Source organism: Dermacentor silvarum, chromosome 8 (assembly GCF_013339745.2).
Source record: "Dermacentor silvarum isolate Dsil-2018 chromosome 8, BIME_Dsil_1.4, whole genome shotgun sequence".
NCBI lineage: Eukaryota > Metazoa > Arthropoda > Arachnida > Ixodida > Ixodidae > Dermacentor > Dermacentor silvarum.
The window spans coordinates 142,509,601-142,569,367 of record NC_051161.1 but is presented as its reverse complement, the minus strand read 5'-3'; the positions used below and the strand labels follow the sequence as shown (position 1 = coordinate 142,569,367).

The following is a 59,767-nucleotide window of genomic DNA, read 5'->3' as shown; positions in this document are numbered from 1 at the left end:
GGCAAAAGTTTCAGAACGGCCCAGACTGCTGATCTCTCAGTGGCGCCTAGGCACCCATGGGCTTCGCTCGCCCAACATTTTCAAGTTGATGGGCGTCTCTCTCGGCGTGCTTTCTCGTTACGCACGCGATCTTAACTGCCGGGAAAATGCCTACGCGTAGCGTGGCCGTCCGCTGCTCGAGCACGTACTCGAACACGAGCAATAACCGTGCAGTACACAACGCTGAGTAGAGGAACGTCGAAGACATCATTCCTGTCTCAGCTTTCAGAGGGCAAGCGTGCACCGCACTGCAGCATGCAAGTGTGACATGCCAGCCAGCGCGCAAAGCATATAAACTGCACTTGACGAAGCTACACAAGCTGCATTTCACGAGCACAGCCATTTACTCAAGCAAGATCTGCTTGCCAAACGCTGTATCGGGATGGACTATAAATACTATAAGCTGCGATGGCGCACGAAAGGCAAAGTTGTATTCAGGGGCGATATTCTCGAGCGATCATTTCCGGCAGTACACCATCTTCGAGACATATCGCACGTCTGTCCGGACGCGGCAAGCGTTCACGTCTCTACACACGAGCTGGATATGGAAATGGCTGTTTTGAGAGAGAGAGTGTGGTTGTGAAGAGGAAGAGGCGCTATTTTCTGTAGCCTTTTACGGAACACTACTCAGCCCCTTGGGGAAGGAGCGGGGGATGGAAAGAAGAAATAAAAGAGAGAGACTTTTGGCGGCTGAGAGCTCCGTCAAAGTAAAGCCCCTGAAACTTCGTAAAGTAGCGATACTCTCCTCCTCCGCCTTCACTTCTCCTCGTCTCTCTTCTCTTTCGCGCTCCCTCCTCGACCGTGGCGCCGCCTACATCACTTGAGCGTAGTAGCAGACGACCTTTCGCAGAGTGAATGCACGCATAGCAATGCGGTGCGCTTTAAGCGTTCGCGTTCTAGCTCCGAGTAACTTCGTGTATAGTATAGGATTTCTATACGGAGGGTTATGTATGTATATATATATATATATATATATATATATATATATACATCCAGTACCTGTCCCAGTACCTGGTCTACGGAAGGAACCCGGCAACGACGCTTGACGCCATGTTACCGGACGTCACCGACGAAGACAATCGCGACGTTGCCACCTATTTGCAGCGTGCCGAAGAAGGTCGACAGCTCGCCCGCTTGCGCATCAAGAACCAGTAGAGGACCGACAGCCGACACTACAATCTTCGACGACGCTACGTCGAGTACCAGCCCGGCGATCGTGTTTGGGCCTGGACACCGATACGCCGACGAGGAATTAGCGAGAAACTGTTACGTCGCTATTTCGGACCCTATAAGATCATCCGACGTATTGGCGCACGTACTGGGCTGTGAGGTCGTGCCAGACGGCATTTCACAATCACAGCGACGCCGCGCACGACCTGAAGTCATCCACGTGGTGTGTCTTAAGCCTTTTTACGCCCGCTGACGAGCTTAGGTATACATTGTCACTTTGTTATTTTTTTTTCTTTATTGCGCGTCGTTTTGTTTTCGCTTTCGCGTTTGTTTGTAGCATCGGGACGATTCTTTTCAAGGGGAGGGTATTGACACGTATACATGTTTATCTTTCACCGGTGGCCGCTTTCCACCGGCTAACAAATGCTAAACGTTATCGCTCGGCGCAGGTCGCGCCTGCATCGGAAGCTTCTCGAACGTTATCGATGCTTCTATCCATCGTCTGTGGTCACCGACGCTTATGTTATCTGATTGTATGACCGACGCGAATGGTCTAGAACTTTGTGGAAGACACGCCGGCACCATGGAATAGTCTGGAACATTCGATGACTCATGTATAAAAGCGGACGCGTTTCGCCGCTGATGAGATTTCAAAGATCGCCGACTGTGTTCGCCGCTATCGTTGTGCTTCGAGTGTAGCTTGTATTTGTGGGCACAGGTTCGCCCAATAAAGAATCAGTTTCGTCATACACAGTTTTACCACTGTTTTCTTAAACGTCACTACTACGTGACAATATATAGATATTTTTATGTTTTTATAATTATCTTTATAATTATTCAAACGAGTGCTAACGCCGTACCATGACGACTTCGAATGTATCGCGTGCACTACATTTGTCAAGCGCGCGTCGCAAGATTTGTTGCGAATAGTTGAAAATAACACGTTTACGATCTAATGCCAACATCCTGGCCTCCAGCAAACCCTCAGTAACCAAAGTAATCCGCGCCGTCCTTGCCACTTCAATTCGCGGCTCGTATATGACGCTCAAGGGCTGGCAGAGGGCACGGACACACCAGCCTTAGTGTCCTACAGCAAATGCGTCTCAGAGACATATTGGCCGTACGAACTTATAGTCGAACGAACAAGCAAGCGAACGACTAAATGAATGATGAGTAAACCAGCAAGTTAATAAGCGGGCGACCGCACGTTTTCTTTGCGAGTGCTCCACCGCCGCATCGTAACCTTCACACATTTGAAAGCTCAGGCGAATTATATAGCACGTACGTACGTCTCAAAGACCTATGATGCTGTCGTTCGGCGACGAACGCACCCCGTAAATCGGTTTCCGGAGAGCACGCGCGCTTTTCATCGGTGCCGTTGTATCGCAAATCCACCGCGCGGCCCCCAACGACGAACACGAACAAAAGAGGCAAACAAAGCTATGGGGCTCCTGCTTTGCCCAGGGGGCGCTGCGAAAATGTTGCTAAAGAGCGCCCTCTGTCCTGAAATGGGTAGTACCAAGCTAGGTCGTCTGCTTCGGAAAGCACGTTTACAATATGGACCCGCCACTTTCAGTTGTGTTGTACCACGGCCTGCAAAAATATCGGGAGCCGAATATTTTTTCAGGGGTTACACGCTGCGTAGGCAAGAAATTATGCAACACCGAATTCGTGCACGCCGTTCAAGAAATAAGCGGCGAAGTTTTAGCGCGGTTTTAACCGCAAGTGAAGCGAGTTGCGTACGTAGTTGAGCTTCAGGTAAGGTTTGCACGCAGCTATATTCAGGCGCACAAACGCGAGGAAATGCTTGCTATAAATGAATTCACAGCAGCGATAGGCAGACATCATGTTTACGGAATCCGCCTTTTGCATGTCTGTGTGGCGCCCTCACGCGGACACCGCAAGAAACGATAAGTACGGCATCGGGTGGCCGCCGCTGCTACTGGTAGTATGGCGTAGACTGGCAACGACGCGTGTTGCGGCACATATATTTACGTAAGTCTGCGCTCTACAATCGGTAGTTTCTGCGTTCGTTTTCGGGAATGGAACCTGGGAGTACGTACATACCCGGCGGCTTCTTTGCCGTAGCGAACGGGTGGACGAAAAGCCCAAACGGGATCAAGATGCCAAGCGACAATCAGCTGAGTGCTTTCTTGGCGGCATGTGGATCGAGGTTCGCAAGACAAACTGCGAAAGGGAAGAAATTCACCGAAGAGGGTTATGTGCGCAACATCATGTTTAATAACTTGTGTTCCACATCCCCGTATGGACTTCTCCGAAGTATATGCCTACCGTCAATGAAAGGCGGCTACTACATCGTACATGCGGTCATAGAGAAAGGAACGGGCGACATACTGGCAGGCCACTGTCTCTGCCCAGCCGGGTGAGTACACGTTTTGTTTATCATGACATCTCGCATGTGTATACGTACTGGCTCTCTGGTTTTACCGTTTTGTGTCGTCGCCAGGCCAAGCTTTGGAGGTCTACTGTTTTTAGAGCGCGTACGTGGGCTCGCTGAATGGCAGTGCGCAGCGATTAGAACGCGATACTCGGAGCATGTGGCTGCAGGCACTTTTCGCGGCACTGGTGAACGCCAGGTGATCGTTGGGGGGCCAAATGCAGTCACAACGCACGTCAAAGGGTCTTGATTTCATCGTATGCCCTGATGCCTCGGCTATGTGTCCCCAGCGCGCACCGGCAGCGCAAGAAAGCGCCGACAAGCCGTGTTCTCCTATGTCGCGTTTCGAAAAATCGCTGTGCACTTACATACTTCGGGGTGTTCGGCACGCGTATCTCGTGGCTAGAGCCGTGTCAGCTACGTAGTGTTTGCTGGCATGCACGTCGCGTACGATTCATCAACTTTTGGTCAGCCGGCGCCAAGGTAAAGCGGCATGCCGTTCCTGTCAGGATCTCATTTGCGTCGCCAGTGTCACTTGTGCAAAATCGAGTACCCGCGCGGTACACGAGAGATTATAGACGAACTTTTTAAAGCCAGTGTTCAATCACTCTGTTTACTGCAGCATTTTACATAGGACCTGTAGCTTGTTTTCACTGCAGTCAAGTTTGGCAAGGTTTATGCAAGACTATCGAGACCTCATAGTTCTTATGCGCAACGCTATCGTGGCTATACTTGCATGCATGTGTGGTAAGCAAGTACAGTCAATCACAACGGGGGAAAGTTGTGCCCAATAATCATTATTGAAAAGCATGTCTAGGCTGTCTGATGCACGTTGCCCAGCTCTTTCTCTATGTTGAATGCCTTGCAGATCAGCACTAATAATATACACTGTTACCATGATTCCTGCAGCCTCAGTGGAAGCTGCCAGCACGTTGTTGGCCTGCTGCTCACAGCTTGCAACCTGGCACCACAAGGAGAAGACACAACATGTACGGATGTCCCCTGTGCATGGATTGTGCCCCCTCAAGGTAAGAAAAATGCTGTATACTGCTAAGTGACGTCCCTCCTGTCTGTATTCCAAAGTGTGCAACTCTGCCTAAAATAATTTAAATAGGAGTCCTTTTAGTCAGTTATGCTCTCTTCATCTACCCTGTCTGCCGATTTCCCACAGTGAAGTTGCTGCCTATTTTATAGTAGAGATGACGGTATAGCCAATATCTTAGCCGAATATACCTTCAGCAGGGTTATTAACTGCTTACGTCAAACAGTAGTTGGTAATCTAGAGGTTGCTGGGGATAGTTTGAGTGTTTAAGCTGTTTTTGTGCTTGTAATCTGTATTTTCAGCCAAAAGCAAGAACCAAGCTTGCCGCTTTCGGAAATTTTGTTTGAGAGCAGCAGGAACAGGAAGAGAGTTTATGATCCCACACCTGGACTGTTGCCAGCTGACCCTGCCAACTTCATCAGCAACTTGCAAGAAATATCTCCGAGCTGCCTTCTACTCCGCTATGCAAAAAAGCCCAGGGCGGCAGAAGAAGTACGTAATATCTTAAACATCATTCAAAAATGTGACACCGTGTCTTTGGAGGAGAAGCTAAAAAACAGACAACAAACTGATTTTCAACTTAGTCTTTTTATTACAAAACAGAAATGCATACATATTGCACAATGAAAAGCGAGAGCCATGAAATAAGCAAGAACAGCGGCACAGAGCAAATACCAATGATAGCGACCTGCTTTCATCGACATTGTATGTCTGCGCACTCGAAATAGCACTTCTTTCCGCAATAAATTGATATAGGGTTTGCTTAAATGTGATGTGCCTTTCGTACCATCTCGACTGCTTTTATGGTTTCACATGCACGGTGATCATGTTTGTTCAAACGAGGGTGTGCAGCAAACAGAGGTCAAACAAGGGCATGGCTGTGAATGACTTAAAACTTTTTTTAGTATTGCGCTTATTATTTGCCCTTGCGCTGCGGTAATTTGTTATTTGCCCATGTCCCCCCTTTAACACTTTCTCATCTAGCCTCTGTAGCAGCTGACACAGGAAATAAGGATCCTGTATACTACTTGCCTTCGGCATTTCACGTAATGGTTTAAATGCCTGACAATGCATTAGTGTTTGCATTTTATAACAGGACAGATTTACCTATGAAGACAGGACAGTTAGTGTGAAGCAGAAAAACTACTTGTACTCATACATGCTGCCCCATCTTCCTTAATCAGTGCAAAACGTGGTGCATGGAGGGTATTACTGATACCTGGTCATGTATGTGAGCTTCCCTCTCCACCTGATTTCTATTGCCTGCTATAATTTTTGTTCTTTTCCTGTGCATTGCTTTTGCTACAGAAGCAGGTATCCTGCTGCTTTGAGGTGACCAACCAGTGCATTGAAGCTTATCAGCCACAATGTGATTGCGAAATTTCTCCAATGTAATTGTAGAACATGTCTTGACGATGCCTCTTTTTACCAAATTCCTGTGAGATGTTGCGTAAGGCAGCCGTAGTTTCTAGCTCATGCATATAGCATATATGACTGAGTCGTAGCCCTTATCACTGCGTTGTTAACCCACCAGATAATCCACAGTGCAGACACTGGTACCACAGAAACACATGCATACTACCATGTTAGCTCCTTTGCTCTTTCATCAAACATCATGATGGCCACACACGCAGTATGTGCTGTCGTATTGAAAACTACCCATTTTCTCTCTATGGTTCATTTCAGAGCACAACAGAGACCATCGCTGCAAAAGTAATAAATGATGGATGCTGCAACCAGCCATATATAGCCGACAGTGAAGATTTGCTGAGCATGACAAACTCGAGAATTATTCAAGAGAGATTTGATGGTAAGAATGAACACACAGAAATTCATCACCATAATGTTGAATTACACAGGCACATAGTTTTATTGAGCAAGTGTTATTTCATCGGAATACATGGAACTACAATTCTGCGAAGTAAACATGCAGAGGGAGCACGTGCTGAAACTCCAGACCGAGTGAAACCAGCCGTACAGCTCTTGCATAAAAATAAGCCCTTACTGTATTAATGGTAAAGTAAATAGCACAACTGTCAATTTGTAAATATTACACTTGCCTAAGTGATTAGATGCAACTCAATGAGGCTAGAAAGTTACAGAAAATACTGACGAGAGTTTAACTGACAACTGAGCTAGTTGGTAATCATTCATTGCAAGTACATAAGTGGAATAATAGATCAAGACATGAAAAGAAACAAGACATGCACCAATGTTCTGATTAGTCAGTGTGTTTTCTCTTAATGCAGCCTTTTCCATATTTGCATTGACTGAAAGTGTAAACCAAGTAGCATTAGTTGTATTGCTTCCCTGCAGCTAATCACCAATTTGCTCAAGTTAGGTCACACTTTTTTGTCTTATGCTTTTGCAGCAATTCAGCCCCTGAGCCTCGACGACAGGGCAGTCATTTTAGAAAGCACAATGGGCCAGGCAGAGAACAAGAAGTGGCATCAGGAACGTATTGGACGGCTCACGGCATCAGTGTTTAAGAAGTTGCTGCGGTGCAGAAAGCCTGATGGTGCCGTAAGGGACGTAATGTATCCTCGCCAAGTGAGCACCGAAGCCATGCGTTATGGCAGGATTCATGAGGACGATGCCGTTAAAGCATACGAAGAAATAATGGCATGCAGGGACAGATATTTAACTACTGCATATACTGGGTTGCATGTTCATCCCCAGCACCCATTTATTGCTGCCTCCCCCGACAGACTTGTCTTTGAAGGGAGTGACACTGGTCTTTTGGAGGTGAAGTGCCCATTCTCCTTCAAAGGCAAGGGTGTCGTCGAAGCAGCAGCTTCTGCAAAGTGCTGTTTGAAAATATCTGGTGACAATATAGAATTGAAAAAAGATCATGCATATTATTATCAGATACAAGGTATGATGGGTGTCACAGGTTTGAAGTGGTGTGATTTTGTAGTATGGACAAATGCTGGAAGTGTAGCAGCCTCAACACATGTGGAGAGGACTCCCTTTGATGAAGTTCTTTGGTGTACAGAAATTCTGCCTGGGTTGCTGCATTTCTTCAAACATTGCATAGTGCCAGAGCTGCTCACTCGCAGAGTAAGCAGAGGACTCCCTCTTTACAATGAAAAAAAATATATTGGATACAAAAAGAACACTGCATAATGCATCGTTTGACTGCGTTAAGAGGACAAGGTCTTCAATATAAAGTGCAATAAATGCTGGCATTATGTACCGAAAAAGAGTTATGTTTTTCTCTGCTGGAGTATGCGGCTTATAAAAATTATGTTTACAGAAATTTGGTGCCCTGAAATGAGGGCAAGTACGGCATTTTGCAGTTAGTGTACCAGTGTGCATAATAGCGTTTCATCATGCTAAGTTATAATAGATGTCTTAAAAACCAATTTTCTCTTCGGAACTTGCGAAAAGTAGGGGGTAGCACTTTTAGTCCAAGAAATACGGTAGTTGAACAACCTTCTACAGATTACAGCACATGTAAACTGTAGTACTGGACAGTACACGCTACTGCACGAACTATGCAACAATCACATCAGTACTACATTCTCATTCTGCTGAGCAATTACTTGAAAGAGTACTGGTGAGCATGAATGTAAGGAAACTACAGAAAATTTTCATGCCAGTTACCATTCGAGCCTGACTGACTACAAATATGAAACTTGTATGTTCCAGTGCAATTTCTTATGTGTTTCCTTGTCAAATGAAGTGTGTTCTATATTTGATAACTTCATGTACAGTGCTCCTAACTTATTTTTGACGAAGACTGTTTCTTAGGAAATTTCGGTTTCATTATTTGGCTCCAACATGTTTTCTTGTGTTATCTCCTTCATATTTTCTATGTTTTTGTTGCTTCACCTGCTGTATATTGATTACTCTTGTGTGTAATGTATACTGGACATGACACTTGTACTTGTCAATATATTTTTTTAATGTTTTATGCTTCGCCTGCTGTGTCCATAAGAGGGCTGGTCAAGCTTTCCTAGTTTTTACCCTGCTCCTCTGTTGATGATGGGAATGTTGCTCTGTTGTGTTATAAATTGATAGTACAGGAGCCATGAGAAAGCAGGCATTTAATAAAGACAATAAATGAGCTTGGTACCTTTGTGTGGTCGTTTTTTTATTTATTGATGTTATTTCAATGTTTACATGTGGATAATGTGACTTGCTGTATTTGTCACTACAAGTCTCTCTCAGCCGCACCTGTTGACAGAAACAGCATACTATATGCCATGAAGTATAGTATTCAGCATTCAGTTCCGCACTAAGCTGGGGCAAGAAAATGCGTGGGAATTACCGACAGTAAGTCCAGTAAGGCAACACACAAGGCGACCACATTCGGGCCCTGTCTGTTTGTTTATTTATTTCACATATTGCAAGGCGTTCAACTAGAACTCTGCTCATTCACGGCAATAATCGGTGGCTGCAAATTAGACAGTAGGGCACAGGTCCTAAATATCTTGCCGGCGATGTCTAACATGTTGATAGGCACTGGCCTATCTAAAAAATGGAATTCCTTGATGCGCCTTATAACCCTTTCAACATGTATTCTAGCTCCAGCAATCTTTCGAGTAGCAATTACATCACTTGCAGAAAGCTGGTTTCCTTTCTTGAAGGGTGGGATATAGATCTGAATGGTTGGGGGGAAAATGCTGTCCAAGCGAAAGCCTTTGTCTACCATTACACCATCACCCGGTTGCAAGCGTTTTAAGAGGCCACTTCTCTCCACTATTTCGGTGTCACTAACGTGACCGCCCCATATCTCGGGAACAAAGCATACATAACCATCAGGTGTGACACCTACAAGTGCCTTGAAGGTATTAAAATGCTTGTAGGTTGAAAAAGTTTGCCTTTGTGCTTTTAACTTTGAGGACTTCTGAATTCTGACCTCAGTGCAGTCCAGAACCACTCTCGTGTTAGGAAAATCTGAAAATGCCTCTGGCATGTGTCGTTGTACTTCAGCTAAAGATGGCATCCGTGTTAAGGCATACAGCTCCTTATCTAAAATGTTAATCCAGCTACAGAAAATGCGGCTCAGGCTAGATTGTGATATGCCAAACAACCTGGCTACTTCCCTTGCACAAACTCCCGTTCGTAGCCTGTACAAAACCATGAACAGTTCTTCTCGCTTTGAAAGCTGCCTGTCTTTTTCAATTTGCTGTTGCTGCTCATTCTGTTGGGGAACCCAGTACGCCATTCTCTGGGCATTCGCTTCGAGGTGTCCATACAAAGCATCAAACTGCGCTTTGCTCGTAAGTCCAGTGTAAAATTTAAATGCGGTACTATGAATTGTGTCCACAGAAAAGCTTTGCGATTGCAGCCTTTTACATCTGACTTCGAGCTCTTGAATTCTCTTCTTCATTGCAGTATGTTCTGCTAGCAGGCCGTTGAAACTGCTTGTGCTGACATTCTCTAGTTGCTCCTTAGCTGTGGCAGTAGTGCGACGCATCAGCAATGCAGCTACACCTTCACACTCCTGTGATGAAGTAGTGAAACCTGTACATGCAACAAATGCAAGGCAGGTTAGAATAAGTGCAATGTTATTCATGCTTTGGAAATTACTATTTTGAATCGCAGGTTTATATATGTTCGCCTTGTCGGCATTCTAGGGTCTCCATCTACATAAACAAAGTTGGCTGTCATGTATGCTTTTCAATATCACAAACAGTAATAGTCAGCGACAAGTCAAGCATGCAGGAGATGATTTTCCCAGAAAAAAGCGTAAAGCACCTGCCCTTCGTGCCTTTATCCTCCAAAAAGTTTCCTTAGACTGCACTAGGCACGAACAAGTACATCCAATAGTCAGCAACATTGAATTTGCTGCATTCATACGTCACACGCACAAACAGTCTGAATGCCATGGCAACAGAGGTAGCGTGCAGCATAAACTGGTAGTTTGTATAAGGTCGAAGAGCGGACCTCACTGGCCTGTACAAATTAGCAATACAAATTATAGCACTATGATGTTCGGCTGTTTCTTCACCCGTTCTCGGTTTCAACAATTTTTAAATAACCTAACCTGCTTGTTGGCTGCCCTCCACCCGTGTGTGAGAGTGCCCCGGTTAAGAAGCACTGCAAATAAATTACAAGCTTGATTCCTTCACAGACAGGTGTCACTGAGCCCTGTCATTGACTATTGTGCATCATGCAACGTTTTAGATGGTTTATGTATGACAAGTGCTTGCCTGCTGTGCTCTCGGAATCTGACATGTCCGTCTGTTCCATCTCCACAGAGTCTTCATCACCTGAGGAAATAATGTCACATTTGTGTTGCGTTAGTATTCTTGTATAAAAGTAATGTAGCCTAGTTTTGCAGAAAGATTACTCACACTTTGAAGACGTCTCATTTGCCATTGAGTCCTGTTTTAGGTCTGCCTGCTTCTCTGAAACAGCTAAAGTTATAAAAAGACAAATCATTCAAGTGCATAAATTAAAAATGGGCACTACTAGCTCAAGTGAATCGCACTCATAGTCTTGTTTGAGATGCCTATATTTCTGCGTAGATAACCTTACGGAAAGACTAATAGGCAGGTCATTATTGTGAATGGAATTAAGAGCAATAAGAAATGAAGGCTTGTCAAGGACGCACGACCTTTCTACATTGACAGAGTGTGGACTAGTGGCCAAAGAGCTACACATTACCACACCTTACAAAGCGTCGATAAATTCATTCCGGAAAAAGCCTGCACGAATGCATATAATACTGTGACAGAAGGATACCGTACCAATGCTAGGTAGGAAGACGCGTCACTCGTGCGTCCGCAGTCAAATAGTTGGCATTTCCTTATCATGCAAGCAAGCGCATGCCACGATAACGTGCTCCGTTCGCCTCCGCAAGACATACCTCGTCGGTGCTCACTGTGTTGTTTCATACGCGCTGCCGTGCGTACATAGCGATGAAAAGCGTCCTTTTTCTTGAACTCATCGGTGTAAACAAACAGAGAAGGCACGTAATCAGGGTGCCTGGGCGAGTTGGATGGCGATCCTGCAAAACATAACCCCAGTGAATGTAGCATCACTGCGACTAGCCAAAGGGTGCACAGTACACATTCACCAGAAATATGCGAACACCGCAAGAGTTATGAATCAATGCGCGGCAATCACGTTGCCGCATAAAGGGCGATTTTTTTTTTCTTCGCTGAACGGCAGAAATGAACCGTTAAGTCAGTCACGCGCCGGCCTTGCACTCTTTGGCATTCAGTATATTCTAGCGGCGAATGAACGAGGTTAAGCACACTTACAAGGATTATTTACGGGTATATATTTGATGGGCAAAGTAATCAACAACAGTGCGTTATGCCGAACGACGCGCGGACCCGGCTGGGGCGCGCGCTCGTCGGAGCGCGCGTGCGTTGACACTTGGTGAGCCATAGCTCGCTCTTTTTGCCGTCGTATACTGTCCCTTTGAAGCAGAAGAGGTACACAGCTGTGTCGTGCTGCTCAGAGCCGTAGTGCGAGCTTCATCACTGTTAATACACGAAAGCGACAGCTGCGGGCCAAGACTGGCAGTGCCGCACCGCCGCGCACTGAAAATAACTTGCAGCAGACGCCGCATCAGTTACTCGAATGCATAAGCGACGTCGCAAGCAAAATGCTCGTAGTTCGTTTGCATACGCACCTTTCACGAAGTGTTTTTCACACAGCCTTGCCGAACCTGAAGGCTCCCAGGGGCTGCCGTCTTCATTTTGGCGCCTCACAGCCCTGATCCATGCTTCACGGCGCTGGCGATCACGTTTCACCGATGGGAAGCGGAAGAAATGGATGTTGCTGCCGGGCACACCTCGAGAAGTACACCCATAAGCAGCACATGTTGACGGCATCGCGCTGACAGGACCTTCTTGTTGTTTTTTTTTATCAACTGCGATTTTGTTATTGCTCGCGCCTCCAACACGACTGCGGGGTACACGGCCGGGTCGTCGACGACGCCGTACGAATTGTTTGTTACTCTGGCCGCTAGGGTTCTGCGCATGCGCTGTAGGGTCATGCTAAAGGCGGATTGCTCGAGCGCTCGAAGGTACGCGCCGCGACGGCAGCGGTCTTTCAGCATGCAGCGAAACGGCGGCCCTCCTGCAATCTTTGTTGACTGCATGCCGCTAGACAAGTAGTTATGCCTGCAATGTGGTAGCGGCCATCTGTCCCTTTGGCAACTGATAAATAAGTGATGCAATGCAAATGTGTTCGCAGTAACGTACGTGCGAATCGCGCGCTGCAGCGGGAGCTCGTGCGCTCCTCGCTTGATGTAACTCTTAATTACAGCGCTCGAACATCGATGTGCTGTTATCAATACAGCCTTGCTGCGGTGCCCCAACGTGCTGGCTTGAGGTCAAGGATGAGCACATTTAACTCTCAAACCTGTGCTACTCTTAGTGGGGTAGTGAAGTTATCCAGCGCGCCCAACACTCCGCTGTGTGAAGCCTTGAAGGAAAACGGTAGAATCTGTTGTTGGGATTGAGGCCTTCTTGCTCAAGAGGCAATCCACGACGCAGCAGTAACGACGGTGACGCTTTTTTGAGGCTGAGCTAGGTCTCTCCGGATCGGTGTCGCCGATTCCTTCTGCTTCCAGCATAACGTCCCATGGCACACGGGGAGTCCATTTTCGTAAAACTAGGCTGCGCCCACCTCGCGGCGTGGTGGGTTTGATCTGTGAGAAGTGACGAGCCTTTTCGCACTCGCAACAGGGCAGAAAAAAGTGCGAATCAACGCAAAACTCGGACTAGCTATAAACGTGCTTCGCCACAACCAGGGCTCAATACTACCCAAGCTGGTACACAGTAAACTTTTCACACCCTTAAGGGTGTTAAAATGAGTGTTTTTCGCATTTACACCCTCGTGCACACCCTTTTAGCACCCATTTTGTTAAAGCACTTTATCATAAGGGTGTATACCACACATAAGGTGGGAAGTTCCTCAAAGAAGGGTGTTAAATTGACGTCTGAAGGGTGTTGAACAAAAGAATGCATGCATAAATCTGGCCATAAGAACTGGTATACGTCCGCGCAATGAGCATTGTGTCAATGTTTCTAAGATCTTTCTAAGATACTGATGTTACTGGTATGACCGGCACTCCAAAACGTATTACCTAGAAAAGTACACACATTGACTTGCAATTTCATTAAATATAATTAGATTTAAAGCTCACTGTGATACTGCAGTGCAATTAGACACTTTTAATACAAACTGCTGTAGTTGAATGAAAACGCGTGTGAATGCTTGCGCCTCACACGTGGCACGACCAATAATGTAGTGCTCTTATCGAGCCACGATTTCGCTGAAACTTTATGCTGTGACCTGGCATGGTCTCCTTGATCGGACGCAGCTGGTATTTTGATCGTACCTGTAGAAGCGCGCTGATCGGCTCACTCACGGTCAAGATTTCTGCGATGCACTCAAAGTCATGCAGCCCAGACATCGTCAAAAAAAAAAAAACGTAACGCTCGACACGAAACGTATTCGCAACTCCCAGCTCACCGCTACAGCTAGAGACCACAACGAAGTGGCCGCAAGCAGGCGGCTACGCCAACAAGCAAACCTGTGAGAATAAACTGGCAGCGGCAGATAATTTTTATAGTTCGACTGAGTTCGGCGCAGCGCGATTTACGCGGCTGCGCCCTCCCGAATGAAAAGCGACCGGAACTGACGCTACGACGCTGTACCGTTGCCTAGACAAGCCGGCGCGCGGCAGGGCGGGAAGGCGGAAGCTGCTTCGTCACCTCATTGGCTCTTGCTTCAAAAGATGCATTGTCTCTTTTTTGTCTTTGTCCGCGTCTCGCGCTCTGGGAAATAATTTTAAACGTGTGATTGGTTTTATGTGCGGTCTAATCAGAGACGTGGTCCGTGCGTTGTGTATTAATCGTGCCCCACCTCAACTCAAAGCCTTGGCACGCGCTGGAAGATGGATCCACGGAAGCAGATACGAGCAGTTGCAACGTGCCCGTTGTCGGCGTCGGTAGTACTGTCAGTAAGGAAAGTTTCAGGCAAGTGTCCGTTCATTTGGTGTTTCTTTATTTGATTACGTGCCATTGTTGGCTGTAGAAGTATCTCAAGTGATCCCATAGCATAATTCACTAATGTAAGCGCAAAAGCAGTTGCACGAAGTACTACGGCAAGATGGCTACCTCGATTGCCCCCGTGTGACTAACGTTTCTGTGGCCACGTCGGGCGTGGTGCGCCTGCATAATCCCGCTTTGTTTCTGAGCGCTTGAACTATCGGAAATGTGTTCTTTCGAGTTAAGCGCGGCTTATAACACGGTCGTTCGTTTTGTAACGCGTAGAAAAAGAAGTGATGACTGGCTTCGCCTTTCGAAAGTACCGGCGCAATATTGGCTCTCCCTGGTGCGCTCGCGTACTGCATGCTGCTGCTGCTGCTTGCCGGACGCCTTCCTTCGGCGTATTTTGGGCTATCTTTCTCCGTTTGTGTGTGTGTGAGCGCGCGCGTACGTGTTTTGTAAACGCTTTACGTGTGCGTGCGTGCATCCGTGCGTTTTTTCTGAGCGCGTTGTATGTGCGTGCGTGCATGTTTTTTAGTGTTTTGTATGTGTGTGTGCGCGCGCGCGTCGCGTTGCTGTTTTGCGAGCGCTTTGCGAGTGCGCGCGTGCTTGTATGCGGGTCTCTGTGCGCGCGCGTGCGTACGTCCGTGCGTGTTTTGTGAGCGCTTTGTCTGTGTGCGTGCGTGCGCGCGCGCTTACGTCTTTTGTGAGCTTTTTGCGTGGGCGCGCGTGCTTGTGTGCGTGTGTGTATTGCATAAGGTCGGTAGTTTTGCACGCAATAAACCTCTTCAAGATTGGTGCAGCGGCTGTCCCCACCTTGAAAACCTAGTTTGGTGTTGAGCCACCCTGGAAGCCACCCTGGGATATATGGATACGGTGGCTAGATGGGTAGGTGTGCCGACCGAGCGTAGTTCACCACTTCTCCGCATCATGACGCAAAATTGGCGCTGCGGACAGTAGAACGGTTCAGCGGCGCGCAACGGCGGCTGCGCTGTGTAGACGAGCTGCGTGTCTGATAGTATCGCTTGCCTCTGATTGTATCTTTGAAGTGCGCGTTATAATACTGTTCTGAGCAGTGTAGGCCAAGCCAGAATGAGGAACTTGTTGTTGTCGTCTAGTAGGAAAAAACGAAATGCTGAAGTACATTTTCTAGCTTGGCAATCGGTCACATTTATTGATATAAACGCGGCGCTCCAGCCCATTGCATTAAAGACGTAAATGCATTTTTTCCATGCATAAAACAATACTGCAATGGTTTTATACGGTATGTGGAACCGTGTTTACATGATATTTAGCGAGTTCTAATGTTTCAATTTCGAGAAATCCAGCTATTGGTTTTATTGCTGCGTCAGTTACGGTATCTAAATTGGTGCGAGAAGAATTGTGTTGGTAAGTGCATATGGTTCACTGTTTCGTTGTAATAAAATAGAGTAATACGTCTTGGGCTAAATTCGTGAATATTGTTACGGGGAGATTTACAGAAAAGGGGGTTTATTCACACTATGTACAAGAAGACTAAATGTTGGGGAACAACAACAAAGATGGCGAACCACAGTTTCACGTCTTCCTCGTCTCTTCGGCTCTATGCTTCAGCATCTTCTTTGTCTGCCGGACAACTGCCTCATAACACTACCCTCCGGCGGCGAAAGCACCGACTCGGTGCAGGTGAACGAAGGATACATGAAAAAACAAAAAAAAACTAGCACACAAAGTATTAAGGGGTGTCCGGGGCACGGTAGGGCTTGAGACGGACAACGTGTACAATGTCCTTGCGGAGAGGAGCAGAGGATGACGAAGGCAGCAATGGAGCGATTTCATAAGTGACATCAGTCACTTGGCGGCACACGCGATATGGACCGGTGTACTGGAAGAGCAGTTTTTCGGATAAGCCAACGCGTCGTGCTGGGGACCACAGGAGAACGAGCGATCCAGGGACAAAGTGGGTGGTCCTGTGGTGGCTGTTGTAGCGAGACTGCTGGAGGAGTTGGGACTCAGAAAATCGAGTGCGAGCAACTTGACGTGCATGGTCGGCACGTGCAATGGTCTCTTGAGCATATTCAGTGGGAGGGCACCCAGAAGAAGGCACCAGGGTGTCCATGGGCAATGTAGGGTTGCGACCGTATAAGAGGAAGAACGGCGAAAAGCCAGCGGTCTCATGCCTGGAAGTGTTGTACGCGAATGTCACAAACGGTAGTGCAACGTCCCAGTCGTGGTGGTCTGCAGACACATACATGGCCAACATGTCAGTAAGGGTGCGGTTCAGGCGTTCTGTCAAGCCATTCGTCTGTGGATGGTAGGCTGTAGTCAGTTTATGTTGCGTCGCGCAGGATCTTAGAATGTCATCGATCACCCTGGACAGGAACTGTCTCCCACGGTCAGTAAGCAGTTGCCGAGGAGCTCCGTGCTGGAGTATGACGTTATGCAGCAAGAAGTCTGCAACGTCGGTGGCACAGCTAGTGGGAAGTGCACGCGTAATGGCAAACCGCGTCGCATAATCTGTGGCAACGGCGATCCACTTGTTCCCAGAGGTGGATAGGGGAAACGGACCAAGTAAATCGAGACCGACGCGGTGAAAAGGCTCGTAAGGAATGTCCAGAGGCTGAAGATGCCCTGCAGGCGGCAGAGTCAACTTTTTTCGGCGCTGACAAAGGTCGCATGAGCCCACGTAACGGCGCACTGAGCGGGACATCCCAGGCCAATAGAAACGGCGGCGCGCGCGGTCGTATGTGCGTGACACGCCAAGATGTCCCGCCGTTGGTGCGTCGTGGAGCTGCTCCAGGACAGTGGAACGGAGGTGAGCCGGGATGACTAACAACAGGTCAGGACCGTCAGGAAGTAAACTGTGACGATATAACGTGTCGTTTTGGAGTACAAAGAGGCGGAGGGAAGGATCAGGAGCGTGGGAGTGCAATTTGTCGATGATCTTGCGTAGAGACTCGTCAAGGCGTTGTTCGGCAGCAATGTTGAAGAGTTGAGAGATGGAAAGAACACACGGGCTGGAGTCGCTCAGGGCAGCGTCTGGTGGATCTACTGGGTATCTGGAGAGGCAGTCGGCATCCTGGTGCAGGCGGCCAGACTTGTAAACGACGGTAAACGAGTATTCTTGAAGTCGCAGTGCCCATCGACCAAGGCGACCAGTGGGATCTTTGAGAGAGGACAGCCAGCATAGAGCATGGTGGTCAGTAATAACGGTGAAGGGTCGGCCGTAGAGGTAAGGGCGAAACTTGGCGATGGCCCAAACTAGAGCGAGACACTCTCTCTCTGTGATAGAATAGTTTTGATCAGCCGAGGAAAGAAGGCGACTGGCATAAGCAATAACGCAGTCCTGACCATGCTGACGTTGGGCTAGAACTGCGCCAATTCCATGGCCACTGGCGTCGGTACGGACTTCTGTGGGCGCAGATTCGTCGAAGTGAGCCAACACTGGTGGTGATGTCAGTATTCCTATCAGCTGTGAGAAGGCGGACGCTTGTGCAGGACCCCAAGAAAAGGTCGCGTCTTTCTTAAGCAGGCAGGTGAGGGGCCGTGCTAGTGCTGCAAAATCTTTCACAAACCGCCGAAAATAAGAACACAGGCCGAAAAAGGAACGGACGTCCTGAGTAGAGCGAGGTGTCGGAAAGTTGGCAACGGCGCTAACTTTGGCAGGGTCAGGCCGTATACCTGTAGCATCGACAAGATGGCCAAGTACTGTGATCTCGCGGCGACCGAAGCGGCATTTGGCAGAGTTAAGTTGAAGGCCTGCATTGCGAAGGATGCGCAGAATAGCCGAGAGTCTACTTAGATGACTGGAGAACGTAGGCGAGAAAATAACTACGTCATCGAGATAGCACAGGCAAGTAGACCACTTGAAACCACGAAGAAGGGAGTCCATCATTCTTTCGAATGTTGCGGGGGCATTGCACAAGCCAAATGGCATAACTTTGAACTGGTAGAGCCCATCGGGTGTTATAAAGGCGGTCTTCTCCCTGTCTTTTTCGTCAACGGCGATTTGCCAATAGCCGGACCGAAGGTCTATAGAAGAAAAGTACTGTGCGCCATGCAAAGAGTCGAGGGCGTCGTCAATTCGCGGCAGAGGGTACACGTCCTTTTTAGTAATCTTGTTTAGGTGGCGATAGTCGACGCAGAACCGCCAGGTGTTGTCTTTTTTCCTGACAAGCACCACAGGGGACGCCCAAGGACTCGTAGATGGTTCGATGATGTCCTTTGTAAGCATTTTCTCGACTTCGGATTGAATTACGCGCCGTTCAGTCGCAGACACTCTGTAAGGACGTCTATGGATGGGACTGGCGTTGCCGGTGTCAATGCGATGAGTCACAACTTTTGTCTGGTTGAGATGGGGCGAAGCAAAATCGAAAACGTCGCTGTAAGCGGCTAGCAAACGACGAAGGTCGTCAGACTGAGCAGCCGAAAGGTCGGGGGCGATCATGGCGTCAAAATGTGCATCAAATGAAGTACTAGTGTCAGGGCTTCCAGAAGACAGGGGCGCATCCATAGTAAGGGCCACAGGGTCGTGTGCGTCTAAAGGTGCTATATGTCCCAGCGTGATACCTTCGGGAAGAAACTGTGGAGTCCGTCCAAAGTTCAGAATAGGGATACATGCCCGGTTCGCAGAAACAGTCACAACAGAGTGAGGGAGGGCTACCTGCCTAGTTAAAAGAGCGTCTAGGGAAGGAGAGATGACGTAGTCGCCGTCACAAATGGCGGAATCAGAGGTCAGTGTGAGATACGTCGCGGCGGCTGGTCGAAGGCGAACAAACTCGGCGACACATAAACGCGGCTGTGACTCGGTGGGGAGATCGGGTACAAAAGGAAGTTCCAACTGGAGAAGGCCAGAAGAGCAGTCGATGAGGGCAGAATGGGTACTCAGGAAGTCGTGGCCGAGGATGACTTCATGTGGACACTGCTGCAGAACGGCGAATAGTACTGAGGTCTGGTGACTGGCGAAGCTCACACGCGCAGTGCACATCCCAACGACGCAAGATGTGCCGCCGTCGGCTACACGAACGACAGGCGACGCCGCGGGCGTCAGAACCTTGCGGAGACGACGAGAAAGGCGAGCGCTCATAACCGATAATTGCGCCCCCGTGTCTATGAGCGCCGAAACAGGCACGCCGTCCACTTCTATGTCCAAAAGGTTTTGTAGGGTGGTCAGGGTCAACAGAGGATTTCCGGGTCGGTTGGTCAATGCAGCATCACCTCCGGGAGCTGCACCGGTCAGTTTTCCGAAGAGGGACGGCGGGGGTATGGCGACGGTGAGCGACGGGCAATCGGTGAGCGAGAACGCCGGTTCTGTGGGGACGGCGAGCGGCGATCGTAGTGTGGAGTCGGAGCAGCAACATCACAGTGTGGCAGGTCATTGCGGGCATGAAAAGGCGAGAACCGGCTGTCTTCTGGGCGGTAAGCGTACGCGGGACGAGGAGACGAAATCTGACGATAGCGACAATGGCGGGAAATATGACCAACTCCATTGCAATTAAAGCATATGGGCTTGTCGTCATGTGTGCGCCACTGGTTTGGGTCGCGGTATCGGAGGTAGGTCGATTGTGGGCGGGGAGGTCGAAAGAAATTGCCGACCGTAGGGCTACTTACAGAACAGATCGGACGGATGCCTGCGTTCGCCAGCTCTTCGCGTACGACAGCTTGAATCAGAGATACTGCCGGGCGGGACTCGTCGTAAGAACGTATCGGGGGAACCGACGGAGACGCAGCCTCAATCTCACGCCGGACAAGACGCAGCAAGTTTTCGGTACCAGGCGGCTGGACGTCTTCACACGATGAGCTAGCGGCGGTATTAGGGAGCCGAACGAATTGTTGTGAGACACGACGGCTCTTTGCTTCTTCAAAGCGTCGGCACTCTCTTATAATGTCGTCGACCGTCGAGCAGTCCTTGTACACGAGTAAATTAAAGGCGTCGTCTGCGATGCCTTTAAGAATGTGGCTGACCTTGTCAGCTTCGAGCATCTTGTCATCGACCCGCCGACAGAGTGCTAATACATCTTGAATGTACACAACGTACGGTTCAGTCGATGTTTGGGCCCGGCACGAAAGTTCCCTTTTGGCGGCTCGCTGGCGGCCAAGCGGCTTCCCAAAGAGTTCCTGCAGTTTTTGCTTGCAAGTGTCCCAACTGGTCAATTCCTCCTCGTGTGTTCGGAACCAAACACGGGCCGTTCCCTCGAGATAATAAATGATGTTCGCCAGCATTAGAGTCGGGTCCCAACGGTTGCTCTTGCTGGCGCATTCGTATTCGATTAGCCAGTCTTCAACGTCCTTGTTGTCAGTGCCCGAGAAGGCGCCAGGGTCCCGGAGTTGAGTGAAGACAATCGGTGCAGTAGTAGCCGAAGCTGAAGCAGCGGGCCTCTCAGTCGACATGGTCGAAGGGCCCACGAGATTTCCGCTTCGAAGTTCCGTGATGTGCTGGTGATGTACCCCGCACCTCCACCAAGATGTTACGGGGAGATTTACAGAAAAGGGGGTTTATTCACACTATGTACAAGAAGACTAAATGTTGGGGAACAACAACAAAGATGGCGAACCACAGTTTCACGTCTTCCTCGTCTCTTCGGCTCTATGCTTCAGCATCTTCTTTGTCTGCCGGACAACTGCCTCATAACAATATATTTAAAATACAAGAAACGCTCTCGTAACTTGAGTCAGCAAACGCACCAACATAAATAGCCTAGCGCCAACAAGGCCGCAACGTTGGTCCACCACATCATAACATTATTCACAGCACACGCCTCCACTTCAGGTGATTCTTCTTCTCCCTGTTGCTTTCGCGCGCCATGTTATTGCCCTTGACAAGAAAGTAAAGGCGTATAATTGAATAGAACTTCACAACATCGTTTGTGAGCTCTTTCTTGTGCCGCTTACAGCCGATCAAATTCGGGGGATTCAGCTGCAGAAAGGATGCGAAGTCGGCGATACACTGTTCCTTCGTAACTCATTTAAACTGAAGCACAGCTTGAAGGCGTCTTCGAGCGATGCTACCAGTTTTTTTAGTGCTTCAGAAGGGAGCAACAGCCCTGACCTACTCATTCTGTTGAATTTAGTAATGTCCCTGAGCAATCGGAGCACTTGGTTCTTTGCAGGAACTTCCTTGCTACATAGCCTGCTATATAGAATATCAGCCTAGAATCACTTTTCTTTTCCCTGTAGCAGCGCAGCGGTGCTCGATGTCGCAGGCGCTGAGCACCTCATGTGTGGCTTGCAAATTTCCAATGTCGAGGAGCTCATGGACGTACGCTTTTCGGTGTACCGCTTGCTCATTAACGTCGCCGATACAATCTAGCCACCGTACCGATACTGAGCAAGCTACTGAGCAGCTCGGGGTGAACATTTCCGCTGTCAGACAGTGGAACAATTCCGCTGTCTTTGTCACAAATTTAGAGCCCGACTTGCAGTTCGGAGCGAAGCAGTAGGTCTCCTTGCTGGTCTTGATTGGTGGAGCAACGCCGCCGCTAATCTCGCCGGTCATTTTTCCGACCTGGAACATTCCACATCGCTTAGGAACTTACAAACAGTACGAGAGATGCGGAGCTCTTCACCTTTGAAACTGACATGAACAGACGACATTCAACTATTCCAATACGGGCTTTTTTTTATTTTTTTTTTGCTCGCCGCCAGTCCGCCAGCCCCCTGTAGCAGACGACGCGCGCTGCGGAACCGTTCTACTGACCACAGCGCCAATATTGCGTCATGACGCGGAGAAGCGGTGAACTACGCTCCAGAGGCGCCGGTCGGCACGCCTACCCATCTAGCCACCGTAATATGGAGGCGCCGGAGGACTAGTGGAAGGTGTAAGTTTCCTCCTTTTTCGCTCCTCTACCCTGATGAATCCACTTCCTTGCTTGTTATTGTGAAATAAACGTTTCATCAACAGCATAAATACATGAATCAGAAATCCGAAAAGTGATTCACGATTGCACTAATTTCGATCGTGAAACGTGTGCCTTGTGTTAGCCCGCATTTCCTTGAAGTAGGCAACTGCTTATGGAGGCGGCGGCGGGCGAAATGCTGCCGCCGATTTTCTCCCGCACAAAAAAAAATGTTTTGTCTACAAATGCAAAAACGCCCGTGTCCCGCGCATTGGGGGCACGTTGAAAAGCCCCTGGGGGTCAGAATCAATCCAGAGTCACCCGCTATCGCGTGCCCCTTAATCAAATTGTTGTTTTGACACGTAATACTGCCGAATTCAAGGAGACAACTGCTTAAATTGTGAATAGCTGGTTATTTTCGATGTTCCGCGTATATAGCAATTGGTTTCAGCAGCTTTTAATGATGTGAAGATATGAAGTGCTAAGCTTTAGGTCTCTCTGGGTGTTCGCATGCCCTTTGAGAATTGTCCCCTATAGCCCAATTATAATTCGTAAAAATGGAATTTATAAGGCATGCTCTCGCACTCGAAAATGTGTTTGATTGAGCTGGAGGTTTACATTGAGAAGGTTGCAGTGAGTCCCATAAAAATTTTTTTATGCTTTATCAGTAGGAGTGTCAAAGCGTAAAAAAAAGCGTATGCGTGTGTAAATTGTTGAAAGCGAGTCATGTGGTGCAGGTGTGCGTGTGTGTGTATGACTTAGCTCCTCGAAAGGGCAGGACTTGAGTAAAGTGACTTGTTGAACAACACTTTGCAATGTGGTGAACATGGTTCAAATAATGGATTTGAGTAGTGCAAGGAGTTGCGACATTCTAACGCATTCCTCTTGCATTTACCACGGAGTTGCCACTGAATTGTATGACTCACTGGTGCACTGGTGCTGTTTGGCCAGAATTGGCAAGGAAACACAATAATTAATCATATTTGTTTCATTCACACTATTTATAGCCAGCATAGTAGCGCAAGTCACTAGTGTGATCGAGTATAGATTTGCAATGTGGCACTGAGATTAGTCATTATATTCAACTTAAGAAATCTTGCAGCCACTTTCATAGCGTGTAATAAACTTAGAGAGCACTAAAAGAAATATTAAACAATGGAAATACCACTGTCACAGCACTGGCAATAGTGTATGAGCAGGCAAGCGTATGTGTGTGTGGAAATTTCAATGCAATGAACTGTCACTGCAGCATCTGTGGTATGAGGCTCGTTTTTTTCCCTCAGTAAGCTGTACCGAGTCCATACTTTGATGTTTCTCTTGCCAACCAAAATCATCTTTATTGCCAGTGGTCTTGTCTCTCGTTCTGGTAGCATTTGTTTATGTGGAACTTAAAATGTCATTTCTTGCAGGTTATCCAGATGACAGCCTCACAATTCGCAGCCTTTGTGCTCTCCATCAGAAACCCATCAGGGGCAAGCCCCTTATGTTTGCCTTCAGACTAGACAACATTGTAAGTAGATATAGGCGTGTAGTCGAATATTCTAAACCAAGTTTCCATTTAACACTGTGAGGCTCCTTTGGTAGCCTTAGGTTGATATTTTGGGCAGTTGCGTGTGTGCAGTTTTTAGATATTGCCGATGGTACAGTGCACATTGGAGATATAACGACTCCGAAGTATATACTTGCAATTTCATCATTGCCTTTCATAATGAAGTTTTTCTTTTGTGCAGTGATATTCAGAGATTGGGGCATTTCAGCATCATATTCTGTATTGTGCATTCAGTGCTCATTTCAAGTCACCCACCTCCTACCAATTTATTTGCGGGAAAGGAATATATGTTTACCCTCCGCAATGCGCTTCTTATCTGCGCATTGCATCAAACTCCTCTACCTTTAATTCTCAGATAATTATCACAACCTCAAAATTTCGGCTGCTCTTACTGTTTTGAAAACAGTATCAAAATCAAAATGTGCTTGATTGCTATCTAGACTGCAAGGTAATTCAAGAAATTGCAAGAAACCGTGGCTTCTTATGGTAGTTGAAAACCTCTTTTCAGCAAATCATGCGTCTATTTCGTTTACTGAGCTGCTCATGAAATTCGCGAGAATGTTTTATTTAACACAGCCGTTACAAGAGAAGAGAAAAAAAAAGATTAACAGGAGCACTTTTATTTATTTTTATTTATTTATTTATTTATTCCTCACAGGCCCCGAGGAGCATTGGGTGAGGGGGGCACACCAATAGAAGTACAATGCAAAAAAAAACCACAGTAACGGTACAAGAGACGCGGTACAAGGCAAACCACAGAAAATAAACGCAAAGATGATTCAAAAAGGCGTAAAAATACTCTTAACATGGAGATTACAAAACAAAGCAAACGCGAAAATGGCAAGAACGGATAACCAAGTACAAGTGGGACAGTAGTACAAAGTAAAACAACATTCAAAGCAGCTGAAAAAAGTAGTACAGCAGAAAGCTGCAATTAAGGCAATACTAAAGCGATAAATGCTGGCAGAGGTGTTTTTTGAACTCACCAGGGTGAGAAAAAGAGATTACGTTGTCAGGAAGATCATTCCAGAGCTTAATTGCTTTAGGTAATGCAGATGAATTGAATGATTGAGTTTTACCATATATGCGGTTAAAGCAGAGATGATTATGTAAGCGCATTGAAGATCGAGGAGACGATTCCAGAGGCAAAAATGAAGTGCGGGTGTGAACATATTTATGAAATAAACACAGAAGTGAAATAGAACGACGATTTTCGAGTATGTGTATATCATTAAGGTTCTTTAGCTGGGAGATACTTGCGAGGGGACTATAATTGTTAGAAATGAACCGGGCAGCTCTGTTTTGAATGGACTCAAGCATTTCAATTAGGTATTTTTGATGGGGAGACCAAATAGATGAGGCGAATTCCAACTGTGGACGAATAAATGTTAGATATGCAAGTTTTAGAGCGGAGCTAGGCGAGTTTCGCAGGTTTCTGCGTATGAAACCCAATGTTTTCGATGCTTTGCTGCAGATGGTTGAAATGTGACAAGACCATGAAAGATTTGGTGTGAACTGGATTCCGAGATATTTGTACGACGTAGCTTTGGACAGGAAGGTGTTATTGATAGAGTATTGGAAATTAGAAATATCATGCTTGCGGCTAAAAGTCATATATTTACATTTAGTAGGGCTTAGAATCATGTGCCAGTTTTTGCACCACTCAACAATAGTGTTAAGGTCATCTTGAAGGGAAAGGTGGTCAGTATCTGACGTGATCTTATGGTAAACAACACAGTCGTCTGCGAAAAGACGTAAACGGGAGGAAATGTTATTGGGAAGGTCGTTAATATAAATTAGAAAAAGTAAGGGTCCAAGCACACTTCCCTGTGGTACACCAGAGGTCACGTCAGATAGTAGAGATGAAAGCCCGTTGACAACTGTGAATTGTTGACGGAATGAGAGAAAGTTACGAAGCCAAGATATTGTGAGAGAATCAAGACAAAGGGTAGATAATTTAGTAAAAAGTCGACCATGAGCAACTCTGTCAAATGCTTTTGAGAAATCTAAAAAAATACAATCTGTTTGCTGGTTTTCATCCATGTTAAAATGCAGGTCAGTAGTAAATTCAAATAACTGGGTATCACACGAGTAGCCTTTCCTAAAGCCATGCTGATTTGAAAAGAAAAAGTTATTTCGTTCCAGATGGTTGTAAATGTGAGAAGCGATAATATGTTCAAGTAGTTTACAGCATATGCACGTTAAAGAAATGGGACGATAGTTATCAGGCGAGTTTTTGTTTCCCGTTTTGAAGACAGGAAAGACCTTTGCTATTTTCCACTCGGAAGGCAGCTTTCCGGATGACAATGATTGCTCAAAGATATGACACAAAATCTGGCTGGAAACTGAAATGGTGTTTTTAAGAATTTTCGAATTTATGTTGTCCACTCCGGCAGATGAGGATAACTTAAGGTTGTTAATTAGAGATGCAATACCCTCGGGACTAATCCTGATGGGCTCCATAAATGGGTAGTCGCAATCAGGAAAAACTGGCATACTGGAATGATCTTCCTTTGTAAACACTGATGCAAAAAAGTTGTTGAACGCCGTTGGACATTCAGTGTCGGTTAATGGTAAGCCCTCAGTATTGTGTAGTGATATGGGGTCTTGTTTATTTTCGGGAGATATAACTTGCCAAAACTTTCTTGGATTAGTTTGCAATAGCGATGGAAGATCGTGATTAAAATATTTGTTTTTGGCAGTGGTAATAGCAGAACAGTATGTTTTGAGACACTGTTTATATTTATCCAACAGAGGCAGAGAGGAAGTAGATTTAGCTTTTCTGTACAGGCGCTTCTTTTTATTCCGTAATCGTTGTAGGGCCTTGTTGAACCATGGATTAGTTTTATCATTACATATTGTAATGAGAGGAACATACTTCTGTATCAGCGCAGACAGTTTGTGTTTGAAAAGCAACCAGTTTTCTTCAGTACATCGGTGGTTTCTTAGTGGGAAAAATACCTCATTGAAAAATGTGGTAAGTTCAGAGTTAATTTTACCATAATTTGCCTTTGTAGTCTCTAATCTTTTTAGTTAATTTACCTGCAAACAAACAGGGAACCAGAATATCAAACTGCAACAACTTGTGATCGCTAAATCCGTCAAGATACATAACTTGCCCTATGGTTTCGGGAGCAGTGGTTAGAACTAAATCTAGTATGTTAGAACCACGGGTATTCTGGCTAATCACTTGAAAGAGGTAGAAATCTAGAGTTAGGTTGATGAATTCGGTTGCAGCATGACTAGGTGAAGACAAATTAGCCCAATCTATTTGGGGAAAATTGAAATCACCAAACAAGTAGATGTCACTAGGCGAGCAATAGTCAACAGCAGCAGAAATGCTAGATCGGAGATTATGAATGAAAGAAATCCCACAGTCAGGTGGGTGGTAAAACACTCCAATAAGTAAATTTGAAGAACTAGTTTTGCAGGTAGCCCATACCATTTCGAGATTAGAGTTGGAGGTGATAGCGATGGATGGTAGCGTTCTTTTAATAGCAAGAAGCACCCCGCCCCCTGTCCGGTCATGTCTGTAGATATTGTACGCATCGGCGTCAGGAAAAATTTCACTGTCTTTGATAACGGCGTGCAACCAAGTTTCAGTTAAAGCTATTATATCAGATTCACTATCTTGAAGGAAAGAACAAAGTTGATCGCGTTTAGGCATCACGCTTCGGATATTAGAAAATGAAAAGGATAGTGTCGGAGAGGAGTTGGATGACGTGTGATGAGGACGTTCACGCGATCTCGTTACATTTCCTAGTTATGGTTTGATTAAAGTGACCGAGTCAGTGGCGCGGTCATATGCATACGTTTGTTTGTCAATTCGAAGTTTATCAAATGCTAATTTATAAGACTTGGACTGTGATTTTGCAAACTTGGTCAGCTTGCTTCGCGCTTCACGAGTAGCAGCAGAAAAATCCTCGCGGATAGCGAAACTGGTATTTTTCAGCTTGTGACCATTAGAAAGGATGTTCTGTTTATCTTTAAAAAACGTCATCTTGGCTATGATCGGTCTGTGCCTATCAGACTTGAATTTACTCAGTCTATGAACTCTTTCAAATTGGGAAGCAGACGTAGTTAAACCTAGGCACTCAGAACAACATGCAATAATTTTCTCTTCAGAATTTGCCCAGCTTTCGTCATGTACGTCCTCAATGCCAAAAAAGCACGTTGTTTCGACGCAGTCTCTTTTCAGTATCATCGCATCTTGAGTAAATGGTAGAAAGCTGGGAAGAAATGTCACGCATAGTATTGTCAGCTGAACAAGAAGCAGGCCTATCAAATGAGGTAGTTGATTCAAGGGCTGCCACTCTCGCTGTCAGATGTTTGACTTCATTATCGGTGGCATCCTGCCTTTCTTTAACACCTATTATTTCGTTTAGAATTGCAGCTTGGCCAGCTTCAATTCTTTGGACAGTCTGCAAGAGGGTTTCTAATGTTTCCCTTTCAGTTGCATTCATAGGTCCAGGATTGCTTTCTATGTCACCCGACAGCGAGAGTAGCATACCATAAAAAATGAGTGAAGGCAATATGGCAAAGACATAAGACGCCTCAGTGCATCAATACTCTCTTCAGGGCACGACACCGCAAACAAGCTATAATCACTGCTTTTCACACAGGCAGCGCCTTCTAAATAACTAACCTGCAAAATCCACAGCGGTAAGATTTCCATGACAGTAACGGTGCCGTGCCCGAGGTGGGTGGTTCCAGGATGGCTTTTATATGCGTCGTCGATGTGGGTGATGGCGGTAGAAAATCCACGTTGCCAGGTGGAAAAGCTGTCGTCAACCAGGTTTGGCCAAGAAGTAGACGAAAACGAGTGTCCTTCAGCAGCGCCAGATGGCGGTGAAGCAGGCGGATCCGGGAAGCAGCTTGAACCACAGAGGAACGTAGCCTGCAAAATCCACAGCGGTAAGATTTCCATGACAGTCACGGTGCCGTGCCCGAGGTGGGTGGTTCCAGGATGGCTTTTATATGCGTCGTTGATGTGGGTGATGGCGGTAGAAAATCCACGTTGCCAGGTGGAAAAGCTGTCGTCAACCAGGTTTGGCCAAGAAGTAGACGAAAACGAGTGTCCTTCAGCAGCGCCAGATGGCGGTGAAGCAGGCGGATCCGGGAAGCAGCTTGAACCACAGAGGAACGTAGCCTGCAAAATCCACCGCGGTAAGATTTCCATGACAGTCACGGTGCCGTGCCCCAATGCTTTTCACGTGAATGCAATGCTTTTGGATATTCTCCAGGTGGCAAAATGAGTGAGAGTGAGCTTGAATCAGAGAGGGTGGGGTGGAGAGCCAATTTGCAGCCATTGTGACTCATGCATGTAGTGGCAACACAGGATGAGAAATTGTTGTGGCACTGCGGTCTTGTAAATAGGTCAGCACTTGAATAAACTTCGCCACAGTGAGGGGGAAACGTAGGATATGTTATCCAATAAAGATGGCGCTTTTAGGAGACAGCAGGAATTTTAGGCTCGAGTTGAGCAGCCACAATATGAAGCACCACGTAAATTGTAGGAAGCCAACACAAACTGAGTAGAAGGACTTACGTCACTGTTCAGAGCATGAAGTAGAAATTCAGAGCATCAGGAAGGATTGCAAGTATAAATAAGGGAATAGTACTTGCAGGCATATTGCCGAGCTAACACATTGGAACAAGGGCAAGAAATAATTGACAGGACGTTCTATATTTTCCAGGGAAATGTGCTGAAACACTATTTCTTACTCAGTCAGTAAAGAAATACACAACAATAAATAAAAATAATTAAGTATACAGAAAAGGCCTTATAGACTGCAGTGGAGAGTTGGACATTGTTGGGCTGGATGCAAGTACTGCTTTGCTACTGTAATGCAGGGCAGGTGAGAATGCACTTGGGGGTTTCCTCATTTTCGTCTGTTGTGCACTCTCTCTGTGTACAACAGTGCTCTTCGTCTCGTAGTGTATAAATGTTGCGTTAAAAACAATTATTTCTCATGCCTTGAACATAGCAGTCTTATTGTGTCTTCTCACAATATAAAGCACTGCAGCAGAAGACTTCTGCTGCAGTGCTTTTGAAGTGTAGTACACAACTACATTGCAGATTTTATATTGTGAGTTTTATATTGCGGTCACATCCATGCTCCTGGAGAAATGCCCATTGCTGAGAGATGTCGTTAGTAAAGTCTTTTATGCTCTTATTTTTCCATAGTGAAAAGGCCACTGTATATTCATTTTTGCTTCAATGCCATTTTGTATTCACGATGACTTAGTGATCGCGGTTTCTAAATTTGAAAACTGGAAATTTTGCCTACCTTTCATTTGTCATGCCCAATTTAGCTGTGCCTTGTGTTCAATCACAATAATTAGGAGTGTTTTCAGAAGCTTGTTGCCTTATCAAATTCCCCGCAGTGTATGGGATCGTAATGAAATGTAGAGTCAACTTCATGATTCTGTTATTTTGCTAATGCAGGAAGTAGGATTCCAGCACAGCCATCTGCTGCACTTATGGTCAAGATGCTCAGACAATGGAGTCCCTGTTCCTTGTGATTAACCGTGAACAGTATTCTCGCTTTCATGAAACCTAAAGGTGATTTCCTGCGTGAATTACAATTTTGCAGCTCAAATGTATACACTTTATTCTAATTTGAATCAACTAATATATGCTGTTGAATACTTTTGTACTGTTTGATGCAATCATTTCTTGTTGGAGAATATTAAGCGTGATGTTTAACATTTATTTATGCATGGCTGGCTGATGCATGATGGCCTGTGTTTAAAAAATGTGAACTCACAAATTTGAAGCTTCATTCAGTAACCAGAGTATGGCAGATTTAATAAACATTATTTGCTCATTTATGTACTCATGTGCTACAAGTCCTAATCTTCCATGATCGCACCAAATACTAATAATTTAGAAATTGACAATGTATACTAACTTCATCCGCATGTGACCAGTAGAGTACCTAAATGAACAGTGGTTTGTTTTTATAAGGTCCCCATTGATACGACACTTCGCACCTAAACAGTAAAAATGTGACATATTAAGGCTATTGTCTTGCAGTAGAAAAACAACATTTCAAACAACATATTTTATAACAGACCATGCAGTGCCTTCGCATTACAAAAAGTTAAAGAAACCAGAATTGTAATTGGAAAATCTGCTACACAGCATTTTTAGCTCAGAGAACTGTATTTACGTTTGAAAAAAATTATTTAGACGGGAAAAAAATTTTCTTGCTCAAGGAACCTTGTTGAGGAGCGAAAATTCATCTTGATGCTCCTGGGTCAAACCTTATTTAAAACAAGTTCATGTGTGAAACATACGTTGTTTCAGTATATCAAAAATGTTGGGCAGTCTTCATATCGACTTTCCAAATCAGCTTTTCACAATGATTTGCCATGACATTGGTGTACAAAATAACAGGTGTGTTTCTTGTGTGCATGCTCAGCATTTCATGTACTTCCCTAATTGACCTTTGCAGTATATATTTTTTTCAAGGCCACCAAAACTAGAATTTTTGTACCTGAAATTTAATATTGAAAATTTATTCCTTGAAGTGGCACCAAACTCGGGCTGTTTCAGTGTTACCATATATACAGGTTGTTTCAGTTAACTTAAGCTAAACTTTAAATATATGCAAATGCTACGTAGCTGGACAGAACCAATGTAATGTTGTTTGACGTCGCTTGGAGATACTCAGACTATTTTTTGTATTCCGCCTAATTAGATAATTAGACTTAATTATTTATTCAACTTCTCAATTATTATAATTAGATGAAAAGTGTCAATGAGTAAATTGTAGAGCAACAGAAAGCTGTATCGGGAGTTTCTCATGTTGCTCTATACAATTTTCTAATTGACACTTGTCATCTAATTATAATAATTGAGAAGCTGAATAAATAATTAAGTCTAATTATGTAATTAGGCGGAATACAAAAAATAGTCTGAGTATCCCCAATTGACAGCAAAGAACATTACTTTGCTTCTGTCCACCTACGGAGCATTTGCATATTTTTAAAGTTTGTCCCAAGTTAACTGAAACACCCTGTATATAGGACAGATTTGATCAGTTATATTTAAAAAAAACATATTTTAGTACGAAATGTAAATTGTCATGTACTTACACATGTATTTGTGATTGCACGTTTTAGGTTGTGATATATGTATTATGTAGTTATGTATTCTAGCATGGAATAAATATATTTACTTTCCTTGAAAATGCAGTATCATATATGCCTTGCTGGTCTGTATTACATTTTATATGGATACGTAAAGCGTAATAACCATGGATGTAGATATAAACGCTCAGAAGTTATAATTTGCTATAGTTGCATTTGTGCAGTGAAGACAGGTTTGGCCCTGAAGTACTAATATTTATTGTGATCCACACGTATAAATGTTGTGTATGCCTATCGAAGCTTCAAGCTTGGCTATTGGACGCCGTGCTTGGTAGCTGAATTTGAACCTTCTGGCACACACTAGTTATGCGTGGATCGCTCTATATAGTCGTAATTCAAGGCATGTACAGCTGAGCCTGCCTTCCGTATACTGTAGAAATAAAAGGGTGTACACCCTTTCAACACCTATGAAAATGGGTGTTAATGAGGACTAACACCCTAACACCCTTCATAAATTTGCTAGACACCCTTCCTCTAGCGTGCTATAATAGCACCCCAACTGTAGGGTGTAGGAAACAGTACCCTTAGGGTGCCCGTCTGGCGACAAACTGATTTACACCCTTAAGGGTGTTAAAATGTTTAGCGTGTACTACCCAGATAACTTTTCTCGCCGCCACCAGGCGCCGCTACTATACCTCAAACTCGAGCGCAAGAGGCCCATTCGCTCTAAAGAAGGCTAGTAAGTAACCACAAAAGGCAGAGTTGCTTTCCTAAGATGAGTTTTCACTCTCGAGCCTCACATGTCAAAAGGATTGAGCTGAATCGTAAGTTTCGTAATCACGTTTGCACGCGCAGCTTCGCGAGCCCGCGAATTAAATATCTTGGTGTACAAAACGATTAATCTTGCCTTTGCTGGAACTATTCTGGTATCCGAAGGAGCAGCACGTCATGGTGATGAAAAATGGCGTAAAGCGACGTCGCACTTGTCGCAAAACTTAGTTCAAGGGGTTCGCAAACCAAAACAACAAGGAAGAGCAACGGCGCCAACAGGTGCTCCTCGCCTGTCGGTAGACGCTTCTCGGGCGAAAATGGCGATGGAGCGCGACTGTAAACAAACAGTAAGTATATTCTAGGCACTGTAAACATACGAAGTCAGCGCCCGGCGGCGCGACGACCCACGTGATGCCATTAGGTCAATAGCGACGCGGCGTCGGCCTCGGACACGGCGCGCGAGGAGGACGCGGCATTCTTCAAAGGGTGTCGCTACTTGCGAAGTTTGAGGAGTTTTACGTCAAAGAATGTCTCCACTAGAGTGTACTAGACAATGGTACAGTGGGCCGAACGGCGCTCTCCCGCTGAGGCACCGCGTGTGGAAAAATTGTGCGAGGGCGCTGTGAACGAACTCTATTGGGGCGGAGACGAGCTCCGCAGCAAAGTCAACGTACCTTCGTTGCGGGTGCCGAGTACGCTCTTAAAATAGTGCTTTATTTCAACTGCAAATTTATGTTTACATGATTTTTCATACATATATATTTGAGGCATGGATTGTACAACGCGACGTCTTCAGTTTTGCTGTCATTGTCGAGCACGCGTTCGCTGCGCGGACGCTGGCGGACGCCAAGTTTTTCTCGCAGAACGTCTGTGCAGTACATTTTTTTATGTTTCAGTTGCTTTGGTGCGCCCATGACTCTTGAAGGCCGGTACCAAATGTAGTTTTAGCCAGGTGAACTGCTGTTTTTACCACTGTCTTCTAAAAGTACACACTAAACAGAAAAACACCCAGATGGGCGTTTTTCGCTTGTCCTCTAGCGCATTCCCAGTTGTACATGTTTTTGCTCCCATAGAATGGGCGTACGATAAAACTCCCATTTAGGTGGGCATTCCTTCGGCATACTACGGGAGTACCGTAATATGCCCACTTTCCCCCATTTTACTGGGAGGTGTTGCAGGCCTCAATGGGAGTTTTATCATTTCCAAATGGGAGCATTTGCGATGAAATTAAGGCGGCATTTAGGGCGTTTTTTGGTATTAATTAGAGAGTTTATGGATGCAATTAAAGGCGTTTTAGTTTACGTGGGGCGACCACGAAGCGAAATGCTTGGTGGCGATGGGTCACGTGCTTACACAGCACCCAACGGATCACCACAGGCCAAAATGTCGGACGCCGGACACCAAGGCTCAAGGGAACGGGGCCGTCCGAGGAGCTGCCGCCCGAGCATGCGCTTGGAACGCACTACCGCCGCTTGTAGCTAGCGCCGGCGTCCGACACTTTAGCCTGCTGTATTCCGTCTGCCACTGCGTAAGTGCGGCGGCGTCCCGCCACGAAACGTTTCGCCGCGTGCTCGCCACACGTGACACAATCGACGGCCCTGGGAATTCACGAAGTCACGCGCACACGTGGTCCAATGGGGAATGAACCTGTCGCTGCACTTCTTCGACTTCCTTTTCCTCTCACTGATCGCAGAGCGCCTCTTGGCAAACGTGCTGTCATGCATTCGTTCTCGCGAAAATGCTAGTAGTCGGCAGTGCCTCCGAGGTCAGCAGGGGCCTTCCGAGAGCAGTTGCTACTCGCTGAAAGGAAAAATACACGACACACACACACACTAAAGAGAACAACATTTATTATACACCAAATGTAACAAATATAATAAAATATGTTCTTTCTGCCAAATCGAAAGCATTCCTTGTACCATTAAAAACTGTCTGGATTAAAAAAATACATCGTAATCATGCCAGTCAATACTATTGTACACGTCCTAACACAATAAAATTAGTGAACGCAGGAAACGATAATTTAAGAAATGTTATTTCGTCCCATATTGAACCATAGATACAGAACCATTTGTTTGAACTGTTACTTTGGGCAGACATTCCACAATTTTGCAGCCTATATATATATATATATATATATATATATGTTGAACTTGCAAGACTAAGCCACCCAAAATTAACAGTGGACTGTAGAATGAGGCCGACCAGAGGTGGTATTTTGCATGAACTAGTACAAAACATACGCTGATAAATACCCAAGTACTAAATTAAGAAATTGGGACTCATCACGCAAACGAGCTAAAACATTTGGCTTAGTGATTGCGTTGCATTTTTTAGCAGGTTACTAAAGATTAAAAATTTATTTATAGTGTTTTATGAGCCAAAACCATCATGATTCTGAGACGCCGTCGTTGGAAGGGACTCTGGATTAAGTTGGGCCACCTGGGATTCTTTAATGTACGTTTAAATATAAGTACACAGGTGTTCTTGTATTTCGCTCCCATCAAAATGTGGCCGCCATGGCCGGGATTTGATCCTTGGTCTTTTTGTTTATGACTAGATTTGTGAAAGTTCCAAGCAGGGTCCCCTATATACAGGGTGATCATTTTTAAGTTTTACACAATTCTTAAAAATAACCTGTTGCAGATATCATAATTCTAGTCCTTAGCTGTATTTGTCAGAGATGCGGACATTACTTTCACGACAAATCGTAGCACATATCCAGCTAATTAACAAAAATCCACTAATTATCTTTTGAATTAAATACTTTACGGCCGATATTGCAATTTACGAATTGTAGCCGGTGAGTTTGCAAGGCATATCCACTTGGAATGAATTTCCAGAATGACGCCAGTTTGGAGACATATGCCATCAAACTTGCCCTAAAAATTCAGTGGTGATCAACTTACATTTTTAAGAAAATGCTATCTTCTGCATTGAAGCACAAAAGTAACTAAAACGTTCACGTATTTCGTCCCACACTTTGGAAATAATATCTCGAAACTGGTGTCATCCTGGAAATCCATTTCAAGTAGATACGTATTGCAAGCTCTCTGGCTACCATTTGTTAATTGCAATATGTGTTGTAAACTAATCAGTTAAGAAGTTAATTACTGAAATTTTCGTTAACTAATTGAATATGCGTTTCGATTTCTTGTGCTAGTAATCCGCCTCTACAAATAGTCCAGCTCAAGGCCAAGAATTATGCTGTCTGCCACAGGCAATGTTTAAAAATTCCATAAAACTTGGAAACGACCACCCTGTGTATTTATTTTCTAATAGTGCATGAGTTATATTCTACATGGACACTTTAGCATGGCTACCTTGTTTAGTTGAATATTGTGCAAGCAGTGGTTTTTTCATCTACCCAGCGCAAAATATTAAGCAAGCATTGTAACATGTTGCAAATGGAGTCACGAATAAGTACCTTCCCTGATCATATCCAACAGTAGCAACTTTAGATGAAATAAGTCGTGCTTTCTCATGTTCAAGTGCCTTGTTCTAAGATATTGTCACAGTATGTAATGTAACATATAGAACGTAACAATATCAAATCCTCCTTTTCACATTGGCCTCCCATCGTGTGATCCCCCAAGCTCAGGTAACTTGAAATTGCATTTAATTGCACTTGAAACAGCATATCGCTCTTATTTAAGAAGCACGTGCTATTGCAGTCACCATCCAGATATAAAATACTTATCTGTATCAAGCTGTGAGGCAGCAGCACATTTTCTGAGGAAAAAGCCTACTTCTATTGAATTGGGCTGCGTACTCGGAACACTACTATGCAGTTGCAGACAGGACTGGTAGCGTAGCAACCATAACAGTGTGAACTTACATAAAGGAGCAAAACTGCGTGAACTTCAAATCATTATTCTTTCTTAGGAACCACGCTTTCCAATTATGACATGGGGATAAAGTAACTGGCAAGCAAATCTGCATTTCATTCAAGTAAATAACATACTATACATGCTACCTTGCAGGGTGCACACTACATTCCCTTCGAACGTGAATTTAAGACCTTGCCACAAGTTGCTAATTGTATTGGTGTATCGTTGATCGAGAGTGATAGAACGGGATAGAACGGGATATGTACGCCTCAGGCTAGAGCACATGTTTCGACAAAGAGACTTGGCTCGTCGAACAGGGAATGGCTCAGGCTAAATCCATTTATTCCCTTGTAAAGATGTTGGCTTCAGCTTGTGACCTTCTTTGTTGGCCAACTCTAATGTCGCAACCTTCCTGTTTGCCCTCGTCTTGTTCAGCTTATTGCTGCACACAGAAGCTGCATTTTCTTTTAAAAACATTCAATGAGGTCAAGGGCTTTGTGCATGGCAGTTTCTGCAAACACAATTTTTTTTTTCAATGAATGACAGTTTTGGTGCCTTTCTTGAGCATTCAATAGGGAAGAACAAAAAATTAAGCTAACAGACTGGCTATGTTAACAAGTAAGCATGAAACAGGGGAAATGAAGCTCTCTAGGCATGTGGAGTGCCATTTCTTCATTTCACACCATGCTTGGGGTCAGCAGGACTTCTTCCTAAAATTGAGAAAGTTTTTGTAATGAAATACATATTAAAAGTATTCTGTTTATAATCTAAAAAAAGTCTATTTGGAAATTCATATTTAGGTGGGACCAGCGCCAAGTACAAAGACAAAGTAGGGGCTTATAGAAAATGACACGCCGTGCTGAATGACAACTGATTTAATTTTACAACAGACAAACAGTCAAGTACTCTGGAATGCTTGATAAAAGCCATAAAAAACCTAAGAAGCAGGGAGCAGTTACACACAATAATGTATGTGCATGGAAAATGCACCTGGTCATTGGTTTGCAAACAAGTATGCCATCTCCTTATCAGTTCACAAAACAGGTCCTACACTGAAACATTTCTCCTTCAATTTGGCAATTCTGTGGGCTTTGATTATTGCTCGGGTGAGTTGGTTGCTCTTCTTACTGCTATTAGAGTATGGTGAAGTGCAATAGACGGGACAAGGTGAGGCGAGACAGACGGGACAAGCGCAACTGACAGCTGAATGTTTATTGGAAAATTTCGCTGCAGCAGGACATGCGCCCACGACACCCCGAAACCAGCAACAAACAGAGCAGGCACAAAAAACAAAGAAACATAGCAAAGATTGCTAACAACGCATTCACACTCTTATGAATGTGATGGTAATTGGGAAGGATGTGTACGCTGTCAACTGCGCACGACTGGCCCAAGAGGAATCAACAAGAAAACAAATAGAACTAGCTGAGCTGTGGCTACCTAGGAATCACACTTCTTTGGTTAAAGTGCCCCCAAAGCCAGAATAACACACTTTTGCACTGCAAGGCAACATCCCTCATTTCTATTTATTTCAAACACCCAAAGTACTGTCGCAGCCTGTCGCTCAGGCACTGGTCAGTCTGTCTCAAGTAAACATGACCACAGTTTAACGAATCCTGTACGCGACAGAATTAGCACATGGGACATACTGACACTCACGTTTCGTCATACAGTATTTCCTAATTTGACTACCCGCGACGCATTTGCACAGTTGTGCCGACTTGCATGTCACAGAAAACACAAGATCCACCCATACTTCCCTGCTACTTTCCTTAAGTTGTGTGAAACCTCTGCAACACATCCACCCCTTCAAGGGGGCAACACTTATGTGCATAAGGTTTCACACAACTTGATGAAAGTCACAGGGAAGTATGGGGTGGTTCCTGTGTTTCCTGCACCATGCAAGCTGGCACAACTGTGCAAACTCGTTACGGGTAGTCGAGTAAGGAAATACTATACGACGACACACGAGTATCAGTATGTCTCATGCGCTACTTCTGTCATGTGCAGAATTCCTTCAAGCAGCGGTCATGTTTACTTGGGACAGATTGGCCAGTACCTGAACGACAGGCTGTGGCAGCACTTCAGTTGTTTGAAATAAGAATAGGTTGGATCTTCCCTTGGACTGCAAATGTTGCGGTTGCTATATGTAGTTGAAGAATGTGGAAGTTGTAGGCCATGGAAAAACAAAATTAGAATGCGAGCTTTTCGAAGCAGTGTTAATTGAAAATTATTTTCAATTCGGGATCTGATACGTGAGTTAGCGTGGCTTTGGTGGCACTTTAAACAAAGAAGCGCTATTCACAGGTAGCCACAGCTAAGCTAGTTCTACTTCTGTTTCATTTTTGATGTCTCTTGTGCCAGTTGTGCGCAGTTGACAGCATACACATGCTTCCTAATTATCATGTTTGAAGAAGAGATCGTGCACATGTTAACAATTTTTGCCGTATTTCCTTGTTTTTTTGTGCCTGCTTTGTTTGTTGCTGGTTTCAGGTGTCTTGGGCACATGCGCGCATTGTCCTGGTGCAGCAAAATTTTCCAATAAACGTTCACAGTTGTCAGTAGAGCTTCGCCCGTCTGCCTCACCTCACATTGTCCCATCTATTGCACTTCACCGTACTCTAATATGCATCACCAACTGGCCCAAAGTTCTACTCTTCTGAAGTTTTTACTGCTACTTCGCCCTAGTCAAAGTCAGGCCAACAGCCATACTGCATGCAATGTAGAGCTATACGGACTGACAGTTCATGTCATGGATTTATTCTGGCTTAATGGCATCACAGAAAGTAAACAAAGATGACAAGCAGGACAGAAGTGCCTACTCTCAACTATAGCTTTAATAACAAAACAGAAATCGCACATAACACGTGGTGATATGAAGTGACGTCATTCATTCAAAAACAACTTCTTCATCCAATGTAACTGAGAATGAGCGATGCATTTGTCCTTTGCATTGTGAATCTGCCAAAGCTTAATTATCTTATGTACTCTCTGGTCATAATTTCTGTTCAATGCAGAAGTTTGGGCTTGTTTGTGATAACAGAACTTGGACATCATAACAAGCAGGAAAGAACGCGAACACGAAGAACAGATATAGACTAGCGCCCATCCAGTCTGTGTCTCTTTGGGTCTACATTCCGTTGTGCTTGTTATGATGTCCAAGTTCCATTATTTGAGGCTATAACGAGTTTTGTGGAACACAAGAATGAACCAACATTTTTTGCAGTATGTTGCAATGTGCGGATGAGATTTGTTAGGTACAAACCCGATTCACCCGAATCTCAAATTAATACAATATAGGCATAACAAGATGGCCATGGCCAACTGTACACAACCTCTGTTGCACAGTGCATCACCTCCTTCAAATCGTGCCACACGCAACAACTAAATTGTTTTCCTGGCTGCAGTATTTTTTCTCACATCAGAGCAAATCTCTGTTCACAAGCTCCCTACAGAAAGAAAAGCATTCAGCCCATAGGGACCAAATGCGCTTTTGCCCATGAAAAAGCACAAGAGCATACGAAACAACTGCGACCATTTTTTACTTGGCTCATCTCATTCATTATATTCCATTGTCATGCCTAATTCAGTTGTGCAAATCATTTTTTCACAGGCCCTTGTTAGGACGTTTTTGTGCTGTGACAAAAAAAAGGCAGAAGTCAAAAAATAAAGAAGGTTGGTTGTGGCTTACGGCATAATATGCATCCGGCAAACTAGGCCACAAGTGTTGTGTACAGTCTGGAAACCTCAAAAGGTTGCGTCTACATTGGACAGATGGGATGCTGTATTAATGCGTGATTGGGGGAGCATGACTCATCTGTGTGAAACAACCTGCCCTCATGCATTGTGAAACACTAACAAATGTGGCGGCAGTACTGTGTTCAACAAAACTCACATTGTAGCCACGCATCATGACCAGACAACATGCCAGGCAATTGTGGCTACTGAAACTTAAAAAGAATGACAAATGCATGAGTCATCTATCAGTTGCACTGCACGAAAAATTTTAATAGATAACATCGCATCATATCACCACTTGTTATTATATATTGTCTGTTTCTTGATTATAAAGCTTGAGGTGAGAGCTGAGGCTTGTGTCATGTGTGCACATCTTTGTTCACTTTTTGTGGTGCCATTACACCAGAATTGGGATAACCAAATGGCCATACGCTGCTTTTGTCACATTATAGCGGTGCTCGCAAAGCAGGAAGACAACATATTACCACGCCATGTCAACATGCCCACTCTTTGCACACGCAGCAGATTACCTCTAGAACAAGGTGCGCAGGCTGCATATGTGCTCAGCTGCATCGACAGCCATGTGTGGTGATGGCTGCGCTAGAAAAGAGGACGCGCACACCAACTGAACCCTTGGGCCCCTTTCAGGGCCCTCTTAAAAGCTAAGTTTGTAATTTCTTGTTTCTGTTATAGGCTAGTGCAAACAAATGAATTTGTCTTATTCCCATTAGGAAATTTTGTAGATTAGGTAGACAATTTATGAAAGCATAGATTTATTACTTTTCACCTTTCTGTCGGAATATCGTACAAATGCATAAGCAGTACTTATCACCTTGTTTCATGTAAGATTTTTTTCCATGCTGAAAGAAAGGCATACATTTAAAAAATAAGCTTGGTTGCAACCTGTTAAGGAATTGTGTCAAGTCACATAAAGGGTTGCTGAAATCAAAATATAGTCGCAACCTTCTTGTGACTGACATCATCTAACACACTGAAAAGAAAAATGACCTTTTAAACAACAGACTCAAAAAGAAGAAAAAAAGCCACAGCACAATATTACAAGAACTGCAGTGCAATAGCACCCAAGGATGACACAAAGAAACGACCAGGACAAGCGCTGAACTTACAAGTTTTATTGTAGCCAATTTCACATATATTTCATTACACAAACGTCATTAGCTAGACATGCGTAGAAACACCATCTCTTTGTCTGAGAGTTGTATCGATGGCACGCTAACACACCTTTCCTCTAGCCGGGCAATACGTTCTGCTTCAACAATTTCTCGAGTGAAGCGCGATTTGCTCTTCATAATGACAGATGTGTTAAGTATGTCAGGTGAACAATCCTTAAATGTTAAACATTGGCAAGCCAGGAAACCTTGTATTTCCCTTCATGTGCGTTTTTCACATAGTTTGCATGCTCCCTAACACTTATCCTAAGATTGACGCATCTCCCAGTTTGGCCAACGTACACCTTTCAGCATCTTAGAGGGATTTCGTAGACTACACTTTCTGCACAATCAACAAAGGGTGGAGGGTGCCTATGCGTTGTGCCGTAGGCTTGCTCCTTTCTTACCTATGGGTCGGTCATTGTGCAGAGCTTGGACAGCCTGTTAGGTGCGGTGAATACAACTTTCACGTCGTACCGCTGGGTCACCTTTTTCAGGTTGTGTGAAAGCTTGTGAACATACAGTATCACCGTGCAGGCAGAAGGTAGCTGTGATACCGTATGTACACAAGCTTTCAGGCCACCTGAAAAAGGTGACCCAGCGGTACGACATAAAAGTCGTATTCACTGCACCTAACAGGCTGTCCAAGCTCTGCACAATGACCGACCCATAGGTAAGAAAGGAGCAAGCCTGTGGCACAACGCATAGGCACCCTCCACCCTTTGTTGATTGTGCAGAAAGTGTAGTCTACGAAATCCCTCTAAGATGCTGAAAGGTGTACATTGGCCAAACTGGGAGATGCGTCAATCTTAGGATAAGTGTTAGGGAGCATGCAAACTATGTGAAAAACGCACATGAAGGGAAATACAAGGTTTCCTGGCTTGCCAATGTTTAACATGTAAGGATTGTTCACCTGACATACATAACACATCTGTCATTATGAAGAGCAAATCGCGCTTCACTCGAGAAATTGTTGAAGCAGAACATATTGCCCGGCTTGAGGAAAGGTGTGTTAGCGTGCCATCGATACAACTCTCAGATAAAGAGATGGTATTTCTACGCATGTGCAGATAATGACGTCTTTGCTGGATAGTGCATATATATGTGAAATTCGCTACAATAAAACCTGTTGCAAGTTCAGCGCTTGTCCTGGTCGTTTCTTTGTGTCGTCCTTGTTTTATTGTGCTGAAATTCTCGTAATAATGTACCAATGTGCCCAACTCAGCACATTATTTATGTTTTAAGTGTTGTATGTGGGCTTCTTGGTTGCAAAATAACCTAAATCTTGCATCCTAGCCTGGTGCATACGGCATAAAAGGCTCTTAGCGGAGTCACCTGATGCCTTTATATAGGTTATTCAGTTTGCATGATCTTCCACAGAAGTAGCTGTAGGCACTTTTGCCGCAATAACAGTACTGTTCACAGTATTCGTAGCGGAGAGCGCGGCTTGCCACTTGTAGCAGTCACAGATATTGATCGCCGACTTCACCAAAATATGCAGCGGTCTGAGTAAAATCACTAACCAAAAGAAAAAGACATCACTTGGGTTTAAGAAACAAGACAGAGTAACCCGAGAAATAGTTCAAAGCTCCAATACACAAACTGTCGCTCTTAAGAAATGGTGTTTCTCATAACATTTTAATAGTCTCTAATTTAGTACAAGTTTTCGTATGATGTTTTGGTGTCTTCTACACTACAATGATGTTGCTTGTTAGACACTGGTGTTTTGATGTGCACGTTCTTTTGTATTGCTATAAAGACAACTGTGAAAAAAGATTTGCCTTTGTAACTAAAGTTTGGAGACAGTGCCTGTCAGCTCATATTTTAATCTGTTTTTCATTTTATCTGTGCAATTACACCAAATGTAAACTACAAAAATACCCGTAGTCAGAATCACAAAGGTACACACCTGTGTAATGATTCTGCTGAGATCCTTGGAGTGGTCAGCCACACAATGCAGCACAGGTAGAATGGCATCCTGAGTTAAAACAAAATAATAAGAATTGTAAGATGCATATCAAAAATTTTATGCTGTGAGGCATTTCGCATGTATACTAATCACCACATTTGCATGCAAAACAGTTTTGCAGAATAGTTAAGCAAGGTAAATCAATGTCTGGCCATGGGACTGTCAGCCAGTGCTACTCATGGCAATGGTGGCATATATAGCATATCGTTTCAAGTGCAGCTTTTGCAGGGTACATGAATTCAAGAAAACTTAGGTTCACATAATACATGACACCTACAGTTAGAAGGATGTGTTACATCCAGCACCAAGGCCACGAGTGGCACTGCCTAACGCTTCCAGGGCCAGACTTAGTACACACACAGAAACGTGCAACAAAGTGGACAGGAGGAAGAGCTGTTGCTTTAACTCAATAAAAGATTGCATGCATCATGCAGACGTGAATACAGCTCCCATCAGCAACGAGTTGTCCTTTGGTACACTTCACTTCTGTTCTTTTTTTCTTTCCTTGTCTTCATTGTTTGTTGGTGCCATATGGTTGTGACGAGCAGCTCAGTTCCTATTTTTGTTTTACTACATGGTGTAAAGTCATGCAAATGTGCTTAAGCCTCTTAAGAGTAAACTTCAACCATTTTGTTTGAACAATATTTTTCTCTTTGTTTCACACCTTAATGTACTGTTAAAAATGCTAGACAATGCTATACAGAAGAACCTACATCCACACAATCACACATCTGAATAAAACTGCACAGTCTACGACTTAAAGATGTATACATACACACTTTATCCATGTCTACAATGAAAATATAAGTTACTGTTCTAATATGCACACTAACATACTGCATAACAGTCAACTGGTTCCAAAATGTTTTTTTTTGTTATCCGACATACGATGGCTCCAATTACAAATTTAATTCTGGCAGTGACTCAAGACACTCCCAAAAACTTCCTAATGCAATCAACGAGAATTTTCAAATTTAGAGCAGTTGGACACAAATAAGGCAAATAGTTTTATAATCCTAAATAACGAACTGTTATTGTATATGACGGTAAAAGGCCATGCTCCTGAAACATCAGCACTGTTTATTATATAAGCACATTATTATATTTTTACTTACTTTCCTAAGGATTGCGCTGAGTGATCTGCTCATGTGAAAATGTTTATACATAGCTGTGTCGTGTTATCACTTGTGTTTTCACATTTGTATTAATGCTACTTTATGTGCATGCAAGCGTGCCAATACTACCTTAAGCTGAAGGCCAACCACTATGCTTACAAGGTACATGCATTTCATAATACCAAGCAGTGGACTTAGAGAATGAGCAACTGTATTAAAAAGTGTGGTTCTTTAGACACACATCAAATGACATTTGCCTGGAAAACAAACATTTTGCTAAAATCATGACTTAATCCAATTGGTACTAAGCATAAAGCATCAATCAAGAAACTTGCATTTACCAGACACCACTATAGACACTAGGACCTCTTTGGCTTCTTCACAGTCTGGCACAATGTGCTTAAGCTGCTTGTAAACCCTGGAAAGTGTTCATTATACTTTTTTTAAATAGATGTGAAAACTTGAGAAGGACCTAAAATTAGGGTCGGTGAAGCAAAGCAACTTTTTAAGAATTCCACTCTGTTTATATGCATATGTTCTATGCATTTGACGGTGAAGGTAAATGATGTGCTTGAACTGTGTTTTTAGCACGCAATACTAGAGAGTACAGTTTTGCAATAATGTGATAGAGAACAATGATAATAATGCCACACAAAACAACCTAGTGAATATTTTTTAAAACTAATTGCACATGGCTTTCGTCGTTATTCTGATGCACACATCTGCACACTGTGCACCAAGTCTTGTCGTTTTTTTTATTTCTCACATAGTAATTTACATGATACATTTGTCCTCAAATACGTCATGCTGGGCTCCTTCAGTATTTTTATTTTCTTACTGGAACACACATGCCTATATATGTGTTCTGTCCCATGGAACAGGTGTCACAGCATTCCCTCTGACTGAAGCCACAAAACTAGCCATTGCAGGTAAAAGATACAGGGTAAAAAAAAACTAGGTAAGAGCCTACCTAGGCCTCTGTTGCTGAAAAGGGGAACTTAGAAGGCGTCTGATGTCCGGCTATGAAGCTGCTTCATCCTTACAGCTGGCAATGAAACGGCTGCAGTCTTGAAACACAAGTGAAAAATTAGACAGCAATGTTACATAGAGCACACAACAGCTGGCCGCAAGTTAATACGGGATTACTTCCGCTGCTACGCTGAGTTTTCTATGTTGTTCAGCTTACATTATTGGTAAACTATGCTTCCCAAAATTTTATATTTTAACAGGCTTTACTCTTTACAACTAAAGCTGTTACCCAACTCATGCCCCTATGCACTTAAGCCATGAAATGTTTACTGATCACATAAACTGAATGGCTTCCAAGACAAATTATTTCGGTCAAGAGGATGCATAATTAATGAGTGTCACTGACATTGAATACCAAGGTAGTATCTCTTTTTACAATAGACAACGGCGGACCTAAAGCACATTTTTGTCAGATTTGGGTTGATCAGCCAGCCATTCTTTTTTTTACCAGCAGCGGGAATTGAGTTAATATTACTCGTGCACAGTACGATCACACTGTCAAGTGTGATAAGATCCTGACTTTGAAAGGGCGACTTTGTATGAATTTGGTATGTAGAAATCAAAACTGAATATCTGTACGCAATGGTGCAGCAGCAAAACAAACATTAAACAAGGCATCCAGTGCACAGAGCGGGCAGCCGAATAATGACAGTGTACAATCGCCGACTATATAGATATTGCATAGTGCTTGCATGGGAGGCGTAGTCACTGCATCAGCAAATAACGCAGCCACCACGCTACGTTCCCGTGACCTATCACCGCCAACGCTGTCGCGTAAATTAATGTTTGGTCAAGCCAACCGCATCGTTTTCTGCCCGCGAAGGGTAGAGTGACGGCGTATCCGGTAATGTGAACGGTAATCTAAAGACAAAAGTCGACGGGTGCTGGCTCCCCAAGCTGCGCGGCTAGCGCAGCAATCGCGCACTGGTTGCACAATCAGCGGCGTGGGCGCAAAGAGACAGACGCCGGCCCGGAGCGTACCGGCAAATCTACACAGTACACGCTTAGTAAGCGACCTACCGCACACAACCGTACGAGGGGATTGGCGCCACGTACGCGGCAGCTAGCAGATACCGCGCACAAAGAAGCGCCGAAACCCGCACACACGCGCGTCGCAGTAACGAGTTGACACATTTTAAGGCCGCGGTTAGGCGGCGAAGCTTGGCAGCTTAGCTCACCCCGCACAGCACGTAACTTCTCTGCACGTACGTAGTGCACTGCACGTAGTGGCTTGCGCGTGGGGAAACACCAAGAACGCTCACAGCCATCCTATTAACAGACCTCAAAGACATCGCAAAGTTCCTCATCATCTAAAATCATGTTTTCTAACCACTCTCGCTCCACTCTAAGCACTCGCTTCGAATACGACAAAGCTCGCACAAACACGGTGATCGTGCAAGGCAAAGTTTGCAAAATGGTTCGGGACGGCCAACTGTTGCACTGAGGCCTTCAAATAACTCGTATCAGCGCCCCTGAACACATATGCATACACAGAACGTACAGCGGTCGTTGAAAATCACTTACCGTGGAGTCTTGGCTGTTCGAAACCGCGGGAGACATCAACGACGGCAGAACAATGCGCCGGCGCTGGTGGTAATGGCTGCCGCTTGGTCGCTTCGAGCGCACTCACTCCGAAGACCCGTCGGCGCGGCGTTTCGAGGTTTCGGTACGGTGGCGTAGTTTCGGGTTTGGCGCGGCATTCTCTGCAGCGCCTGCAGCGCTAGCGCGGCTACTCCAAGCAGAAAAACAGCGCGGACGCACATTGCGCGGGATATTTTGAATCTGAGTGCAGAAATTATACTGATATTGTCGCTCGGGGTGACAGCCATGATGATGATGATGATTTATTGGCATCCCCTTTGAAACGGGGTGGCGACAAATAGTCACCTAGCCTGCTTGATTTAATCAGGTATACTACACATGTTCTTTATCTCGCATTTTTGTATACCTTTTTCAAAAATTTAGCTTGTACCGCTGCCTATGATTTTAAGAGATCAGGTCGTATCGATCTTTTCCCTGCTTTTTTTCCACCAGTACTCTAATCGTCTCTTGCTGATCTCTACGGCTGATCTGTTTATGTTTCCTTCCACTTTAAACCCAAGCGCTTCTGGGAGTTGCACGTTACCTACGGTTCTCGCTGGGTGGATCCCGTCGCATTCCATTAGGATGTGCTGAGTGGTCTCTGGATCTTTACTGCAGCATACACATGTCTCATCTAGTTCCGAATATTTGTTCCGATATGTTTTCGTCCTTAGGCAACCGGCTCGAGCCTCAAATAGCAAGGCACTGCCCTTTGTGTTATCGTACAGATTTTCCCTTCTAATTTCTTTGTTCTCATTCTTGTAAATCTCCATTGTCCTTTTCGTTTCCATTCTTTGCATCCAATTCACGGTCTCTATTTCTCTCACTTTCTTTCTGATGACCCCTGGTTGTCTATTTACAGTTTCGATTATCCTGTACTTGGTTGCCAACTTCCTTGACCTCTTCCTACATTCTGTGTCCACGCTTTTCATGTAGAGATACTTGTGCACTTTAGCCGCCCATTTATTTTCATCCATGTTCCTGAGCCTTTCTTCAAAACTAATTTTGCTTTGTGCTTCTCTGACTTCAAAAGAGGCCCAACCCATGTCTCCATGCACTGCCTCATTTGTCGTATTACCGTGTGCTCCCAAAGCCAACCGGCCTACTGATCTTTGGTTAACTTCTAAACCCGCCAATATATCCGATTTTAAGCGTATAATGGCATTTGCGAATGTTAGCGCTGGCACCATTACTCCTTTCCAGATTCCACGCACCACCTCATACTTATTGTGGCCCCACAGTGCTCTGTGTTTCATTAATGCTGCATTCCGCTTCCCCTTTATTTTCAGATTATCTTGGTGGTTGCTTGAGTAATTCTTTCCTTCGTTTATGTGTACGCCGAGGTACTTATATTGCTTCACTATGGGTATTACTTGCTGTTGAATTGACACCACGAAGTTACTCGTGTGTTCATTAAAGATCATAATCCCTGATTTCTCTGTGCTAAACTTAAGGCCTAGATTTGTCGCTGCGTTCCCACAGATATTCGCAAGTCGTGTTGGTCATGGCAGGCGGCACCTGGCGGCTGAGTTTTTCTTTTAGCTGTTTGGCTCGGGTTAGATATGGGCGTATTCAGCACTCCCTATCTACCCAACGCCAGTTATTTTTTGAGAACCCCCATTTTACTACCGCAACATCCCCTTAATGTTCATCTGAATGAGGTCGAGGGTAAAATAAAGGTTCTAGCTTGTTTTACTCCATCTCGTGGGAGTACCTGTTTTGAGCTTGGGAGTAAAAAGGGCATGTCAGCTGTTAAAACGCCCATATGGGCTAATTTGTGTTTACAGTGTAACTGGTATCTCTGCAACATGAAGCTACGTAAGAAAATATTATTGATATCGTGTCATTTTACGCGCGCTTCTGGCTGGTGGATATTGATCAGGGACAATGATCGAAGAAAACAATATTAGAGTGAAATTAACTAGGTTAATCATGCGTGAACTGCGTGGCGCGAAGAATGACCAATGTATTTTTAGGTAATTAAATCAAAGGGTACATAGATATATACATTCACGATTTATATGTAAGGGAAAAATAACGGATATTCTAAATGCCTTAATTGAAAAGTGAGAACTCCCGATCGGGGGGGGGGGGGGGGGGAGATAAGCGCACGTGTTTGCAGTAACAAACACACTTATTAGTGAATACTGCACATAAAACTCTTATATATGCAAGTGTTATAATATTGATTTACTGCACGACGCCGAATAGTCGTTTCCGCTCGAATGGAATGCATAACATCGCTATTGAACTCTCAAAGGTGAGTGACCGATGCAAGTGAGGGCTGTTATTCCGAGTGATTCTGCTGCCGGAGAGTCATGGCTGTCGGGCAGAGGCATAGCTCCTGAGAGAATTAACGAACGGGTGTTAATAAGTCCTGCTTAACAAGTTCCTAGCTCTCATTCAATATAAACGCCCCGTTTTGGGGCAGCCAGTAAATCTGCTAACTTGATTCAGGCAAGGATTTTTGACATTCTACACATATTTTCAACCCGATGAAAATGGGGACCCCATGTGGTACCACACTTTTCTTCAACGAACGCAACATATCTGCACATATCTCTACGTGTATGTGAGACATGCCGTTCCTTAAATTGTTTCATTATGGTCGTTATGATAGTGCACCGCATAACTGAATGCAGCCGTCTATAATGTACAAGTTGCTCAGTTGAGCAGTCACACATTTGGGAACGGCATTACATTTATATATGAAACATAGGATAAGCATAACATGGTTTTCTCGGAAATCAGAGTCCAAAATAATTTATTTTGTTTACACCCCTAGAAAAAATCCGAAGAACGCAGCCACCTGTTTTTTTTTAATTTAAACAAATTATTTGGTTGTACGTGCAAAACCACGATATGATACGATATGGCACCCGGTTTAAATTTCACCGCCTGGGGTTTTTTAACGTGCACCTAAGTAGAAGTGGACGAGTCTTTTTCCATTTCGGTCACATCGAATTCCGCGGCCTGGATTGAACCCGCGAGCTCCAGTTTAGCAGCGCAACGCCGTATCCACTATATGTATAGCCACTAATTAGGCTACCGCGCAGGCTTTCTTTCTTCTCTTTTTTTCTTTTTTGAAGTATCGACTGGAAAAAATTTCCAAGTACGGCTTATGGCTAAAGATTAGCATATAGAATGACTAACTAAAACCATTTTCGGCGCTCAATCCAGATCCGAGCGCAATAATTGACCCCGTACCAATTACTCCGCATTCTGTTACGCGAGTAAGGCGGAAACTTGAATGAATTTGGTGCGCTGAAGTTTACTCTTTTTTTATCTATAACAATGGTTCCCGTAAATCCTAGTACAAGGCGCCGGATGGGGCAGATATGCTTTACTTGTTTGAAGCGGCAAGCAGGAAGGTTACATATGTTTCTTTGCCTGCATTTCACTTCTTCTTCTTTCTGGTGTTTTACGTGCCAAAACCAGTTCTGATTATGAGGCACGCCGGAGTGGAGGGCTCCGGATTAATTTTGACCACCTGGGGTTCTTTAACGTGCACTACAACGCAAGCACACGGGCGTTTTTGCATTTCGCCTCCATCGAAATGCGGCCGCCGCGGCCGGGATTCGATCCCGCGATCGCCTGCATTTCACAAGACCCTACTGATGGAACACTACATGCGCAACTATACAAACGAGAGATACATGCCGCTTAAAGAACGAGAAAAATATTCGTTCTCTAAAGGGAACCGTACAATGACATAGTAGAATGAGGGGTAGATACAGAGGCGAACCATGCATGCAGGAATGTCATGCCGCCAGAGCGAACCGGACGAAATATTAGCACGGCCGGAGTCCAGCCTGTGTGTTCGTGACACACAACACCCATACAAACTTAGAGAAGAGAAACTACCTCCCATAGTGCAACGTAAATAAGCGTAGTGGTGGCGTTGTGAGCTAAAGTACGCGACCTAGAGATGGCGCTGACAAAATCGAAACTAATATCATCATCATTACACAGTGATCAATGTGGCCGCTAGGGTTGCGGTTGGTGGGGCTCGTCGCGCTTGCTCGTTCGCTGATTTTGGGCGTTTTGTTACCGCTTTCGGGGCGGTGTTCATGTGTATTTACTCTAACATGACTACAGATATCTTTATATTGTCGCCAGGTGACCGAGAGGCCTCAACTGGCAATAAAACACTTCCAACAAGTAAGCTTACATTGTTTATTGTCAATGGTGAATGAAGCATTACACTCACAATTTTCGTACAGGTCAGGTGGACTTAATGTTGTCCGTCACTGAGTTTACAACATACAGAAACACAGATAACCATCTATTTAATGGAACCCATAGCTGAAATCGAGCGAAGTTTTCTCATCTTGTTCGCGGTGCCGCTAAAGCAGGGAGAACGAAGCTTCAGATATCTACGAGTATATTTATGCTGAGCTACCCCCGTACTTGTATTGCGTACAGTGCTGCTGGAAGTTTTATATTCTCTGCGTTCGACGATTTCAGCTAGATTAAAGAAAGGGACGTAAAAAATTTCTCGGCAAGAATGTACCGTCAGCAAGATAAGCTCAAGCTGCCATGTCTCATTGCTCTCATAACACATTGGCGAGAGACACGAAGGGTAGAGAGAAAGAGGGGGGGGGGGCGTTATGCTAAATTTTACATCACAATTTATCTGCTCTTGATATTATTCTGCTGCACATTTAGTGTTCAGGTGCGGCAGTAAAGGCTTTGACACAAGTGGGATACTCGTAGGGAAACCAAGGAACGTTATAGAGACATCAGTCCTTACAAGCACTTCTGCAAATAATGCGTGAATCAGCAAGGACACTAAATCAACATATAATCAAGCCCAATTAATTCTCACAGAGCCTTGGAAAATGAAATTCGCGGTTTCATGTTGAAAAAGGATCTCAGTATATGTATTCAAACAAGGCAAAGAGGTTGCAAGGAGATGAAGACTTTGGTTGAGTAACAGAGGTGAGCAAGGGCAGCCTCAGCTTGGAGCCAACGTTTCACCAAGGAAACATATTTGTGAGGGCCGAGACGAAGACAAGTTACCACGCTGAGGCTTCCCTTACTCAGCTGGCCCAACTGGCCCACCGGCGTATCGCAGGAGCGATACGCCGGTGTCAAAGTAAGTGATCGCATCACGGTGGCTGTGATCGCAGCGGTGTCACAGAGCAGCCACCGCGGTGCGATAACTTTGGCGGACAGACTATAAATTTGTCGGGCATTCCATTCCGTGCTGGCAACACTGGGAGGCAGGAAGTTTAAAAAAAACGGTCACTGGCGTACACATTGTCTCGTTCGTGGGTTCGCACGTTGTGCTATATACAGTTGCGTGCCGTTCTAAGCTGTTCTATACATTAATTTGATATCAGCTGGAGTCATTTAGCTGTGCCGACGCTGGTTGTCATGTGTTTTGCATCAGTGCTTTGTGGCATCGGCTGTATTGTGTGTTTTCACCGACGGCTTACTACCACAATGGCGGGATCTGCGTTCGCCGGCTTCATTCTCGAGGCGCCTTTGTACGTCGCACATTTGGATAGCACCTTTTTCCAGTAAGTTTCAATCAATAAATCAGTTTATTTCCGTCTTTCGTGTACACGATACAACGAAAATAGGTGGCAAGAGAAAAAAAGCTGCTTTGTCGCAGCTTGACTGAGCTCTTGCCACCCGTACAGCAGCAAATATGCATGCAGGAAATGAGCATACAGAGAAGTTTTTCATTTTCTTTTCGCAGCTTCAAATGAAGATCAACCGTCTTACAGAATGTACGAGCAGCATAATTTGAAGTATTAAAAACAAGATACACACAAAACACAAACACAAACTACATGAGGACAGGTATAAGATATCAGCGTAAACATTATTCAAAGTTTTAGCATAAGTAAATCAAGAAAGATCTTTTCAAGATACTAGATGCTAGGAACCACACAAAGATCAAATATTTCCTTTTTTGTTAGTGTTAGTATGTCTATATCTCGTGCATAGTATTCGTTCAATGTAAGTGGCATTCTGTGTCGAATCCTTTCTGTACCATAATGTGTACGGGAGAAAGGAATTTCAAAAGGTGGCTTGTACAGTCGAGTGCAAAATATTAGAGACCACGGGAGCGGCAACCAAACTGCATGGCTGCGCCTTCTGACGGCTGCGCGCCGAAGATCGAGAGCGCGTTCTGCGCATGCGCGTCCTTTCTTACCTGCCAGCCTGCTCGTTCGCTCGCTTCAACCGCGCGCGCACCTGAACGAGTGAGAGAGCGCAATGTGTAACTTCTGCAGTCGCCGTCGAATCGGCCGAGTGATGATATCGTCATATCGTGACGAAAACACCTCATTTGCACTGGCAGCGCTCGGAGCGCGCCATTCTCTGCGCCTTGCTGCTCCATCTACGCGGATGACATCGCCCTGTGGGTGCGGGGACCGCCGCAGTCAAGCCGCCACGTGCGCCTGGCCCTCCAGAGAGCCCTGGACACCACGGCCGCCTACCTGGGAAGCATCGGACTCTCGGTTTCGACGGGGAAGACGGTGGCCCTCCTCGTCCACCCGAGAGCAGCGGCACGGTGCTCAGCTCCCCGGCTGCAGCTGGAAGGCGTGCGCATCCAATGGAGTGCGACTGTGTCGTACCTTGGGCTGCGCATCGACCACCAGCTAACCTGGCTACCGGCAGTCGGGGCCATGCAGACCCAGACCATCAGGGTCCGCAAGGCCGTGTCGCAGCTCCTTGCCCGTGGAGAGGGCTGCTCGGTGAAGTGAGCCCTGCGGCTCTACGAGGCGGCGGCCACATCACGCCTGCGGTACGCCCTCCCGCTGGTGGCGCTGCCGCCACGCCGCCTCGAAAAGTTGGAGCTGCAGCACCGGGCGGCCATCCGACTCTGCCTGGGCGTCCCCCGGAGCTCCCAGATTGCCGCTACCCTTGCGGAGGCTGGAGCATGGCCCCTGTCGCTCCTCTTCCTGCAGCAGGGGCTGAGGCACGTCGACCGCCTCCACCATGCTCCTGATGGCAGAGGCCTGCTGCGTCGCCTCCAGTCCCGGCCTTCCTCAAGGATGGGTCAGCTGTGCCGCCTCTACGAGGAGGTGGTTGGCAACCCACCGCCGAATGCGGTACAGCTGCCCCCACCGCAGAGGCCTCCTGTCCCCATCGCCACGGAGCTGCCCGGGATTTCGAAGAGGCGCTCGCCCGCTTGCGCCCTGCAGCAGACGGCCGCCTGCCTCCTGGACGAGACCCTCGGAGACCACCTCCTGGTGTACGTCGACGGTTCGGTGGTACCGGACACCGGCTCTGCCACGGCGGCCTGCACGGCACCAGCCCTACAGAAGAGCAGGCAGTGTCGACTGCCCAGACACGCCAGCTCGACTGCAGCGGAGGTGGCAGGCCTCCACCTGGCCATCGACCTACTCTCCGAGGAGCTTCCTGGGGTACCAACGGCCATCCTCTGCGACTCCAAGGCAGCCCTCCTCGGCCTGCAGAGGCCAGAAAGCGCCAGCCTTGGAGTCGCACTGCTGTCTACCCGGCTGACAGCGCTGCAGGACGCAGGCCACCCGGTGTCCCTGCACTGGATCCCCGCCCACGTAGGGATCCCGGGCAACGAGGCAGCCGACACCCTGGCGAAGGACGCCCACCACACCACTGTGCCCCTCAGTCGGGCCGTGACGGAGGGCGACTTCACAGGACTGAGGCTGCGGCGACACCTGGCGACCCACCACCCAGACAAACGGGTGGCACTGGGATGCCCCCCACGACCACTCCCCCAGCGAGGCCTGGCTCGCAGGGAGACCTCGCTCCTTCTCCGGCTCCGCATCGGCTGCAGCTGGACGGCAGCACGCAGCTACCGACTGGGACGAGCGACGTCCCCGGCCTGCAGCTCCTGCGGGGAGCCGGAGACGATCGAACATCTCCTGCTGGCCTGCCCGGCGTACCTCCAGCAGCGGGGCCCACTCCTGCAGGAGTTCCGCCGCCTGGTCCTCCCCTCTGGCAAGGAGGAAGATCTCCTCTTCCCCGGCCGACACCACCTTTCTGCACTTCGAGGCGTCGTGGAGTTCCTTGACTCGTCAGGGCTCTCCGCACGCCTCTAAGGACATTTCTACAAGCGGGAAGGCCTCACGGCCTCCCACCCCACCCCGGGCCTGACCGGCCTGGCACAACACCCCTGCAGACTCTGCAGCACACCAAGGCCTTCCATCTCGGCCTGATACGTGCCGCCTATGCCTGCCGGTTTTGCTTCGCCCAGCCATGGCGACTCCACTCTATCCCTTCTTTCGCTCCCACTTACTCCTCCCCGTTGGCACTGAGCCGTGCTCCCTCAAGGGCTGCAGAAGATCCAACCTTTCCCTTTCCCTCAAGAACCACTTATCATCATCATCATCTGCGCCTTGCTTGTTGACGCTCCGCGGCGCTAAAAACATGCTTCGCGTCACTTTTTCTGACATAAGAGTTTTGTGATAAGGTTAAAAAGCAGGTATGTCTCTTGCGCTCCACTTCCTAAAACTTAAGCATGATGCAATTATTTGTGGCACTCAGCCCAAATATCATGTGCCCAGACACATGCGTGAAATCACCGAATATCGAGCAGCTGGAGAGAAGAGCCTCGGAGAAGAACGGGGAATAATCGTAGGTTTTATTTTCATTTTCCGAGAAAAAAAAACTGTGACGGAGATGCATGGTAGGTGACCGCTTTCAATACTTGGTCAGATTCCCACCTGCGGCAATCACTTGCGCCACACGGAGTGGCATCGATTCGTACAGTGCGGCCGCGAGCGCTGGGCGTGCATGAAGCGCATCCCACTCCTCACGCAGTGCAGCCCACAGGGTGTCTTTTGTCACACTTCCTAGGTTCCGCGACGCAAGTCGGCGTTTGACGAGACCGCAGATATTTTCTATGGAATTAAGGTCCACTCCGACAGGTGGCCACTCCAGCGTGCGAACTGCATAGTCATCAAGCAAGGATTTCACACTGCGAGCAGTATGAATAGGGCTCCTGTCATGCTGAAACAGGCAGAATCCATCCTGGAACGGGCCATCCCGAAGATATGGAAGCAATTAACGCTCAATAAGTGAACAGTATGCCGAAGCCGTGAACTTGCCGTCGATGAGGATCAGTGCACCGAGTCCTTCTCTTCTCATGACGGCCCACACACTCACGGCGCATCGTCCGCTGGCAAAGATCCTCTGGTTGAACTACGCTGAAAAAATGCTGGAAGAAAATGACAAAAAGAACAAGGAAAGTTTTATTAAAGGAACAATGGCATGGTGGTCAATTATTGCCTAGGCAATGCTGTTTAACTTGCAGCTATAACAATGTTTGAGTGAAGCGAGGTCACCACGGACGGCGTGAAAAGTTCAAAATCTAGGTGACGTGCCTTCGATTCATTCTGTAAGAAACCTCTCGAAAACAAGTGCTAATCCTGTATAATAATGGGGGACTATATACGAAAACAACATGCACTCAGAGGCTTGAGTGCTGAAGTTTTGACAAGAGGCGCTCACGAAGAAACGTCGCACAAAAGTAAAGGAGGTGCAGGTAATCGTCATTCTATGAACCAATTAAATAATTAGGTTCTGGGGTTTTACGTACTAAAACGACAATGTTGTTATCAGTCACGCGGTAGTGGGCGACTCAGGATAAAGTTTTACCGCCTGGGGTTCTTCAACGTGCAACTAAATCTAAGTACGAGTTCTATAGCAAAAACTGCAATAGTAATAGCACTGTATAAAATGGAAACAAACTGCAAATTTTCTTACCTGCAGTTCATTGGGCACTAAACTCGCCGTTTTTGGTCCCAGCGGTTTGAGAATGTAGATTCATCGGGGAACACAACTTCTTCCCATTCAGCTGACGTCCACGTTTGCACAGCCCGCGCAAACTGTAGTCGCAGGGTCCTTTGCCTATCCGTGAGGTGGGGCTTCTGGGCCGCGACGCAGTTCATAAGCCCTGCTTCAACCAATCTTCTGCGGATGGTCCAAACGGAGATGTTCAGCTGCAAGGCGTCTCTTATGCCTTTTGCTGATATACGTGGATCAGCTACTACAGTGTCGACCTCATCTTCCGTACACCCAGGCCTTCCGCTACGCTGTCTATCTACGATTCGCCTTTCTTTGCGATATGCTTGGATGACATGGCTCAACGCATTTCTTGACCTTTCAAGGAGCCGGCAGATGATCCGTTGCGAAAAGCCTTGGATGCTTAAATCAACTATGCGCCTCCTCTCATCGAGTGGAATCCGTGGCGACAATCTTGAAGAAGACAAAACGGCGTCTTTAAGCACTCATTCTTATACTTTTTCGACAAACAAGCTTGTCGAATAGCTATAGGTAGCCTGTGCAGGTGATAAGCTCTGTCATGGTCACATCTATTCCGAGCTATCGCTTTTCATTACTGCATACAAAAAACTACGAAGCCAAACATAAAATTACAAGTCCAATGCTACTGCGGCTGCGTCGAAGGCACGCGGGCAAGTACCGAGTGTCCGATCTGTCTGGTTGACTTCAATGCAAAGCATGGTTTATTGGGAAGAATAAAGATCACCATCCCGCTCAGCTACGGGGCTGTGAAACAACAGGCATGCTTTGTACCGCAACACGGAATGTCGCAATGTATTGAGTCTAACTAAGGAGTTTTTAAAATTTGTTTTGTTTTTACATGGGACTTAACTTTAATCGAGCACTTCGAATTGAATTGTGTTCACATGGAATTTGGTACGCAATGTTTCAGAACAAGGCAAGCGAAATACACAATGATGCTTGTAAACCTCTCTTAATGGTTCAATGGAACAGGTCTCAACGATTCAATGCGGTAAATTAAGCCGCTCCGTGTGACGCAAGTCATTGCCGCCGATGGACATCTGACCATTTATTGAAAGCGCTAAACCGCCTTGCATCTCCATCCACTTTTTTCGGAGCACAGCTCCTAGGCGCCCGTTGCTGCTGCCAGCGTTGGCGTCGGCGTTTTCCGGCGGCGTAACCGAGCGAACTGTGAAAGAGCGAACGCGGTGCACTGCGGGGTAATGAAAAACGCGAGGAGTAAAGCGCAGGAGGCTACGGTGAAGTAGGTATGGGCAGAGTAGCGCGCGCCATCTGGGAGGTCCCTCGGCGGGAGCAGCTCTGAATCGCACCCACGCGTCACCCACGCGCTGACCCTCGCGATCTCCAAATTATGCGAGGCAGTCGCGCCACACTTCCATCGTTTGCAACGCGCCGCATGAGGCAGATTGTCCAGGAAATCCAATATATCGCGAAATGAAAACACGTATAGAGGTGCGCTCAAATTTCGCATTAGGGATTATGGTAATCGCCGGTGATTTTTTTTTTTTCGTTTAATGGTTCTGAGAACAAATCTGCGATGATTCCCCGTTCTTCTCCATGGCTCTTCTCTCCAGCTGCTCGATATACGGTGATTTCACGCATGTGTCTGGGCACATATTTGGACCGAGTACCACAAACAATTGCATCATGCTTAAGTTTTATTAAGTGGAGCGCAAAAGACATCGCTGCTTTCTGACCTTATCTCAAAACTCGATGTCAGAAAAAGTGACGCGAAGCATCACTTTTTCGCGCCGCGGAGCGTCAACAAGCAAGGCTCAGAAAGTGGCGCGCTCCGAGCGCTGCCAGCGCAAATGAAGTGTTTTCGTCACGATATGGCGATATCATCACTCGGCGAATTCGACGGTGACTGCAGAAGTGACACCTTGCGTTCTCTCGCGCGTTCCGGTGCGCGCGCGGTTGAAGCGAGCGAACGAGCAGGCTGGCAGGTAAGAAAGGACGCGCGTGCGCAGTACGCGCTCTCGAACTTCGGCGCGCAGCCGTCAGAAGGCGCAGCCGTCAGAAGGCACAGCCATGCAGTTTGGTCGCCGCTCCCGTGGTCTCTAATATATTTCACTCTACTGTACCTGAAAGGGTACAACGCTATGCTGTCTTTTAAATTTGCTAGGTCTAAAAACTTTTCAATTTTTGCCAAGTTGAGCATTTTTATACATTAGTAGTAATTTGCGGAGGTAGATTTTGTCCGCTTTTATAATTCTATGCTTACGAAATAGTGCATCTGTATGTTCTAGAAACGGGGCGTTATGTATGCTCCGCACTGCCTTTTTCTGCATTATCGTAAGTTCGCGTAGGTTTGTAAGTGTGGTGTTTCCCCAGACTGATGCGCAGTAATGCAAGTGGGAATTCAACAAGGCGCAATATAAAGCCCTTTTCACATTTGCTGGAAGTATGTGGCGACAACGACTTAGCACACGAGCAGCTTTTCTTAACTTCGTTAGTAGGTTTTTTTTACGTGCTCATTCCAAGACACGTGCTCCGTGAAAACGACGCCGAGTAATTTTACCGACTTTTCAATTATGATTTCGTAAGGACCTAGGGTTATGAATCCAGTTGCTATTTCCACAGTTCCCAGTAGACGAAACAGGACGCACTTCGTTTTTGATTCGTTTAGGTTAAACCGATTTCTTTTACACCACAGGTAAAGTAGCTGACAGAAGGCCGTAGCCTTAGGTACTATTTCTTTCATATTTGTGACATCTATAAGGACTGAG

The 59,767-nt window shown here is 45.7% G+C and overlaps 1 protein-coding gene and 1 long non-coding RNA gene across 2 annotated transcripts; both read right to left on the bottom strand.

The window, feature by feature from the left end:
• Nucleotides 1-8,934: 8,934 nt before the first annotated feature.
• On the bottom strand, nucleotides 8,935-12,626 carry LOC125947407 (uncharacterized). Its single transcript, XM_049672076.1, has 5 exons — nucleotides 12,244-12,626; nucleotides 11,470-11,610; nucleotides 10,955-11,017; nucleotides 10,811-10,870; nucleotides 8,935-10,121 (listed from the first exon to the last, which is right to left on the bottom strand). The coding sequence occupies exons 1-5, from the start codon at nucleotides 12,443-12,445 to the stop codon at nucleotides 9,010-9,012; spliced, it is 1,578 nt and encodes a 525-aa protein (XP_049528033.1). The 5' UTR covers nucleotides 12,446-12,626; the 3' UTR covers nucleotides 8,935-9,009.
• A 24,452-nt stretch (nucleotides 12,627-37,078) lies between these two features.
• LOC119462862 (uncharacterized) lies at nucleotides 37,079-47,316 on the bottom strand. Its single transcript, XR_005194253.2, has 4 exons — nucleotides 47,217-47,316; nucleotides 45,634-45,730; nucleotides 43,489-43,557; nucleotides 37,079-37,382 (listed from the first exon to the last, which is right to left on the bottom strand). It is a non-coding gene; the product is annotated as an uncharacterized LOC119462862 (long non-coding RNA).
• Nucleotides 47,317-59,767: the final 12,451 nt, after the last annotated feature.

Excerpts from the sequence above, each read along its gene's own strand:
- LOC125947407 (XM_049672076.1), bottom strand. The coding sequence starts at position 12,445 with ATGCCGTCAACATGTGCTGCTTATGGGTGTACTTCTCGAGGTGTGCCC. Across the intron at positions 11,611-12,243 it reads TGAAAAACACTTCGTGAAAG|GATCGCCATCCAACTCGCCC; the intron begins GTGCGTATGCAA and ends TATGTTTTGCAG. Across the intron at positions 10,871-10,954 it reads AAATGAGACGTCTTCAAAGT|GTGATGAAGACTCTGTGGAG; the intron begins GTGAGTAATCTT and ends TTATTTCCTCAG.